At 41.5% G+C, this 72,089-nt stretch overlaps 2 protein-coding genes across 2 annotated transcripts; both read right to left on the reverse strand.

Moving 5' to 3' along the window:
- Positions 1-20,358: 20,358 nt before the first annotated feature.
- On the reverse strand, positions 20,359-23,513 carry LOC140739581 (protocadherin gamma-A6-like). Its single transcript, XM_073067978.1, has one exon. The coding sequence runs from the start codon at positions 23,356-23,358 to the stop codon at positions 20,992-20,994; it is 2,367 nt and encodes a 788-aa protein (XP_072924079.1). The 5' UTR covers positions 23,359-23,513; the 3' UTR covers positions 20,359-20,991.
- Positions 23,514-31,630: 8,117 nt separating this feature from the next.
- Positions 31,631-34,500, reverse strand: LOC140739582 (protocadherin gamma-A6-like). Its single transcript, XM_073067979.1, has one exon. It carries the CDS (start codon positions 34,348-34,350, stop codon positions 31,966-31,968), a length of 2,385 nt encoding a protein of 794 aa, XP_072924080.1. The 5' UTR covers positions 34,351-34,500; the 3' UTR covers positions 31,631-31,965.
- Positions 34,501-72,089: the final 37,589 nt, after the last annotated feature.

Below are 72,089 nucleotides of genomic sequence, written 5' to 3' on the forward strand. Positions count from 1 at the left end.
TAAGAAAAATATACACATGCAACTTCCTAATAATTATGTCCAGTGCAATACTAAATATGAAAATTAGCTAGCAAACAAAATGAAAATGGACAAATAAAGCTTTGTCAGGTATGTAAAAATAGTAAAAAAAACCATGACAGAATATATAGGACCGCTAGAAAATAAGGCCAGAAAAATAATAACGGGGGACAAGGTGACAATAGATGAACGGAATCAATATTTTGCATCAGTCTTCACTGTGGAAGACAGGGTGCCGGATGTTAAAGGGTGTGAGGGAAAAAAAGTGAGTGCAGTTACAATTACAAGAACAATGGTGCTCAAAATGCTGAAAGACCTAAGTGTACACAAGTCATCAGGACCAGATTAACTGCACCCTAGGGTTCTGAGAAAGGTGGCCGTAGGGATTGTGGAGGTATTAATAATGAACACACAAGGCTGCTTACCAAAGAGCCCACTGTATTACAACTAAGTTACTAGCATGGTTACAACAGTGGCTGTTTGGTACGAGACAACCACTGGAAATAAAAGGGTCCTTTTCGGCTTGGCTCCGCACGGGCCCCTGTTGCGACCACTCCTTTTTATGCTGTATATCAATAATTTAGATTATGGAATAGATGGCTTTTTTTGCAAGTTTGCAGTTGATACGAATATTAGTGGAGGGGCAGGTAGTATTGAGGAAACAGATAGGCTGCAGAAGGACTTAAAGAGATTAGGAGAATGAACACGAGAGTGACAAATGGAATACGCTTTGGAAGTACTGATAAATTTGCAGACTGTTTTCTAAACAGGGAGAAAATCAAAAAAATCTGAGATGCGAAGTGACTTGTGAATCCCTGTGCAATACGCTCTAAAGGCTAACTTGAAGGCTGAGAGGCAAGTGAGGAAGACAAATGCTATGTTAGCATTAATTACGAGAGGTATAGAATACAAGAGCAGAAATGTGATGTTGAGGGTTTATAAGCAACTGCTGAGGATTTACAAGACACTGGTGAGGCCTCACCTTGAGTAATGAGAACGGTGTTGGGAAGCATTCCAAGGAAAAATGTGTTAGCATTAGAGAGGATTCATAGGAAGATCACAAGGAAAATTCCGGGAATGAAAGGGTTATCATATGAGGAGCGTTTGATAACTCTGGGTCTGTACCCGCTGGTCTTCAGAAGGATGAGGGTGGATTTCAGTGAAACCATTCGAATGTTGAAAGGCCGAAACAGAGTAGATGTGGAAAGCATGTTGGCCATGTTGGGAGAGTCTAGGACAAGAGGGCAGAGCCACAGGATAGAGTGATGCCCTTGCAAAACAGAGATGTGGAGAAATTTCTTTCGCCAGATGGTAATGAATTTCTGGAATTTGTTGCCACATGCAGCGGTGGAGCCCAGATCGATAGGTTCATGATTGGACATGGCATCAAAAGTTAAGGGGAGAAGGCTGGGATCCGGGTTTGACGAGTAGATTTTTTAAAAAAGGATCCAGAATGGCGGAGCAGACTCGATGGGTCAGATGGCGTAATTCTGCTCTTATGACTTATGCTTTTATTAGATCAGGATTTAAAAAGGTTAGAGTGCTTGCTGGGATAATTAAGATGATGCAGTATATCATGGACTCTAGTGCTTTCACTTAAAGTACCAAGGCGCCACTTAAATGCAGATAGAGAGATGGAGGAGACAGAGATATTGGTAGGGGGGTGCATGGAGGGACAAAACAAGACAACACATGCAAAGAGTGAGAGAATGAACAAAAGAGTTCTCTTTCAGGGGAAAGAGAGAAGAGAGAGAGAGAGAGAGAGAGAGAGAGAGAGAGAGAGAGAGAGAGAGAGAGAGAGAGAGAGAGAGAGAGAGAGAGAGAGAGAGGGAGAACAGGAGTGAACAGAACTGTGATCTCCTCCAGAATGTTCACACCAGATAGGAGACAAAAGGTGAGAAAATAATACACGATTTACCATTCATTGAATGCATTTGCTAGCGGTACTATATCCATTCTCATCTCTCTTTTATTTATTTGAATATATACAGTGAATATAAAAAAGCATTCACTGCATTGGAAGTTTTAATGTATTGTTGTTTTACTGCATCACAACACACTGGATTTAATTTGGCCTTTTTGATACAGAACAAAGACTCCATGCCAAACTGAAAACAACTATCTACAAGTGATCTAAATTAATTACAAATATAAAAAACAAAATAATTGATCACATAAATGATCAAACCCTTTTAATATGACACATCAAACCATCACTGATACAGTCTACTGGTTTTAGAAGTGACACAATTAGTTAAATGGAGATCTGTGTGTAGTCAAGGTGTCTCAATTTTTTGTCGTACATAGGTGTTGGCATGCGGCCAAGTGGCTGAGGCGTTGGTCTAGTGATCTGGTCCCTATTTCGAGACTCAGCTGAGGCAGCGTGTTGTGTCATTGAGCAAGGCACTTAACCTCACATTGCTCTGCGCCGCCACCGGTGCCATGCTGTATCGGCCTAGTGCCCTTCACTTGGAGAACATCAATGGCGTGGAGAGGGAAGACATGCAGCATGGCCAACTGCCGGTCTTACACACAACTTTGCCCAGGCCTCAGTCAACATCGAAATCGATGGTCAGCCGAAGACGAAGAAGACTTATTTGAAAGGTCCAACTGCTTCTGATTCAATATCCTGGCCAAACGTACACCATGAGGACAAAATAACACATCAAGCAACTCCGCACAAAGGTTATTAAAAACAGAAGCCAGAAGATGGACTCAAGGACACAAGAGTCTCTGTTTGTAGAAGTTAGGAATAGGAAGGGGTCAATAACTCTACTGGGTGTTTTTTTTTTAATAGACCACCCAACAGAAACAGGGGCATCGAGGAGCGGATAGTGAGATGGATTCTGAGAAGGAGTAAGAATAACAGGGTTGTTGTGCTGGGAGATTCTAATTTCCCAAATATTGATTGGCATCTCCCTAGAGTGAGGGGTTTAGATGGAGCGGAGTTTGTTAGGTATGTTCGGGAAGGTTTTTTGACACAATATATAGATAAACCTTCAAGAAGAGAGGCTGTAATTGATCTGGTATTGGGAAATGAAACTGGTCAGGTGTCAGGTCTCTCAGTGGGAGAGCATTTTGGAGATAGTGATCAAAATTCTGTCTCCTTCGCCATAACATTGGAGAAGGATAGGAAAGGGTAAATTAGGGAAACGTTTAATTGGCGTAAGAGGAAATATGAACCTCTCAGGAAGGAACTTGGAAGCAGATGTTCTCAGGAAAACGTAAGGAAGAAAGGTAGCAAATGTTCAGAGGATATTTGCGTAGGGTTCTACGTAACTACGTTACAATGAGACAGGGAAAGGATGTTAGGGTACAGGAACTGTGGTGTACAAATACTGTTGTAAATCTAGTAAAGAAGAAAAGAAAAGCTTACGAAAGGTTAAAAAAAAGCTAGGTAATGATAGATGTCTAGAAGATTATAAGGCTAGCAGGAAGGAGATTAGAAATGAAATTAGGAGAGCCAGAAGGGGCCATGAGAAGGCCTTGGCGGACAGGATTATGGACAACCCTAAGGCGTTCGACAAGTGTGTGAAGAGCAATGGGATAAGATGTGAGAGAATAGGTCCAATCAAGTGTGAAAGTGGGAAAGTCTATATGGAAGTGCAAAGATGGCAGAGGTACTTAATGAATACTTTGCTTCAGTATTCACTACAGAAGAAGATCTTGGAGGTTCTAGGGATGACTTGCAGCGGACTAAACAGCTTGAGCATGTAGATCTTCAGGAAGATGATATGCTGCAGCTTTTGGAAAGCATCAATTTGGATAAGTCACCTGGACCGGAAGGGAAGAGCCCCAGGCTACTGTGGAAAGCAAGTGGGGGGGGGCGGTGGAATTGCTGAGCCTCTAGCGATGATCTTTGCATCATCAACGAGGACGGGAGAGGTTCTGGAGAAGTAGAGGGTTGTGGATGTTTTTCCTTTATTCAAGAAAGGAAGGAGGGATAGCCCGGGAAATTATAGACCAGTGAGTCTTACTTCAGTGGTTAGTAAGTTGATGGAGAAGATCCTGAGAGATAGGATTTATGAACGTTCGGAGAGGCATAATCTGATTAGGAATAGTCAGCATGGCTTTGTCAAAGGCAGGTCGCGCCTTACGAGACCGATTAAATTTTTTGAGGATGTGACTAAAGACATTAATGATGGTAAGACGTAGATGTAATGTATATGGATTTTAGCAAGGCGTACCCCATGCAAGGCTTATTGAGAAATTAAGGAGGGATGAGATCCAAGGGGACATTGCTGTGTGGATGCTGAACTGGCTCTCCCACAGAAGGTAAAGTATGGTTGTAGACAGATCATATTCAGCATGGGAGTGGGTGATCAGTGGTCTGCCTCATGGATATGGTCTGAGACCACTTCTCGTCGTGATTTCTGTTAATGACGTAGATGAGGAAGTGGAGGGATGGGTTAGTAAATTTGCTGATTACACAAAGTTTGGGGTTGTTGTGGATTGTATGAAAGGCTGTCAGGGGTTACAGCGGGACATCGATAGGACGCAAAACTGTCCTAGGACACTCAAAGCTGTTGCGCAGGTTTACTGTGTGGCTAAGAAGGTATATGATGGATTGGCTTTCATTAACGTGGGATTGTGTTCAAGTGCCGAGAGGTAAGGTTACAGCTTTTTAGGACCCTCGTTATAACCCACTTGGAGCACGGTGCTGGTTCTGGTCACTTCGCTACAGGAGGGATGTGGATATTATAGAAAAGATAAAGAGGAGATTTACAAGTATGTTGCCTGGATTGGGGAGCATGCCTTATGACAACAGGTTGAGTGAACTTGGCCTTTTCTCCTCGCAGCGACGGAGGATGAGAGGTGACCTGATAAAGTTATATAAGATGATGAGAGGCATCAATCGTTTCGATAGTCAGAGGCTTTTTCTTTTCCAGGGCTGAAATGGCTATCCCGAGAGCACAGTTTTAGGGTGCTTGGAAGTAGGTATCGATAAGATGTCAGAGCTATGACTTCTACCCAGAGAGTGGTAAGTGCACGAAATGGGCTGCCGACGACGGTCGTGGCGGGCGCAATAGGGTCTTTTAAGAGACTCTTGGAGAAGCGCATGGAGCTTATCAAGATAGAGGGTTTTGCGTTACCATAGGTAATTTCTAAAGTAAGTACATGTTCGGCAAAACATTGTGGGCAGAAGAGCCTGTATTATGCTGTACGTTTTCTATGTTCTGTGTTCTAAATTTCGAGTTTACTTGGAGTACAGTTAGGGCAGTCATCATGAAATCAAAATAATATGGCACAGCTGTAAATCAGTCTCAAACAGGCCGTCCTCAAAAACTAAGCGATCATGCAAGAAGCGGGCTAGTGAAGGAGTCCACCAAGAAACCTGTGCCAACTTTCGAGGAGAGTAAGCTTCAGTGGCTGAGATGGAACAGATTGTGCATACCACTGTTGCCCGGGTGCTTCACCAGTCGCAGCGTTATGGGAGACTGGCATAGAAAAAGTCACTGTTGAAAAAAAATACTCACATGAAATGCGAGAAGACATGTCGGAGACCCTGAAAGGTGGAAGAAGGTACCATGGACTGATGAAACCAAAATAGAGCTTTTTGGGCATTGGACTAAACGCCAGCGTTGGTGTAAGTAAAACACTGCACATAATCAAAAACACACTATCACTGCTGTGAAGCATCGTGGAGGTTGCAGCATGCCGTGTGGATGCTTCACTGCTTTAGGCCCTGGAATGCTTGGGAACGTGGAAGGTAAAATGATAACTTCCGCACGGAAATTAGTTAGGAAGGTTCAATCGTTAGGTACTAATATTGAAGTAGTACAATGGATTCAACAGTGGCTGGATGCGAGATGCCAGAGAGTAGTGGTGGATAATTGTTTGTCAGGTTGGAGGCCGGTGACTAGTGGTGTGCCTCAAGGGTCTGTACTGGGTCCAATGTTGTTTGTCATATAAATTATTGATCTGGATGATGGGGTGGTAAATTGGATTAGTAACTATGCAGATGATAGTAAGGTAGGTGGCGTTGTGGATAATGAAGTAGGTTTTCAAAGACTGCAGAGAGATTCAGGGCAGTTAGAAGAGTGGGCTGAACGATGGAGTATGAGGTTTTATGCTGATAAGTGTGAGGTGCTACATTTTGGTTGGAATAATCCAAATAGGACATACATGGTAAATGGTAGGGCATTGAAGGATGAAGTAGAACAGAGTGATCTAGGAATAATGGTGCATAGTTCCCTGAAGGTGGAATCTCATGTAGATAGGTTGGGGAAGGAAGCTTTTGGTATGCTGGCCTTTATAAATCAGAGCATTGAGTACAGGAGTTGGGATGTAATGTTAAAATTGTACAAGGCATTGGTAAGGCCGAATTTGAAGTATTGTGTACAGTTCTGGTCACCGAATTGCACGAAAAATTTCGACAAAATAGAGAGAGTACAGAGAAGATTTACTAGAATGTTACCTGGGTTTCGGCACCTAAGTTACAGGGAAAGTTTGAACAAGTTAGGTCTTTATTCTTTGGAGCGTAGAAGATTGAGGGGGGACTTGATAGAGGTATTTAAAATTATGAGGGGGATAGGTAGAGTTGACGTGGATAGGCATTTTTGCATTGAGTGTAGGGGAGATACAAACACGAGGACATGAGTTGAGAGTTTGGGGGCAAAAGTTTAACGGTAACACGAGGGGGAATTTCCTTATCAGCGAGTGGTAGCTGTGTGGAACGAGCTTCCAGTAGAAGTGTTAGCGGCAGGTTCAGTATTGTCATTTAAACTAAAATTGGATAGGTATATGTACAGGAAAAAAATGCAGGGTTATGGGTTGACTGCGGGCCAGTGGGACTAGGTGAGAGTAAGCGTTCGGCAAGGACTAGAAGGGCCGATATCGCCTGTTGCCGTGCTTTAATTGTTATATGGTTATTTCTTATAAATTACTGGAAAATCTTGTTTGAGAAAAAAAAAGAATTAATGCAGTCTGAAAGAAAATTGCATCTTGGAAGGTTTGTTTTCCAGCAAGGCAAAGATCCCAAGCATAAAGCCAAAACTACACAGGAATGGCTTAAAAACGACACAATTAATGTCCTGGAATGGCCAAGTCAGAGTGCAGATCTCAATCCAATTGAGAGTTTGTGTCTGGACTTGAAAATGACCGTTCATTTATGATCTCCATGCAGTCCGACAGAGCTTGATCAGTTTTGCAAAGAAGAATAGGAAAATATTGCAGAGTCCAGATGTACAAAACTGATAGAGCCCTATCCACACAGACTCTAGGCTGTAATTGCTGCCAATGATGCATCTACTAATGACTGACTTGAAGGGGTGAATACTTATGCAATCGAATATTTTGTGTTTTATATTTGTAATTCATTTAGATCACTTTATAGAGATCTATTTTCACTTTGAGACTAGCATAGATACTAGAATACTACAACACAGTACAGGTCCTTCAACGCTCGATGTTGTATCGACCCATATATTCCTTAAAAAAAGAGCTAAACCCACACTACCCCGTAATCTTCTGTTTTTCTTTTATCCATCTGCCTGTCTGAGAGGCTCTTAAATACCCGTAATGTTTTAGCCTCCACCACCATCCCTGGAAATTCATCCCAAGCTCCCACAATCCTCTGTGTAAAAAACTTTCCCTGAAGTCTCCCCTAAACTTCCCTCCCTTAACTTTGTAAATATGTCCTCTGATGTTTGCTCTTCGTGCCCTGGGAAACAGGTACTGGCTATGCACCATATCTATGCCTCTCATAATCTTTTAGACCTCTATCAAGTCCCCTCTCACCCTTCTACGCTCCAAAGAAAAATGTCCCAGCTCTGCTAACCTTGCCTCATAATACTTGTTTCCCAATCCACGCAACAGCCTGGTAAATCACGAAAGAGTTCTATGTTTCTGTTGAACTCTATCAACAAAAGCCAAATTAAATCGACTGTCATTTAATGGTGTAAAACAATAAAACATGAAAACTTACAAGGAGGTGAATACTGTTTTTGAGCACCGTACTTGAATAAGATGTTTCTATCCACCTTGATATTATTTGCTAGTTTGCTTTCATATTTCATCTTTTTCAATCCTTATTATTCTTTTAATGTCGAGTCAACTAGTTGGTATAAGGATTCACAAGACGCCAACGGGAGGTCAATTTTTATTTTCTGCTCGTGTAAGGTCAGAACGTCTGTAAATTTCTTCATTTTCTGTTCTTTACCATGATTGCTAGAATGACCGTCACCATATTAAACTGGCAGATACCTGGTGAAAACGTAACTTCCACGACAGTAACAAATAAACGAAGTTAAGACGAACTGATACAAAGAAGAGATTAATAATGATTATTTTAACACAGACTTCGCTTTGAAAATGCTGGATGTGATAATATTGCTCATGCTTTAATTGTGGCATAAAATTGAAAGGAACGCATTGAGAATTGAGGGTGTGCATAAACAGTGACTGCTTTACTGGGAATATTCTGGGCAAATAATATTTTCCTTCAAAGTTCTATTTTCCATAATTCATATTATTGTTTAAAACAAGAAAGAAAAACACGTCTCGATTTCTAACATCCTCGCTTGGTATGTGGCATGTAACCGCAAAAATCGAACACCATTTAATGTAAACGCGTTAAAATCCATCAAAGTAGTGAACCAGTACGCAGAGCGGTAGCATGCAAAAAAAAAGGTTTAATCAAAGTGAATGATTCTGTCCTGCTCCTGAGCAAATAAATAAATAAACTACTGTAAATCTGGCGTTCATTCTCACTTTGTTTTGATTGCGCCAGACAACAAGAATCTCGGCAGTTATGTCCTATAGATAAGAACTGCAAGTAGTCCTTTACCTTAGTTTTAATATTATATTTTTCAGCGTAAGCACCCGTACACCGGCTCCTTCATTTTTGTCTAAAATAATTAACTACGCATCGACTAGATTTCATGCTAATCCAATTATTCAATTTGCTATCAACCTGCATGGATGCTCGTACGGAGGAATGGAATGTAAATGATGCAACCAGAATCGTGTGACGCATAATTTCACTTCTTAACGTTTTGTCTGAACTTCTCTTAAAACTAACACAGTTGCAACGCACCACAAACGTGTTACTACTAAATAGCTTCTGGCGCATATCGAATTCTCAACATACATGCAAAATATGTTTTTTCACGGTATGAATCTTTAAGTTAAATCATTGGATCCATGTCATGACATCCATTGTTCTATTGACCTAAATTAAGCTAATAATTCAGTTCTTTGAGAGACTGCATAAGACCATAAGACAGAGGAGCAGAATGAGAGCATTTAGCCCATTGAGTTTGCTCCGCCATTCAATCAGCGCTGATCTCGTTTTTTTTTTTCTCCCCTTCTCGGCCCCAGTCCTGGTCTTCTCCCCGTAATCTTGAATGCCATGTCTACTTATGAACCTATCAATCTCTACCTTAAATGCACCCAACGTCCTTGCCTCTACAGCTGCTTGTGGTAACAAATTCCACACATTCACCATCATCTGGAAAAAGAAGTTTACTCCGATTCTCTGCTTGAAATGGACGCCGCTCTATGCAATGCCCTATTTTACTAGAATCCCCCACCATCCTTTCCACACCTACGTTGTCTAGGCCTTTCAACATTCAATAGGAATGATTGAGACTCCATCACCCACCGTTCCAAGTTCCAGCTAGTATAGGCCCAGACCCATTAATGATACCTCTTATGATTACCATTTTATTCCCGGAATCATCATTGTGAATCTCCCTTGGAATCTCTCCAATGCCAGCACATCATTCCTTAGATGAGGCGCTCATAACTGCTCACAATACACAAAGTGAGGCCTCACCATTTTTTTTTTTATAAAGGCTCAGAATCATATCCCTTCTCTTGTATTCTAGACCTCTTGAGCTGAATGCTAACATTGCATTTCCCTTCCTCACTACAGACTAAACCTGCAAATTAACCTTTCGGATTTTCTGCACAGGGCTCTCATGCCCGTTTGCAGCGCCGAATTTTGGATTTGCTCTTTGTCTGGAAAATAGTCCGCACATTTATACCCACTACCAAAAATCATGACCATGCTTCGCCCTGCATTGTATTTCATTTGCCACTTCCTTGCCCATCCTCCTAATTTGTCTTATTCCTTCTGCAACCTATCTGTTCACTCAATATCACCTGCCCCTCCACCGTCTATTACAAAAAAATGCCGTCTATTGCATCATTTCAATCTTTGATATGCAGCATAAAAAGAACTGGTCCCACCACCGACCTTGTGGAACACCATTGGTCGCTGGCAGCCAACCAGAAAGGGATCATTTATTTTCGATGGCTGTCTCCTACCGATCAACCAATGCTCGAAACTTGTCAGTAACGTTGCTGTCAGCCGATGGGCTCTTAACTTGGTAAGCAGGGTCATGAGTGGCACTTTGTCAAATGCCTTCTGAATGCCGAAATATACAACATCCACTGCATCCCCTTTATCTGTCCTACTTATAATCTCCTCAAAGAATTCCAACACCTTCGTCAGGCATTTTTTTTTCCTGAAGGAAACCATACTGACTCTGTCTTATCTTGTTCCCTGTCACAAAGTGTTCCATAATCCCATTCTTAGCAATTGACTCCAACATCTCCCAACCACTGACGTCAGGCTAAATAGTCAATAATTTCCTATCCGCTGCCTTCCTGCTTCCTTAAAGAGTGGGGTGACATTTGGAATTTGCCAGTCCTCTGGCACCATGTCAAAGTCCAGTGAATTTTGAAAGATGATTACTTATGGCTCCACAATCTCTTACCTCTACCACTTCCATAACCACAGGTTATAGTTCATTTTATACGGGTGAATTATGTATGCTTAGGTGTTTCAGCTTTTTAAGCACCTTCTCATTTAACTCAGTTTTTCCCTCACATCCTGCAATATCAGGCACACTGCTAAGCACCTTTCACAAAAAAGACTGAAGCAAAATGCTCATTTAGTTAATCTGCTGTATCCTTGGCCACCGAAATTATTACTCTGCGTTCATTTTCTAGCAGTCCTATATTCAGTAACATCTCTCTTTTATTCTTACATGCTTGAAAAAGATTTTACTTTCCATGTTGACACTGTTTGCAGGCTTGCTTTTATATTTTATCTTTTATCTCAAAATGATCCATTTATTTGCTTCCTGTAGGTTTTGACATTTTATTGTTTTTAGTTCCTCTCTGTATGTTTTCCCATATCTATATATCCGTTATCTTTGTCAGTCCTTCTTATTTTTTGCTTTTACAATGGCTTTGACTTCTCTTGTCAACCTGGTCGGACTATTTTACCATTTGAGTTTTTCTTCATTTTTGGAATACATGTGCCCGGCACCTTCCTCATTTTTCCCAGAAAAGCACTCCATTGCTGCTCTGTTGACATCAATGTCAGCAGCGTTGTGCAATCTACTTTGGGCAACTCCTTTCTCATACCACTGAAATTTCCCTTACTCTACCGAAGTACTGCTAAATCAGATTTACTTTTTTCCTATTCAATTCTAAGTTTCAAATTTCAGGGGTCCATTTACCTTGTAATTTTTTAACTGAACCCACAAGTATTCAACACCTTCCAACCCTATGTCATATCTTCCTACTGATTTAATGCTATTATTTACCAGCAGAGCCACCCAACTGCCTACCTTCCTATCTATTCGGATATAAATTTGGACATTCAACTCTCAACTACAACCGTCCTTTAGCCATAATTTAGTGCTGGCCTCAATATCATACCTAAAAAAAGGTACTAGTGCGGCAAGATCATCCACCTTATTTCTTATACTCCGTGCATTAGGATATAACTCTTTGAGTACTGCTTTTCCTACACGTTTTGTTCTGCTTCCCCAATGCCAGAATATCTGCACGCTATCTTTGCTTTTTATCATCCATCCTCATCTGAGAAACTTCACTCCAGTTCCCACCGCTGCCAAATTAGTTTAAACCCTCCAGAACAGCTCTGACAAACCTAACCGCGAGAATATTGGTCCCTTTTGAATTCAGGTAAAATTTTCGTATCCCCTATTACTCCGACTCCCCTCTTCTCCCTCTTTCCCTTCTGTACCATGGGCCCATGCTGACTGCCAGTAACTTATTCTCCGTGGTATTTCCTCGTGAGGCCATCGTCCACAATAGAATCCAAAGTGGTAAATTTATTATTGAGGGGAATGGCCACACGGTATGCTCTGCGTAACCAGGCTATTCACATTTCCACTTCTACCGACAGTCACCCAGCTGCGCGCAACTTAGGAGTGACTCCTTCACTGTAACTCTGATCGATTATCTCCTCACTGTCCCGTAGAAGACGAAGGTCACCCAGCTGCTGCTGCAGATCCCGAATACGGTCTTCAAAGAGCTGCAGCCAGATGCACCAGGCAGTTCTAGTTCCCTGGAGACTCTGGGTCCTGCAGGACGTCAGCATCCGGCAGCAAGAACACAAAACTTCCATTTACTACACTAGGTACAGTAAGAGAAATAAAGAGAACCTTAACAGAATCTTACCCAAAGCCAACGCCTCTTTTGAGCCGACGCTTCTTTTCAGATAAAACCTGATGTTCGTATCTCATCACTGGTCTGCTCCGAATAATGGCCGTGCCACTCATCCCTTCTGGGCTTTTATTTACTTCTCTGCGTTCTGCCACTGCTGCTAATTAAGCTGCCGGAATAATTCCGAATCCTTGCGAAGCTCTACTCATAAAAATACGTCGTCGACCTGCGCGAAGACTCGTCGCTGTGCTCTGCTCCCGTCGCTGATTGGACCGTCAAAGTATGTCGGTCAAGATTTACATACGAGTTTGAGACTTGTGGAATGAATTTAAATAGCTACCATGCGATTCCCAATGTTCACTTCATTTTTGTATGCTATTAAGTCTGCTTAAGCTAATATAACCTGTTTATTGCAATTTAGCATTTAGCCGAAAACGTGGGAGGAGGTATGGCTTAAAAAGTAGAAAATCGTTCTTTGATGATTCTGGAGACAGACAGATCCGAGTAACGGTACGCTTCCGGCACGCGAATCATGCGGCCAGTCCCAGGGTAGCGTAAGTTTTCCTCCATTGCTGGTGTACGATTGAAATTATCGTTTGAATTTCCATGCTTGAGACAACAATTGGGAGAATTATTCTATTGGATAATATTTCTATCTTGTTTCCTTTTGATAACAATAGGCAGAATGGTGGTCAGAAGAAACAGAAATTCAACTGGAAATAGCAACATAATAATGATTTAGACCAGAGACGTTTTCTGGATTCGAAACCAAGTGATGGCATACAGTGATTTCTTTTTTGTGCCACTCTCCATAACTTTAATTTTAATTGTACCCGTGCTGGAGAGGCTCGGCTATCCATTTTCTTTCACAGATATGACGACAATTTGTGTGATGGAACCCGCTTCCAAAATGCTGCGAGCTACTCTGATTTTACCGAATGTCTGCACAACGTTGAACAAACTGAGGTTGGTAGATGTCACCAGAATCTGCATCGGTAGCTATTATCTTAGACGGTAATTTGGGGAAGGATCTCCACGGCTGTTGATCCACCCTGTGTCGAAGAAGAAACGATTATCGGGCGCGTTATGATTTTGATCCAGGTTAATAACATTTACTGTAGCGCTGCAGCTCAGCGGGGCACTCCAGCGTCATAGGCTGGAACATGGATCTGGATGCTTTTGAGATCCTCACAGTCAAAACAAAGCAACGCCTAAATGGCACCGTTTTTGGAAGTAATTCTGCGGTAACTAGATATTGGCAATTCATGGATAAATATTTCCTGAAAGATGTAGGAAACATTCGAATTCTGGGTCTAGATCAAGATTGGACGCAGTTATTGCCAAAACTTCCTGGAGGGGTGTTTTCCATCACATATACGTTACAGAAACGTCCAGTAAAAGATGGCGCATTATAATTTACACCAGAAATTGTAACATTAATGTTTTTTTTATTGATACTAAAGTCCCGGGCTACAATTGTTATTTTATATTGAAGAACCTATTCACAGTCCAAAGGTTCAATTAATCAAGGTTCTTCAACAATATTTGAAGCCTAAAAGGTAAGTGTTTCGCTATATCCAGTGAAACTGTCCGTTTGGTCCAGAATCATAATCAATGGCATTAATCAAAGCTATCAGTATTTCTGGAGGAGATTTTTTTCGGAATATTGCACGAAGTAGATGTCACTTCCACCTCCGGTACGTTGTTGTTTACATGAGCTATCTTGATTAACATTTCTCTAACATTGCAGGCACATCATTACCCACGGCCTGAATGCTCAGGGAATAATCTTGCGTTTCCTCAAAATCTAGGTGTCCTTTAAGACGTATCTCCACACTGTGGGCATCCAAACTGAATTGAACTTTTGCTGAAGTAAGCTTATTGAAACATTCGGCCCTTCGACTAAGTCACTGGTTTAGATTTTCACGACCAATGTACCTCGGAGCGCGTTTTCCCTTAAGAGGGCTCTTGTAAATTTCTCGAGCGAATTCTGGAAGATTGTCGTTGATGTCCCCCACCGTATTTAAGCGGTGTCGGATCTTGGAGGTGTCCCACCATCATTTGCTGTCAGGACTAGCCGAAAAAGGGACTGCGTATTTCTGTCTAAATGTTTTGCTGATAGCAGCTTCGCGATAATTATATCGTTTTCTGCTGTCCGCGCCTTCAGGCTAAAGAACTCACTGGTACTGATCATGTACGCACGGATTACATTTACTCCGACGTTCGGACCTCCGGCACATTCAGGGTGAAAGCACATGCCCCATGCAATGGTTTCGGCTATCTGTGAAGCCATGATGATCTCTCGGAATGTGGGAGAATTATCACTTCCGTCAAAAAGCTCGACCTCTTCACGATACACTTCCAAAGGCTTTTCTAGTACTTCATCAAATAAAATTTTACCAAGTATTTCTTTGCCGACAGACATGTTTCCTGTCTGTTCTTTCACTGACAGACAAAACCCCATTTCCCAAATTTACTTCTTATACTGTGCTCCAGCATCGGAGGCTAGCTGCATTTTCCAAGCAGACAATTCCGGTATATTTAGAGTCAAATATTGCGCGATATTCCCAATGAAAGCCTCCATGCCGAGTTCCTCGGGAATAGAGTGCCGAATTCGCTCGAAAATAAGATTCGAAGTACCTTTGTACATACCAGAAAAGTGAAAGTCCAAATTTTAACAGTCCAGGCAGCGTTCATCGCCAGGTCCGCCATTGTCTCGCGGTGATTTTCTTTTTTCCCAAAACCAGATTTCTGCACAAGTAAACGGAAGAATTATTCTGACTAGAAAATCGCTGTAACAATGTGCTTACATTCAAAATTAATAAATTTATGACCTTTGTTTTAATCGACGATCTAACGGTACTTCTTGCTTCTCCCTTCGAAGCTGATCTTCTTTTCTGTGATGCAGGAGGGACATTGGAACCATATCTTCGTTTCTGATTCTTATTGGTTTACAGCGACACAACCAGTCACTATCAGAAACAACATCGTGATAACTTAAAGCAAGATTTTCTAGTTTATATTTAATAATGTGCAGTCTTGTCACTTTAGTTTTCGAAATTTATGATAATCACCTTGGAGAAAAAATGGCTGAACTAATAATCTTCATAAGTCGTATACATTCAAATGCAGACAACTAAAGGTAACCAACCAGGGAAACCATAACTTCTTAACAACCTCTATTTCCGTTGAGAGCAGAGTCCATTATGAATAAAATTGATAAGCAGCAAGAAACGTATATCCTTTCAGTGTTTGAAAACTAAGAAAGAAAATACTCTGCATGATTCCTATTTCGCGTGTATCCTGTATTGACGAGTCATGAGGTCATAGAGCACGGAAGAATGCCCTAATTGCAATTGCTCGTTTTACTGGCAATATTGGTAATATCGACGATCTTTCATCCCATACTGTATGTGAGAGAGATCTAGATTTCAAAAGTATTTTCTCAAGACTATATGCCCAACGCATCCATGCCAAACAAAGGGATTTCCTGGACTCGTCCCATTTGGCTTAATTCCTGACTAGTATTGATGGAAGATTGGCTGTCAGGAAACAAAGTGTAATTAATCGGGAATATCTTGTTGGCTACCAGAGACTGGTGGTATTCCGCAGGGGCTACTGATGGGGCTACTTACCTTCGCGTTATATGTCAGTGATTTGTATGACGGAGTGATGGCTTTGTTGCCATATTTGTAGACGACACGAAGATACATGGAGCACAAGTGGTTGTTAAGGAAGCTGGGTGACTGCAGAAGAATTGAGAAGACTGAGAGAATAGCAAAGATGTTGCAGATGGAACTTAATACAGAGAAATATACGGTCAGGCCCTTGAGTAGAAGAAAGAAAGGCGTAGATTATTTTCCAAATAGGAAGAAAAATCTTTTATCAAATTATCTTGGGAGTCTTAGGTAGGGTCGGTGGTCAGAAAGACAATTGCAATGTTAGCATTCATTTGGAGAAGCCTAGGATATCAAAGCAAGGATATAATGCTAAGGCTTTTTAAAGCATTAGTCCGACCACACTTGGAGGATTGTGAACAGCTTTGGGCCACTTTTCTAAAACTAAAAAAAAATACTGACATTGGAGAGTGTCTAGACGAGGTTCACGAGACAGATCCCGCGAATAAGAAATATTTGATGGCTCTAGTTCTGAGCTTGCTGGAGTTCAGAATAATGGGAGGAACTCATTGAAACTTACCAAATATTGTAAGTCCAAGATATAGTGAATACGGATAGGGTGTTTTCTGTAGTATGAGAGTCTCGTGTCGGATGGCACTGGATTAGAATAACGGGACGTCCATTAAGACAAGAGATGAGGAATGGATTTATTTACCCAGATAATTGTGAATCTGTGGAATTCCTTCTTACATAAAGCAGTGAAGGCCACGTTATTGGGTATATCTGAAATCGCTGTTAAAAACTTCTTGATTAGTTAGGGCGTAAAACGTTATAGGAAGAAGGCACGAGAAAGTGGTGAGAGGGATAATAAATCAGAAATGATGGAATGGAGGTGTGGACGATAGGACGAATGGCTTAGTTTTGCTTCTATGTCTTATAGCCACATTTATTTATCCAAGTTTTTTTTAAAATTGTAATTGTATCGGCTTCTATCTCTGCCACCGGTAACTCATTATCTATATCAACGATCTTTTGTATAAAAAAATGTAGCCCACTGTTCCACTTCATATCTTTCCCTTCCGCATTGACCTATGCCCACAAGTTAAAGGCTCCTCTACCCCAGGGAAAACATACAAACTCCTTTCGGCTGATCCATTCTTCTCATAAATACTCCTCATAATTTTATCAACCTCTGTTATATTACCACTCAGCCTCCCTTACCAGTGAAAAAAATAGTCCAATTCTTATAACATCATAAGACCATAAGATAGTGAACAGGAATAGGTCATCTGGCGAATCGATTCTGCTCCGTTATTTTATCATGGCTCATCCATTTTTTTTCTCAGCCCAAATCTCCTGCTTTCCAGTACCACCACCCACTCCCTGCATCCCTTCATGCCCCGAGCAATTAAGAAACTTTCAACCTCTGTCTTAAATATATATAATGACTTGTCCTCCACAGCTGCCTGTGGCTATGAATTTCACTGATCGTTGGCTAAAAACATTCCTCCACATCTCCGTTCAAAAGGATGCCATTCTATTCTGAAGCTGTGTCCTCTGGTCTTAGAAAAGTCTACCATAGCAAGCATTCGCTCCACATCCACTCTTGACAGGCCGTTCACTATTCGATAAGTCGCAATTAAGTCACGCCTGATTCTTCCATGTTCCAGCGAATAAAGGTCCAGAGCAATCAAATGTTCTTCATATGATAGCCGTTTAATTCTAGCAACACACACAAAATGCTGGTGGAACGCAGCAGTCCAGGTGGCATCTATAGGAAGAAGTACAGTCAACGTTTCGGGCAGAATTCCTTCGTCAGGACTAACTGAAAGAAGGGATAGTAAAAGATATGAAAGTAGGATGGGGGGGGGGGGGGGGTGATCCTAAATGATAGGAGAAGACAGGAGGGGTAGGGATGAAGCAAAGAGCTAGAAAGTTGACTGGCAAAAGGGATACAGAGCTGGAGAAGGGGGAGGATCATGGGACGGAAGGCCTAGTGAGAAAGAAAGGGGGAGGGGAGCTACAGAGGAAGATGAGAAGCAGGCAAGGAGTGATTGTAAGAGGGACATAAAGAGAAAAAAAGAGTGATGGGGTAGAATAATAAATAAATACATAAATAAGTATGGGATGGGGTAAGAAGGGGGGAGGGCATCAACGGAAGTTAGAAAAATCAATGTTCATGCGATCAGCTTGGAGGCTACCCAGACAGAATATTAGGTGTCGTTCCTGCTTCCCACCAGTCTCCCTCCCGGCATTTATCCTTGTAAGAGGAACAAGTGCTATACCTGCCCTTACACTTCCCCCCTCACCACCATTCAGGGCCTGAGACAGTCCTTTCAGGTGAGGCGGCAATTCACCTGTGAGTGGGCTGGTGTGGTATACATGCGTCCGGTGCTCTCGGTGCGGCCTTCTACATATTGCTGGGACCCGACATAGACTGGGGGGCCGTTTCGCTGAACACCTGCGCTCTGTCCACCAGAGAAAGCAGAATCTCCCAGTGGTCAGACATTGTAATTACACGTCCCGTTCCCATTCTGATATGTCAATCCATGGCCTCGTCTACTGTCAAGACGAAGCCACACTCAGGTTGGAGGAATAATACCCTATATTCTGTGTGGGTAGCCTATAACCTGATGGAATGAACATTGATTTTTCTAATTTCTGTTAATGCCCCTCCTCCCCTTCTTACCCCATCCTTTATCCATCTATTTACTTACTTATTTATCTATCTATCTATCTATCTATCTATCTATCTATCTATCTATCTATCTATCTATCTATCTATCTATCTATCTATCTATCTATCTATTTATTTATTTAATTATTTATTTAATTATTTATTATTCCCCCACCCCCTTTTCCCTCTTTTTCTCTGTGTGTCCCTCTCATCATCACTTCTTGCCTGCTCTCCATTTTCCACTGTTGCTCCCCTCCCTATTTCTTTCTCCCTAGGGTTCCCGTCCCATGAACCTCTCCCATCTCCCAGTTCTGTATCCCTTTTGCCAATAAACTTTCCAGATCATAGCCTCATCTCTCCCCCTCCCACTTTCAAATCTCTTACTTTCTCCTTTTTCAGTTAGTCATGACGAAGGAACTCGGGCCTAAACTTCGACTGTACTTCTTCCTATAGATGCTGCCTGGCCTTCTGAGTACCATCAGCATTTTGCGTGTGTTGCTTTAATTTCCAACATCTGCAGATTTCCTCGTGTTTGTGTTTAATCCTAGAATCATTTTCGTGAACCTGCTTTGAACCCTCTCCAGTTTAAACGCATTATTTCTAAAATAAGGGACCCAAACTGATAGCAGTGCTGCACGTGAGGTCTTACTGATGCTAAAGATCTCCTGTCCCAGTTTATGAATGGTTTCTGTACCATCTCCAGTGTAATTACATCATTTCTTGTGTTGCTGCTAGAACGTTACAGAAAACTCCAGGTATGGTCTCACCAACTTTTGGTACAACTGTAACGTGGCAGTTTCTCTCTTGTACGCAGTGCCCCAGCTAATGAAAACAAGCATGCTTTAAGATTTTTTACACAACCTTCCAGAATCTTTGTAACTCACCTGCAGAGAGAGGAATTTTAAATTCTCTTTCAGGGATCCTGTAAATTCTCCCCCATCGTCTGCAATAACCTAGCGGATAAAATTGGTCAACCACCAGTTAATTATCTACTATGCATGCAAACATTGAGAATCCCTTTAGTTAGAAAATACCCAAATATTTCTGGAAATCGCTGTTTCCTTCCTCACATTCCTTAATTTCCATGACTTTTATCATGGTAATTACAGCCGATAAGTACTAATTAACTAAATACCTCGTCCAGTGTTAATCCAACACCTCCTCATGCAGTTTCTAAATTAGCCGATGACTGATCGTTCATAGGAGTTAATGTCTCCCTACTTATACTATTGTTCTTAATATACTTATACTTCTGATGCAAAGGGTTGCTGATGTCCCCGTTTAGCATCCCTTATTTCCTTCTTAAGTGGCCTTCTACATCAGTTATACGGAATTAGCTTGATCCCAGCTGCTTGTATTTATCATGTCTCCTTCGCTTTCCAGACCAGTACTTCAATATCTTTCATCAGTTGGACTTCTCTAGTTTTCCAGCCATTTCCTTCTCACAAGTAGGAAATGTTTTTGCCCTGAACAGCCCGATATCATTTTTAAAGGCCTCTAAATCTGCCAGACTTCCTTTGCCCGCGAACAGATTGTAGCAGTCAAATTTGCAAATTTCTCAAGAATGCCACCAAATTATCATTGGCTAAATTGAGAAGATTTATTTTGTATTTTGTGCCAGGCAATGTGATTTTCATTTATGTAAAGGACACTATTAACAATTTATTTAGATTTAAAGCTAAAGATGTTGTATTTCCATCGGGTTTTAACTGAAGCGGATAGCATATCATTAAAATATCGTTCCACTGTCTGATTCTGATAATGTACGTGTACAATGCAAAATATAATTTCGACAAGTATTCTTATTATCGTTAACAGACGGACTTAATAGCTTAACAGTTGTATGTTTATTATACGCACGTATATATTGGTACCACTTTCGGTATTTTCACAAATACTTTTCGGCGAATATCGAAGCAGAGGCTCCGTGGTATTTCACAGATGTTCTTTATAGTGATTAAATATTGAAGTCTGCTAACGGGGTCCACACAATGAGTTCTTACAATGGTTGACTCCAAAACTACATTTTTGTAGGGCGTTCGGTGAGGAGTAGGAGACTTCCATTTACACTGAACAATTACGGGATTCAGATGCTTGGATGTCAGATACTGCAGAATTTTTTTGACCAATACATATTTCAGTACCAGAGACACACAAAAAAAGAAAATATTCAATTCAAACATCGTTTATAAACATCCACACATTTTAGCCAGTAAACTAATCGTGATGTAACCGGTTCAATATACTTTAGCATCAGGACCGAGGGGTGTGCACTTGGCATGGCTTCAAAAAGAGAAAATCGCTCTTCGCTGACTCTGGAGACAAGCAGACTGAGTAATGGTGCGCATCTGGTTCATGAAATATACGATCAGTCCCGGAATAACGTAAAGTTTCCTCCATTGCAGCTCTCCGATTGCATGTATCTCCACAACCGGAAGAATAATATGTTTGGGAGACACGCCTGTCTTGCTTGCATTTCAGGCCAATTAGCAGAAGGATAATCACAAGAAAGAGACCAGAAGTGAAACCAAAAATGATTATTAAATACATGTTGAAATCGGTGAAATATTTGTTGTTTCTCGATAAATTACCAGAATCAGTCACTTTTTCAGTGATATTCTCCAAAACAGTAATGTGCATTGTAACCGTACTGGAGAGGCTTGGCTGTCCATTGTCCTTTACCAAGCAGGAGAGAGTTTGTGTGGTAGCATCGGACTGCAAAATATTGCGCGCTGTTCTGATTTCGCCAGAATATGGTCCAATGTTAAACAATGTGGAATCGGTAGCTTTTATTAACTGATAGGAGAGGCGTGCGTTCTGACCAGAATCCGCATCAGTTGCCACTATCTGAGTCACCAAGTAGCCCTGGGCCGCTGAATGGGGCAGAGTCTCTACGGCTGCTGATCCACTCTGTGCTAAGGGCGAAACAATCACTGGTGCGTTGTCATTTTGATCCAGGATGATCACATTCACTGTAGCGGTGCTGCTCAGCGGGGGCACTCCAGCGTCACGGGCTTGAACATGCAGCTGGAAATGTTTAAGTTCTTCATAGTCAAAAGAGTGCAACGCGTAAATAGTGCCATTCATCGAGTTTATGCTGAGGTAACTGGAAAATGGAGATGCCTGGTTAAGGTCCTCCAGAAAGCAGTACGATACATGGGAATTCTCATCCATGTCATAATCCTTTGCCATTACCTCGAAAATGGAACTACCTGGAGTATTATTCTCCATCACATAGATATTGTAGGACGATGTATCAAACCGTGGGGCGTTATCATTCACGTCTGAAATTAAAATCCGTATAGTTTTATTTGTTGTCAGGGAAGGCGATCCTAAATCCCGAGCTACAAAGGGTATTTTATACTCAGCGACAATTTCACAGTCTAACGGTCCACTGGTAATCAACTCATAATGGTTTTTCGATGATGTTCGAAGTCTAAAAGGGACATTCTTTGGGATGTCACAGTGAAACTGACCATTTTCTCCAGAATCGCGATCAATAACATTGATCAAAATTATCAACGTTCCCAGTGGAGCATTTTCTGGAACTTTGCTAGTAAACGATGTCACTTTTATCTCGGGTGCGTTGTCATTTACATCAATTACCGTGATGAAAATTTTGGAGTGTCCCGTTATTGGAGGTACTCCGTGGTCTGTAGCTTGAACATTCAAGGAATAACTGGACGCTTCTTCGTAGTCTAGTTCCTCTTCAACCTGAATCTCACCAGTACTGGGGTTTAAACTGAACAATTCAAGAAGCTTTGGTGCTGTCATCTTGCTGAATGAATATGTTACCTGAGCATTTGGCCCTTCGTCCATATCAGTTGCCTTGATTTTCAGAGCCAATGTACCTTTGGGTGAGTTCTCCATTAAGCTGACCTTGTATAATTCGCGATCAAATACTGGTGGATTATCGTTGACATCCACTACGTTGATGAGAATCACAGTTGTGCCAGATCTCTGTGGGATTCCGCCATCAGTTGCCGTCAGAACAAGCTGAAAGGCTGACTGCATCTCTCGATCCAAAGGTTTTTCTAACAGCAACTCGGCATTTACAACACCATACTCAGTTCTCTGCGTTTTTAGATTAAAGTAGTCGTTGGAGCTGAGCTTGTAACCAGCAACTGTATTTATTCCAGTGTCCGAATCTTCGGCAGTCTCGAGAGGAAAGCGTACCCCGCGTGCGATATTTTCAGCTATCTGTAAGACAATGGGGCCCTCTCGGAAAATGGGAGCATTATCATTTATGTCGAGAATCTCTACTTCCCCGCGATACACGACCATGGGATTTTCCAGTATTATTTCAAAATGAATTCTACACATTGGTGCTTGTCCACAAAGAAGCTCCCGATCGATTCTTTCACGAACAGACAAAATCCCATTATCTAAATTTACCTTCATGTGTTGTCCGCCATCATCCGAGGTTAATCGCAATTTACGATCGGACAGTTGCGGTACATTTAATCTCAAATCTTCTGCGATATTTCCAACAAAGGTCCCTCTCTCCGTTTCCTCGGGAATAGAATAGCGAATTTGTCCTAAAATAGGACTGGTTATACATCCCAGAATCGCGAAAATAACACCGCTGAACATAATGTTGTTCAGCGCCGAATTCGCCATTGTTCCTGCATTCAGTCATTCAGTTATTTCCAAACTCAAGATTCTGTTCGATTAAACAAGATATGTTGTCTTACCGTCGGATACTTGAACAATCCGTCTACTTTCTAAATGCGTAAAGGGACAATGTTTCACCTCCTCCTGTAGTACCCACAATGTGAACGCGCACTGCTGGTTATTCTGGTCGTTTCGGATATTTCAGTTTATATGTGGGAGGACTAATGGATCTGTCTCTGCGTTTGATATTCTCATTGGTTCACAGGACACAGGCAGACCTTTCAACAAATATAATCAACATTTCTTAAAGCTAGACTGTTCCCTTGATATTTAATAGTGTGCAACAATAAATTGACATATTAGAGAATTAATTTATCTTGCAAGATATTTCTTAGTAAGTCAAGATCCAATCTTTAAATGACAGCTATTGTTAAAATGACATGCTTCACCTGTGGTGCACGCACATTTATTGCAAGCAACAAGACGGCCATTTTGTTTAACTAATTCATTATCAAGACATTATAATGAAAGGGAATTCATAAACTATTCCATCACTATCCTTTGACTACAAACTATCCCATCGGCAATGAACGTGGACCTGCCAATACAATTAAAAAGAAAGAGTAAAATATGTCCATCTTCCATCCCCTTCAGTTATATAAAAACATATTTGAGATAAATTAACAATGGAAACCATGCGGACCATTAGCAATTTTGATGTTTCCGAGTTTAGAGAACGTAAACGAACTACCTGAATGACAGCAAATAACATTTAGTGGGAAAAACGTTATGTCATAAGATAGAAGCACTGAACGCTTGATGTTTCCAGTCAGTGTCAGAAATAAAATCAAAGGGCGAGGCTTAACATTTACACCAAGGACACATTCAAAAACTAGTATTGCTATAGTGACTTGCAGAATGCATGATAATTAACGGAATGTTTTTTTTGTATATCACGATCGTAACGTAGGGTAGTCATGTTTCATTCGTATAGAAATAGTAATGAAATATAAATTGGTTGCTCAATATTGCTCATTTATCTATATAATCTGTATTATTTATTCATCTTCGGAAAACTTATTTTTCTTCGGGACTGTGGTGCAAGGCAGCATTTATTGTCAATGTCCAGTTTGCCCTTGAATTGATTAATATACAAGACCATTCCGGGTTATTATATTCATAATATTATATTAATAACATATGGACTTCCACGGCTCCGATGATGGTTGTAAGAAGTAGGAGGCAATTTCATTTGTTACGCTTCTTTCTCTGTCTTCAAAATTTGCAGTACTTCTGCAACTTATACTTGACCATCAGCTCATATATGAAAAATTAATCTGCATTATGGCAGAGAATTAACTCCCAGATACGCATTTCGGTATCTGGAGGAAACTCGAAAGGAAAAAATGTGCAAACTCCTCTCAGGCAGCTGCAGAAATAATGACAGAACACGGTTCCCTGCAACCCGAGAGTCAGCTACAGTTACTGTCGCGCCACCTTGCGGTTTGTAGGGGAAATTCATCAGAGGGAGTAAATCCGTTGCTCTGATCGACACGACTCTCTTATTTCATATACATATCTTTGTTCGCGCAGCAAACGAAACTATGCTCTCCCGAACTACTCAACCGCTAATATTCTTCTTAATGTTGGTATATGCTGCTAAAAAACGTAACAGTGCCAAACCCTTGCAATGTCAGCTTCCTGAACATAGATGGGACAAATGCTTACAACCGAGACACACACTGGCATGCTCAATCCCAACCTGGTAGCTATATCGCTTGAACAAAATCTTTATTTATTTGGTCATATTTTAGAAGCTATGCTCTGACAGTTGTGAAGTAAGCCGGGTAATAAACTGAAAAGGCGTACTGGTCTGCTCGTTCTGTAGGGTGTAACATGACATATGGAAAAAAAAAGATAACATTATGGAGACGAAGCTGCAAATGTTTCAACAAACCATAACAAATGCCTCTGATAAATTTCTTTGTCTGAATGATATTAATGGAAGAAGTGGATTTCTGTAACAGGTTCTTGTATTTTTGTGGTAGACAACATTACGATCTGCCGTTGGTTCGGATTTCCGGATAATTAACTCAATTTAAATTTTACAGCTTCTTATTTAGATTTAGTACAGAAATCTGGATCATTATTGATTAACATACGGCTGCGGTACCTTACCCTGTGATGTTTCAAGTGTAACGGATTGAGCAAAAGGAAGCATCGCTAAAGTTCTTACCTAAGAGTGGAACATTTTGAAAATACGTACGAGGAGATCAGATATTCATGTAACGCACACAAAATTCAGGAGAAACTCAACAGGTTAGGCAAAATCTATGGAGGAGAATACACTGCCGTCGTGTCTGGCCAATATCGTACATCAGGACTGGAAAGAAATGAGCTATAGCTCGAATAAGAATGTGGAGCGTGGGAAGGAGTAAAAGATGGCGGATGATAGATATGGCCAGCTGAGGGGTAGTTGGCTGAGTGGCTTAGGAGTATGAAACTGGAAAATGATAAGTGGAAGAGGTAAAGGGCTGAACAAGAGACAATAGAGGAGAAGATATTGCACCACGGAAGAAAGTGAAGGGAGTGGGTAACCAAAACGAGATGATAGGCAAACGAGAGGAAGAGAGAGTGAATGGATATCAAAATGGGGAATGAAAAACAAGGAAGGATGGGAGAGTAATTATCGGAGGTTGTACAAATCAATGTTCAGGCCATTAGGTCGGAATCCATTCAAGTTGAATATGCACAGTTTTCCTCGATGAATATGGCTTCATCGTGGCAGTGAAGAGCGCCATGGACAGATATGTTTTCATGGGAATGGGAAGTCGAATTGAAACCTGAAAGCCGAAATGAAGGCTAACCTGAAGGATATCCCACATTTTAAGTCCAACAGAACGAAAGTCCTCGACGACAGGGTCCGCGCAATTAGCGTCGGGTCTCACCGATATAGAAGAGTCAATTAAAAGATGGATACGTCGGCATCGCAACGGCCTAGTGCTGTTTCCAGATCTGCACACTCTTCTGAATTCACGGGAGTTAACTTATTCATTAACAGCCTGGGACTGTTGCTCCTGGCATATTATAAATTAAACTAAGTGCACTCTGGGAACTATTGCTTTGATGTAGATCTGAGCGTGTTTAAATCTGAACTCAACAAGTGACACTGAAGTCACTTTCTCTGAAAATCAAATCGGTGGTTTTGACGTCGTTTCTGAAATCTGCAGTTTTACAACGAAGTTGTTAAAACTGAACAATTCCAACCCGCAGTTCAAACGTGGATCTATAAAATATCAACATTACCTCTAAATAATCTTCTATTGCAGTTTAAGAATAAATGACGCCGAGCCTTCGTTCTTTTTGGATTTCTGCAAGTATTTTTTACTTAGCCTAGGATTTTTATTTTACCATATATATGACGAAATTTTAGAATCAATAGTATCAAAAAAGGATTTGGGAATAAAGATTGGAATTGCTTGGAAAAGATATAAAAATTAGGTAAGATATCATTTTAATAGCATTGATTCGACCAATCAATCATATAGACTGTAAGGGCGATTTAGTAAGCGATTGTTTAACCTTGTCTATTAAAGGTAAAAAAAAATGACGTTAAATAAATCCTAACACCTAGATTAGTAAAATAATCCGTAACCATTCTAAATGGTAAACGCCTATAAATTGGAACTTGCATATTTAAAGGGAAAAGTTCACTTTTATTAAGATTCAATTTATAACCAGAAAAGTTACTAAACTGAGCGAGCAAGGATATGACAGCAGGAATGGATTTCTCAAGATTCGAAATATATAATAACAAATCATCTGCAGATAATGATAACTTGTGTATCATATTTCCGCGGGAAATGCCAAATATAGAAGGTGAGTCATGAATACCAATAGCTAATGGTTCCAGGGCAATACCAAATAGCAATGGGCTAAGAGGACAATCTTGCCTAGTGCCCCGAAACAACTGAAAAAAAGGAGATCTTATATTATTGGTAAGTACCGAAGCCGTAGGGGCATAATATATCAATTTAACCCAAGATATAAATAGTGGGCAAAAATTAAATTTCTCAAGCGTACTAAATAAGTATAGCCAGTTAACTCTATCGAACGCTTCCTTGGCATCCAATGAAATAACACATTCTGGAGTTCTAGCTGATGGAGTATAAACAATATTCATTAATCTCCTAATATTAAAGGACGAATGGCGGTTTTTAATAAATCCGGTCTGATCAACCGCAATAATTCAAGCTAATATATTCTCCAATATAGTTGCCACTATTTTTGAAAAAAAAACTTAAAATCTACATTCAATAAGGATATAGGCCTATATGATGCGCATTCAGTGGGACCTTTATCTTTTTTTAGGAAGTAAGGAAATAGAGGCACCATAAAAATATTGTGGTATTCTATCTATAAATAATGTATCCTTAAAGGTACCAAATTTAATATTTTATTATTGGGCAATTAATATTCCATGTTTAATATTTTGGACACAAGATGTGGATATTAACGTCAGTCAACAATGGGTTAATCTTGAATGTAATTCTGTACAAGAATTTTTATTGACTTTCATCTTAGGGACCTCGCTTCCTTTTTTTTTCTAAATTGAATAAACAAATGGTTAATCCAATAATTAAACATACATTTCGAACATAGTTTCAGTTTCGTAAATTTTTGGCCTTGAATAAATTTATTTTATCAAGTCCTATTATATCTAATCTTCTCTTTCAACTCTCTCTCATGGATCAAGCCTTTTTGGTTTGGAAGACAAAGAGTATAATATGTTTTCGTGATTTATATTTAGATAACTGATTCAAGTCTTTTGAAGAGTTATCTAATAAATATAATTTGCCCAGATCACATGCTTTAGATACTTACAGATCAAAGATTTTTTAAAACCGATGTTACCTACTTTTCCGATTTCATATCCAACTGATATCATGGAAAAAAAGGTTTAAACCCTTATCAATAGCGTTTAATAGTAATAATTTACGATATGATTATGAATATACAGACAGATATATTCGATAAAATTAAAAATGAATGGGAGAAATAACTTCAACTTTCCTTAGCTTTAGAGAAATGGGAAAAAAATTCAATTAGTTATCTTTTCTTCTATTTGTGCTAGATATACGTTGATTCGATTTAATGTGGTACATAGGGTTCCTATGTCTTAAGATAAGTTAGACCGTTTTTACTTACATATAAATCCGATTTGTGATAGATATCACTCTGAGGTAGCCTGTCTGACTCATTTGTTTTGGTCTTGTCCTTCGTTGAAAAAATTTTGGAAAGATATTTTTGATAAATTCTCAACAGTTTTGCACATTGATTTACAACCTCAACTTATTACTGCAATTTTAGGCTTACTAATGATTGATCTCCCCTCTGCAGCTCGGCGGATGATTGCATTTGCTACTTTAATGGCTAGAAGATCTATTGTATTGAATTGGAAAGAGATAGATCCTCCTACTACATCTCAATGGTTTTCTCAAACCATATCCTGTTTAAATTTAGAAAAAAAAATGTTAGAAGTGGTACGTTTGATTCCTTGGTTAAATTTGAAGAAACTTGGAGGACTTTTATTCAATGCTTTCACATAAGGTAATTTGACTTTTTCTGATTCCTTTATATTACCCATTAATTTGAGCAGAGGAGCGGAGTTGACGACACTAATATTTTTTGATGTAATAGAACAGCCCAGCTTGTTATTTTTTTAAGTTTAGGTTTAGTTGTGCTTAGTTTAGTCTAGTTTGTTTTTGATTTTTCAATTTGTCTATTTTTCCCCATCTTTTCATTTTTTTCTTGTATCTTGTTTATATCAAGGGTTTGGGAGGTCTATTATATGGTGTTACCTATAGTTTTTACTCATGTGTTAATTGCCAACAATATAATCTCACTCCCTCTGTACTATTATGACCGTTATGCATCTGTTTTTGAAAAAAAAATCAATAAAAAGGAAGAAGAAAAATAAATGACGCAAGCAAGCATTGGTTCACAGGACAGTTCTCTTTCAAGCCCTTCCTTAGTTAGTTCTCCTTCTTCAAATTATCCGAGCGTCATAGCCCTTCAGACTTTATGTCCTCATTCTCAGTGTATTCTCAGTGTAATGTCTTATTCTCTTGTCAAAACTTAAGCTAACTTATGAGGCCTCTAGTGCTAAATTGTGGCAATCATAATGTGGTATAGCGCATAAAAATGCTGAGAAGCACAGCAGGTCAGACAGCATCGAAGGAGAGGAGTAAGTAGTGGACGTTTCGGCCCAAGATCCTGAAAATGAATAAACGACGACTCGTCGATACCTTTCCATAGGTTCTGCCTGACCTGGTGAGTTCCTGCAACATTTCGTGTGTTTCTATTGATTTTAAGAATCTGTGTGCTTCCCCATTTCCTCATCTTCCTACCGGCATTATTTAGACCTTGCCACGAAGTAGACCTTTCCACAGATCACAACATCCAACCAGTTCTACTTGTCCTTAATTCCTGGTCAGTAGTTATTGACAGTTCGTGGCAGTTGTTATTGACATGAATTGGCACATCGGAATCGCTGCAGACTGGGCCTCTGTTTTACTCAGAGAATAGAAAGAAATGCGATCGCTGTCTTGATCATGAAGTTTACAAAGACGTGGGACAACAACTAAACACATGCACACACACAGACACGCATATTTCCTATACGACATGTGGAAAAGTGTGGTTTCGTATCAATGACAGCAGCACAAACGCTTGCCTTATTCAGAGCAGTTGATGTACACAAAAGTCACTCTGTTTGGCTACATTCGCAACATTCCTATATTTTTAGAACACTAAATTGGAAAGTCATTAAGACAAGGCGTTTAGGAAATGACTTTTTTAGATTAATTTTCAAATGTAGGTTTAGATGGGCTCACAATTCCATCTTGCGAAGGACTTAATGTACCATACAAAAAAAAAGAGAAATGCAGCCAGGTGGTTAAGAGTTTGTGTTAACCGCAGCATTCCGGTTTATTCCTATATTTCCCCACATGAAGCACCTGTGCTAGGATGATTAAAGCCGTGCAAAACTGATAAACATCAGTCCATGTACAATCCCTGCAACACGCACCTGTCCCTCAACAAAATGAAATTATACATTTAAATACGATTTTCACACAACAAATGATCTCTGATTTTAACATCTTGAATATGACCACCTTGAATAATGCAGCCTAAAACCGAAGGAGGAATATTCAGATTTGAAGGTGTAGCCGTCCAATGAAAGAATTGTATGGTTTGACATTTCGGAGAAGAAACCTTGTGCATTACAGTTACATTCGAAGTTATAATGATTCTGCTTCCTTTGGTAATTCAATCAACACGTGGCCCAGTGAATGCAGAAATAATTTTGCTGGCATCACTCTTCCACCAGTTAATTAATTCCACTTCAAAATACTATGTTGGTACAATTTGGTTTACTAGTATTGATGCGCAAAACAAACATCACACTATTCCCAACACATTCCTTCAAACGTAGACAACAAAGAACCAACAAATCGTTGTTGACGATTCCAGTACAGGGATCAAATAAACGTGACGGGGGCATAACAAAAGTGAATGCAAACTGTTTATTATAGGGTCTCGGCCCGAAACGTCGAAAGTGCTTCTCCCTACAGATGCTGCCTAGCCTGCTGTGTTCTACCAGCATTTTGTGTGTGTTGCTCTTTATTATATCCTAGGATTAAATTGCACTGACTGTGAGGAGGGGGCGATAGGTGTTGAGACTGTCACTTTTTGATGCAGGCAACGCGATTTTATATAGTTCATGTAAAGGAAAATGTAGAACGTCGGGATGGATTTAAAAGCATTCAAATATATTTGCATTACACTTCATGAACTCTAATGCAGAGGAAAACGTCGATGACGTTGAGCCAGGTTCAGGTAGAATATCAGCAAAAATCTGGATCTACAGGCTCAATGGACCTTTTCTTTGGGTATGATAATTCATGCACACTGCGCTGTGTAATGCATTGCTGCATCACGTGTCAATAAGACATAAGGGAAAGGCAGAATACGCTAATAATTAGGACTTACATTTGCTCTTCTACTATGCTGTTACATTTAGTCTGTTCTGAAACAAGTTTTCCAAAAAATACATAGCAGAATTCATCTCGCAACTCCATAAAATTTTCGGAATTTCTTTAATGTGCAGATACCTTACCACGAATACTGTCACATTCAGTTTTTTTATATATTAAAAAAATCTCCATAAACAACGAAGTAGAACCCAATGCGCGACTTGATATGGATTCTCAGAATGCTTTTCAATGTGATGCTCGGTATTGAAGTACGAGATCTGGATCCATGCACAAAATTACCTTCGATTTTTGATGCACAGCTTTATAGAGTGCATTCAATGACTGGTCGTAGACTTCGCTGCATGCCGAAACAACACCAATTCCGGTCGCTGGGATTACAGTTAAGGGGAATTTTATTTTGACCACATACAGTAATTCATCGCGCGTAAGTAAAAATAAACAAATACAGAAGCGAGATATTTCCTTAAAGACAACGCTTACCACGATTCACAATCATGAATATATTTAATGTTTCACCAAAAAGTCAATCATGACCTTACCCGATCATTCTAGTTTAGCATTGAGCCTGAGACGTCGGTGCGCTGCGTGGTTTCAAAAAGAGAAATTCACTCTTAGCTGATTCTGGAGACAGACACACAGAGTAATGGTGTGAATCTGTCACGCGGACTAAACGACCAGTTCCAGGATAGCGTAAAGTTTCCTGCATCGCAGGTGTTCTATTAAACGTATAGTTTGAATCTGCACAAGTGGAAGTATTATAGTCTTGGAAGGTGCTCGTATTTTGCTTGCATTTCAAGCCAATTAGTAGAAGGATAAGCCCAAGAAAGAGAACGGAAGTGCAACTGAAAATGATTATAAGATAAATATTTAAATCAGTGAATTGTTCAGAACTGCTCCTTAAGTTACCGGCCTCAGTCACTGTTTCAGTGATATTCTCTAAAACTGTAATATGAATTGTAACCGTGCTGGAGAGAATTGGCTGTCCATTGTCCATAACCAAGATGAGAAGCGAATGCGAAGTAGCATCTAACTCCAGAATTTTGCGCATTGTTCTAATTTCACCTGAATCTTTTGCAATGTTAAACAAACTGGGATCGGTAGCTTTTCTCATTTGATAAGACAGCCGTGCGTTTTGCCCAGAATCCGCATCAGTTGCTATTATTTTGGTGACCAAGTAGCCAATGCCCACTGCTCGGGGCACAAATTCCACTGTTGATGATGCAGGCTGTGCCGAAGGTGAAACAATTACCGGTGAGTTGTCATTTTGATCCAGGATGATAATATTCACTGTAGCGGTGCTGTTTAGCGGTGGCACACCAGCATCACAGGCTTCAACAAAGGTGCGGAAGGTTTTCAGTTGCTCATAGTCAAAAGAGCGCAGCGTGTAAATTGTACCATTCATAGAGTTAATACTGAGGTAATTGGTTACTAAAAAATCTTGATTAATTTTCCCGAGAAAGGAATAAGATACATAAGAATTCTGGCCCATATCAAGATCACTTGCAGTCACTGCGAAAAGAGAAGTGCCCGGGGAGTTATTCTCCGTTACATATATGTTGTACGATGATTGAGAAAACCGTGGTGCGTTATCATTCACATCTGAAATTACAATATTGATGGTTTTATTTGTGGACAGTGAGGGTGTTCCTAAGTCTCGAAATGTTATAGCTATGTTATATTCATCGACAGCTTCACGGTCCAAAGGTCCATTGGTAATTAACTCGTAATGATTACTTGATGACTTTCGAAGTGTGAAGGGGACGTTCGTTGGAGTGTCACAGTGAAAGCGTCCATTTTCTCCAGAATCGCGGTCAATTACGTTGATAAGCGTTATCAAAGTTCCAAGTGGAGCATTTTCCACAATTTTGTTGGTAATTGATCCAACTTTTACCTCGGGTGCGTTGTCGTTTACATCAGTTACTTTGATTATCACCGTGGTGCGTCCTCCCATTGCAGGTGATCCATGGTCCAAAGCTTGGACATTCAGGGTATAACTGTTCACTCCTTCAAAATCTAGCTCTCCTTCTACCCGAATCTCCCCAGTATGAGGTTCCAAACTGAACAACCCACGAATTTTCGGAGAAGTTAACTTACTAAAAGAATATGTTAGCTCAGAATTCAAGCCTTCGTCCAAATCAGTTGCTTTGACTGCCAGCACCAATGTACCTTGGGGGGCATTTTCCTTTATGTTTCCCTTATAAACTTCACGATCAAATACTGGTGGGTTATCGTTGAAGTCCACCACTGTAATGAGGATTTGAGTTGTACCGGATTTGTTTGGTATCCCACCATCAATCGCAGTAAGGATCAGCTGAAAAGCTGACTTCAGCTCTCTGTCTAATGGTTTTTGTAACTGTAACTCGGCATTTACAACTCCATACTCACTTCGCTGCGATTTTATGCTGAAATATTCATTGGAACTGATTGTGTACGAAACAACTGTATTTAATCCAACATCCGGATCTTCTGCGCTCTCTAGCGGGAATTGTGCTCCGGGTGTAACCGCTTCTGACATCTGCAAGGCAATGATGCTGTCCCGGAATACGGGAGCATTATCATTTATATCAATAATCTCCACATCCCCGCGGTACACCGCCAAAGGATTTTCTAGTATTATTTCAAAAGTAATAGTGCACACACTTACTGTCCCACAAAGAAGCTCCCTGTCCATTCTTTCACGAATGGACAAAATCCCATTATCTAAATTTACCTTCATGTACTGTCCGCCATTATCAGAGGTTAGCCGAGCTTTTCGAGCCTTTAGTTGTGGTATATTTAAAATCAAATCTTCAGCGATATTTCCAACAAAATCCCCTATCTCCATTTCCTCGGGAATGGTATAGCGAATCTGTCCATAAATCCGACCTGTTATACATCCCAGAATCATGAAAGCAATCTTCCGGAACGCAATGACATTATCGAGCACCGAATTCGCCATTGTTTTTTATTCAATTGTCTTCCAAATCTCGGCTTCTGGTAATTTAAAACGGAAAATTCGTCTTACCACTAAATGCTACAGTTGCAACAATATAACAATCTAATGCGTAAAGTCAACACGTTTGTCTTTCTTGTCTTGCATCCACAGTGCTACGCGTACTACTCGTTTTCTCGTCGATTCTGATCTTTATTTGTGGTATATGGGAGGGCTGATGGATCCACATCTGCGTTTAAGCTTGTTATTGGTTCACAGCGACACAACCGGTCCTTTTCAACAACTACATCAACGTTTCTTAAAGCATAACTGGCCTCATGTGTATTTAATAGTGTACAACTATAAATCGTCTTCTGATAAATAATCTATTCGATTTATTTTGGGAGTGATGTCCTCGAAGGTAGTGCTTCACTTTATATCAAATACCAGTTATAGACAAAATGCTTCACTTCCACTGCACTATCAACAAAATTTGAGACCATATGTTTGATCCAGTTCAAGCAACCACCAGTCGATCCCATTTGGACATCTCCACCTTTTAATAGCAATATTAATGAACACTTAATAATACTTAATGAATACCCAATGAACAAAAGAGATGCCAGGACTGCACAAACTGTCTTTTTTTGGTGAGAACAGAAGAAAAAATGACGTATCTGTACCTAATAAAGGTATGTTTAGAAATATGGTTAATAAAATATATTTTTTCCCTTTTTGTCATCTTGCATTCCACAACGGCATATAATCATTTTAAAAGTCATACAGTTATGCAGCACAGTAAAAGGCTAAATCTATCAATGCTAACCAAGAAGCTCGTCACATTTGTCCAGGATTTGGGTCAAATCCCATAAAATATTTCCAATCATTACAAGTTCAAGTTAACACTTCTGCTGGTAGCTTATTCCAAATGTGGACCACAAACGAGTATATGCTGCTTTTGGATTGTAAATTCCATACCCCCGACTACCACCTTAAACACATCCCCTCCAGTGCTGGATTCCGGCTTGAACACGGCTAAATCACTTAATATGATGGCTTCTTAATATGTTATTCAACATTCTCAAGTACACTGCTGTTCACTGTGAAATGCCTACCATGACTGTTCTACACAAACTGCAGCAGAACACGATAGTGTAGCGGCTGGGGTAAAACTTTAAGTGCTAGCGATGGAAAAATCAGGGTTCAATTCCCGCATCTACCTGTACGGAATACACATTATGCTGAAGGCAGCAACTATTGATAGGAATGAAAATTCGAGGTTTTAGGCCCAGACCTTCCAGCAGGGGGAAGAGGTAGAAGGCAGAATGAGACGGCGTGGGACGAGAAGTACCACAGGTTGTCAAGTGAGAGGTAAATCTTGGTGATGGGGAATGTCTGTGGGTTGGGGAAGGGAGTGAAGTGTGAAGCTGGGAGGCGATAGTTGGAAAAAATAGAGGGCTAAAGGATGAAGGAATCTTATCGGAAATGAGAGAGGTGGTAAGACAGTAGCCGAAATAGAAAACAGAGGAAGTACAAGAATTACAACTACAGATGTTAATGCCGTCATGTTTGCGGCTACCCAAACGCATTTATGAGGCGTTGTTCGGCCAAACTGAGCGTGGTTAGATCGTGTGTCAGTTGTTAGTAAATTGTCCTATGACTGTGTGGGTTTTCCTCCAAGTGCTCAGTTTCTTTCCGCATGCATACTGTTTATTACAAATTACTATAAATCGCACTTAGCACATTTAGACGGAAACTCATCATGTGAACGGTGTAAGTAACAAAGACAATTCAGTCAATAAAAAATCAGTCATTGAAAAATTATGTTGTTCATGCTGGAAACCTGGCGACATCTGCACATTGCAAGCCATGAGGCAAACGGCACGTTTCACTCCATGTTTCGATATTGATGTTTTAAAAAAACATCTTTTCTTTTCTATCATTAATCTCGACTAAAGCATTTTAAATGAATTCAATTTGCCTTTTCTCGGCCCATTTAACCAGCTGATCAACAACCCACTATAGTAAGAAACATTGAAAGATAGAAATACAGAAAAACTACAGCGTAGTTCGGGCCCTTCGGCCCACAAGGCTGTGCCGAACATGTCCTTACCTTAGAACTACCTAGGCGTATACATAGCCCTCTATTTCGTAAACTCCATGTACATATCCAGGAGTCTTTTAAAAGACCCTATCGTTTCGAACTCTACCACCGCCGCCGGAGGCTCATTCCATGCACTCACCACTCTCTGCGCAAAAAAAACCTACCCCTGACACCTACTTCCAAGCACCTTAAAACGATGCCCTCTCGTGCTAACCATTTCAGCCCTCGGAAAAATCCTCTGACTATCCACACGATCGATGCCACTCATTATTTTGTACACCTCTATCAGGTCACCTCTCATCCTCCATCACTCCAAGGAGAAAAGGCCGAGTTTTCTCAGCCTATTCTCATAAGGCATGCTCCCCATTCCAGGCAAAATCCTTGTAAATATCCATGCACCATTTCTATAGTTTCCACTTCCTTCCTGTAGTGTGGTGACCAGAATTGAGCACAGTACTCCAAATGAGGTCTGACCAGATTCCTATACAGCTGCAACATTGCTTGTCGGCTTCTAAACTCATCCCACAGTTGATGAAGGCCAATGCACTGTATGCCTTCTTAACCAGAGTCAACCTGCGTATAGCATTGAGTGCCCTATAGACTCGGACCCCAAGATCCCTCTGATCCACCACACGGCCAAGAGTCTTACCACGAATGCATTTTTGACCTATCAAATTGACCCACCTCACACTTATATGGTTTGAACTCCATCTGCCACTTCTCAGCCCAGTTTTATATCCTATCAATGTCCCGTTATATCCTCTGACAGTCCTCCACGCTATCCACAACACACCCAACGTTTGTGTCATCAGCAAATTTACTAACCAATCCCTTCACTTTATCATCCAGGTCATTTATGAAAATCGCGAAGAGTAGGGGTCCCAAAACAGATTCCTGGTGCACACCACTGGCAAACCGGCTTCCCTGTAGAATATGACCTGTCTACAAACACACTTTGCCTTCTGTGGGCAAACCAGTTCTGGATCAACAAAGCAATATCCCCTTGGATCCCATGCCTCCTGACTTTCTCAATAAGCCTTGGATGGGGTATCAAATGCTATGCCGAAATCCATATGCCTGACATCTGTGGTTCCAACTTCATAAGTGTGTTCAGTCACATCCTCAAAAAATTCAATGAGGCTCGTAAGGCATGACCTGCCTTTGACAAAGCCATGCTGACTATTCCTAATCATATTATGCCTCTCCAAATGTTCGTAAATCCTGCCTCTCTGCATCTTCTCCACCAACTTACCAAGCACTGAAATAACACTCACTGGTCTATAATTTCCTGGCCTATCTCTACTTCCTTTCTTGACTAACGGACAACATCCACAAACTTCCAATCCTCGGGAACCTCTCCTGTCCTTATTGATGATGCAAAGAGCATTGCCATAGGCTCAGCAATCTCTTCCCTCGCTTCCCACAGTAGCACGGGGTACGTCCTGTCCGGTCTCGGTGACTTATCCAACTTGATGATTTCAAAGAGCTCCAGCACTTCCCTTTCCTTAATATTTAAATGCTCAAGCTTTTCAGTCCGCTGCAAATCATTCCTACAATCGCCAAGATCTTTTTCCGTAGTGAATACGGAAGCAAAGCATCCATTAAGTACCTCTGCTATCTCCTGAAAGTTCCACAGTCACTCCTCCACGGTTACACTTGATTGGTGCTATTCTCTTATGTTTTATCCTCTTTCTCTTCACATGCTTCTAGAATGCCTTGCGGTATTCCTTAATCCAGTTCGCCAAGGCCTTCTCATCGCCCCGTCTGACTCTTCTAACTTCATTATTAAGCTCCACCCTGCTGACAATATAACCTTCTAGATCTCTATCATTACCCAGTTTTTAGAACCTTTCGTAAGCTCTTCTTCTTGGCTAGATTTACAACAGACTTTGTTCTCTACAGTTCCGCTTCCCTAGCATCCTTTCCCTGTCTCATTGGAACGTACCTATGCAAAAACCAATACACAACTCCCCTGAACATTTGCCACATTACTTCCGTACGTTTCTCTGAGAACAGCTGTTTCCAAATCATACTTCATAGTTCCTGCCTGATCGCCTCATATTTCCCCTTACTCCATATTTCCCGCCTGATTGCTCATATATCCCCTTACGCTTTCCAACTTGTCTGTTCCCATCCCTCTCCAATGCTATGGTAAAGGCGATAGAATTGCGATCACTATTTCCATAATGCTCTCCCACTGACGGACCTGACACCTGACCAGATTCATTTTCCAATACCAGATCAAGTGCAGCCTCTCTTCTTGTAGGCTTATCTACATATTCTGTCAAGAAACCTTCTTCAGCTCACCTAAAAAACTCAACCCCATCTAAACCCTTACTCTAGAGACATGCCAATCGATATTTGGGAAAATAAAATTTCCCACCATGACAACCCTGTTATTATTACACCTTTCCAGAATTTGTCTCCCTATATGCTCCTAGATGTCACTATTACTATTGGGTGGTCTAAAAAAATCATCCAGTGGAGTTATTGATCCCTTCCAATTCCTAACTTCTCCACACAGAGACTCCGTACACAACTCTTCCATGACTTCCTCCATTTCTGCAGCCGTGGCACTATCCCTGATGAACAGAGCCAATCCTCACCTCTTTTGCCTCCCTCCCTGTCATTTCTGAAACATCTGAAGCCTGGAACTTGATGTAGCCACTCCTGCCCCTGCACCATGCAAGTCTCTGTAATGGCCACAACATCATAGATCCAAGTGTTGATCCATGCTCTAAGCTCATCCGCTTTGTTCATAACATTCCTCGGATTAAAACAGACACATCTCAAACCTTTGATCTGAGCGCGTATTTTCGCAATCACCTGCCTATCCTCCCTTTCGCACTGCCTTCAAACTCTCTCTTATTTGTGAGCCGTCCTGCTCTTCCCCAGGCTCTTCAGTTCGATTCCCACTACCCTCTCCCCGGAATTCTAGTTTAAACCTTTCCCAATTGCCTTAGCAAACATCCCCGCCAGGATATTTGTCCCTCCGTCCTTATTCTACAAGTCACACCTGCCCCAAAAGAGGTCGTAATAATCCATAAATCTGAAACCCTGCTCCCTGCTCAAATCCCTCAGCCACGCATTTATCCTCCACCTCATTCTATTCCTATCCTCACTGTCACGTGGTACAGACGGTAATCCCAAGATTACACGTACAAAAGCTGGATGAACTCAGCAGGTCGGGCAGCATCCGTTGAAATGAACAGTCAACGTTTCGGGCAGATACCCTTCGTCTGGACTGAAAAAGAAGGGTCAGGGGCACTATAAAGAAGGTGTGGCGAGGGTGGAAATTGCCAGGTGAAAAGCCAATCAGAGGAAAGATCACGGGATGAGAGGAGGGAGAGGGAGGGAATAGGCAGGAGAGGTGAAGAAGGAATATAAGGGGAAAGCACTAGGGGTAGTAGAAGAAGACAGAATCATGAGAGAGGTGATAGGCAGCTGCAGGAGGAGACAGAGTGAAAGTGGGATGGTGGAAGGGAGAGGGAGGGAATTACCGGAAGTTGGAGAATTCAATGTTAATGCTAAGGGGTTGGAGATAAACCAGACGGTATATGAACTGTTGCTCCTCCAAACTGAGTTTGGCCTCATCATGGCAGTAGAGGAGGCCATGTATGGACATATCCGAATGGGAATGTGAAGCAGAGTTGACGTGGGTGGCAACCAATCTGCGTCGGGTCTCGCCGATGTAGAGGAGGCCGCACCAGGAGCACCGGATGCAATAGATTACCCCAACGGACTCACAAGTGAAGTGTTGCCTCATCTGGAAGGACTGTCCCTACACCTCCTCTCTTACCATTATTACACCTGTCCCTACACCTCCTCTCTTACCACCATTACACATGTCCCTACACCTCCTCTCTTACCACCATTCAGTGCCCCAAACAGTCCTTCCTGGTGAGGCAACACTTCAATTGTGAGTCTGTTTGGGCAATCTATTGCATTGGAAGCTCCGGGTGCGGCTTCCTCTACATCGGCGAGACCCGACGCAGATTGGGGTTCCGCTTCGTCGAGCACCTCCATTCCGTCCGCCACAACAGACAGGACCTCTCGGTTGCCACCAACTTCAACTCTGCCTCACATTCCCATTCGGATATGTCCATACATGGCCTCCTCTACTGCCATGATGGGGCAAAACTCAGGTTGGAGGAGTAACACCTCATATACCTTCTGGGTAGTCTTCAGCCCCTTGGTATGAACATCAAATTCTCCAACTTCCGGTAATTCCCTCCTTCTCCCTTCCACCATCCCACTTTCATTCTGCCTCCTCTTCTAGCTGCCTATCACTTCTCTCATGATTCTGCCTTCTTCTACTACCCATAGTGCTTTCCCCTTATACTCCTTCTTCACCTGTCCTGCCTATCCCCTTCCTGCTTCCACTCCCCCACCCCTTGAACTTTCCCCTGATTGGTTTTTCACCTGGCACCTTCCGCCCTCCCCCACCCTCTTTATAGGGCCCCTGCCCCCTGCTTCTTCAGTCCTGACGAAGGGTATAGGCCCGAAACATTGACTGCTCGTTTCAGCGGATGCTGCCCGACCTGTTGAGTTCATCCAGCTTCTGTAGGTGTTGCTTTGACCACAGTATCTGCAGTGTGTTTTGTGTTTACTAATCCCAAGATTACTATCTTTGAGGTCCTGCTTCTCTCCTTCATTCCTAACTCCCTCTAGTTTGTTTTCACGACCTCCTCCCTTTTCCTATATATGTCTTTGGTACCAATATGTACCACAACCTCTAGCTGTTCTTCTTCCCAATTCAAGATATCGTGGACGCGATCAGAAACATCCCGGATTCTGGCACCTGGGTGGCAAACTACCATCCACGTTTCCTTTCCGCGTCCAGAGAGTCGCCTATCTGACTCCCTAACGACAGAATCCTCTATCACTGCTGCCTTCTTCATCATTACCTTACCCTTCTGAGCCATAGAGCCAAACTTTGTACCAGAGTCACGGCAACTGCTGCTTCTCCCAGGTAGGCTGTCTCCACTAACAGTACTCAATAGAACTACTTATTGTTAAAGGAGCAGCTATTGGGGTACTCTCCAGCATCTGCCTCTTGCCCTTCACTCGCCTGACTGTTACCCGCTTATCTGTTTCCCCAGGCCCCGGAGTAACTACCTGTCTATAGTTCCTCGCTATCACCTCCACACTCTCCCTGTCTAGACGAAGATCATCGACCAGCATCTCCAGTTCCCTAACTTCGTTCCTAAGGAGCTGCAGTTCGACGCACCTGAAGCAGGGGTGGCCATTCGGGAGGCTGGGAGTCTGCAGGACCTCCCACATTTCACACTAAGCACAGAAAACCGGCCACGCACACATACGTTCCGTCTGCAATCTACACAGTTAATCTACCTCGCCTCGACCCTTTATCACCGAAGCACCGTTAATCCAAAGCCTTCCTACATCTTTCTCCTTGTACTCCGTCGCCCGTTCCACCTGCGCCCGCTGTATAAAGATAGTTATCCAAGACATTGCATGCATTGGCGTCCTCGACTGACTTACTAACGCACCTCGTACATTTTCTAACAAGACATTGATATAAAGGACAATCTGCAATGGACCTTACATTAACCCTGGAGAGGCATCACCTATCATGAACCTCCACTTCCGAAAACAATCTACTTACCACTATGAAGCTGACTGTATTCCGGTTTCCACTCCTTCCTTGTCACAATGTAAGATGTCGGCCTGAAACATCAACTATTTACATAAGCATCAGCCTCTATGGATGCTGCGTGATTCAATGAAATCATTTAGCAGTGTGTGTGTGTGTGTGTGTGTGTGTGTGTGTGTGTGTGTGTGTGTGTGTGTGTGTGTGTGTGTGTGTGTGTGTGTGTGTGTGTGTGTGTGTGTGTGTCTGTGTGTGTGTGTGTGTGTGTGTGTGTGTGTGTGTGTGTGTGTGTTTGTGTCCCGTCCAATTAGCTAGCTCTCCTATATCTATATCTCATCCAGCCTAACATTCCTTGGCAGTGAAACATGCATAACTTTATCAAAGGCCCCAATGGCCCCAATGAAGTGTATATTGACCAGCACTACCACCCAGCCCTCAACAGCCATCATGCTTCCTTTATTTCTAAAGACCTCAAATAAAATTCTGAAACAGAATACACCACTCTCAAAGCTGGGACGAATATTCCAAATCAACAACTGTTTTTTTTTTAATGCTCGTGTATCTTACTCCTCAGGGGTATATTCGCTATCAACTTTCTCCAGTATTATATCTTCCACAAATATTAGGCTTAAAAGTCTAAGATTCCCCAGGCTGCATCTCTGGGGATGCATAACGAAGATGCATACCTCACAGTCAGGGCTCCAGCAAAGTATTGTCTAGCTTTTCACAGATTTCATGGGTATGCCAGTCAGTGTATTGATATTTATCAAACCTTCACACACAAAATGCTGGTGGAACGCAGCAGGCCAGGACTGACGAAGGGTCTTGGCCCGAAACGTCGACAATGCTTCTCCCTATAGATGCTGCCTGGCCTGCTGCGTTCCACCAGAATTTTGTGTGTGTTGCTTAAATTTCCAGCATCTGCAGATTTCCTCGTGTTTGTTTATCAAACATTGTTCATTTTAAGATGCCCAGCAGCTGTTCTGCTCGGAAATGGATAAACTCCATCAACACTCTCAGGATCGTGCTTTACGTTTATTCTCCACGATGAAATATCTCATATTCTATAGCTCAGTTCCATGCATATGCTGGATGTCCATTTTGCTCTGTGATGAGTAAACCAGGCTGTGATAGGGTCCAGAATTGATCCCCCTGTGAACTATGCTGCTAACAAGAGAGAGAGAGAGAGAGAAGGATAGGGAGAGGCATCCTGCTGCAGATGAAAGAGAGAGTCATGATTTGGTATTATGTCTTCTTCGCTAATTGTTTACCTTGCTTCAAGGACACTTTTGCCTGCTCTTAAGATTCTTGCTGAGACAGCAAGGCGGGACCAAGTGATGGACGGCCGGGGCCCTGCAAGTGATGATAAAAAGCAGGTCTGCTGAGACACAAGCAGACACATCACAGAACACTGAAAGAGCATTGTGCACCCACGTGAAGGTGGGGGATTGGAGGATAGATTCGGAGGAATCGATCAGAAGCTCACAGTGTGTGAAGGCTGACCGGTGGGGGCTTCTGTGTGTGTCCACCTTTGCCTGGGTGACAGGCCTACCACTGAAGAAAGGTCGTGCCTGGTACGGGGTCACAGTCGGTGACCATAACAGGACAGGAAGACAACGGAAGGTTCAAAGGCAACGGCATCACCTCTCGCTCGCTCTCTCTCTCTCCCTCTGTCTCTCTCTCCAACGTTGCACCAGAACTACCTCGACCTAAACTGAACTGAACTGAACTCTTCACCATCGTAAGACTATCCATTTAGCCCTAGACTTTGAAAGAGCTTGATTTTGATTCCTATTTCCACACTTCTGTATATAACATTGCTAACATGTTTTATATATATTTGCCTTTTATAGTACTGTATTACTTAGTTTACTAATAAACACTATTAGTTACAGTAATACCAGACTCCAACGTGCATTCCATTTCTGCTGTTTCGGTAACCCGGTCACGGATTACGTGCCAAATTGGGGCTTTAGTCCGGGATATTGAACGACAAATTGGGGGGCTGTTGAATTGATTGGGGTAAATTCCGTTATCTGAATTGGTTGTGTGGAAAAACAAACAGCAGAAATGGAGTTAATGGTAATAGGCTTAAGGAGCTGGTGATACCTTTTAGTATCTGCCAAGAAATTGAGTTAGTACCGCATTTTGGTACAACTGAGGCAGACCGGTATTTCCTACATTTGAAACGGTGGCACAGACTCGACAATGGCCGAGGGATAAGTGGGCTATCATGTTACCATATGTATTGAAAGGGAAGGCTCATAGGGCGTATTCTGCCCTGACCTTTGTACAGTCAAGGAGTTATGATACAGTGAAAGATGCAGTGCTTAAAGTCTAAGCGGGTAGACAAAAGTTCAGAGACTTAAAGAAGTCCAGGAGCAAGAGCTACCAGAGGGGTAGTAGGGATGGTCGAGAGAGCCCGCCGGTTAAGTCAGAGAGTAAGCCGGAGACTAGTGGAAAGTGTAAGGAGGATGAGAAGCAGTCTGGAAGGAAGTTTCCCATTTTTACGTGTTATAATTGTGGGAAAGCTGGTCACATAGAGTCTAAGTTTTTGCTTCCAAAAGAGAGAAAGGAAAAGGAAAGGTGACAACCCCGACTGCCTGTATTAAGGCGGCTAAAATGCCGCTAAAGGAGGAGGAGTCAAGCCGTGTTGTGGAAGGATGTGAGCAATTTCTTTCGACCGGGTTGGTATCTGTGAAGAAGGGGTCAACCCCAGTTCCAGTGAGAATCTGGAGAGGCACTGCGGCTTTTCAGTCCTTAATCCTAAGCAGTGTGTTGGAATTCAGTGCTCAGACAGAGACTGGTGACGTGGTGATAGAAGGGGTTAGAAAAAGGACCGAGACAGCACCGTAGCATAAAATCGTTTTGAAATGTGACTTCGTGTCCGGACCAGTCACGATAGGGGTGCGGTCTGCACTCCCGATACGTGATGTGGATGTCTTACTCAGGAATGACCTGACCGGGGGAGGGGGGGGGGGTGGGGTGGGGGATGTGTTCCAACAGTTCAGCTCACGAGTAAGTCTGTAAGTGCTGAGGACCCGCCCATAGATTCGGAAGTTTATCCCGCCTGCGCAGTAACCAGAAGCATGGCGAAAAAGGCTGCTGAAACAAACCCTAATGTAGCTGAGACAAACCTTGATTTAGCTGAGACGTTTCTACCGTCCCTGTATCAGCAGGGGTTAGAGGATAACGAAGCTGAGGAGAGTAAGGGAGAAGAGGCGGATTTACCATTATCGAGGAAAGAAATTGTGAGGGAACAGAGAAAAGAGAAGGAACGTGGCTTTGAAGGAGACAACTCTTTCTGAGGAGGGAATGAAAAAGGAACCAGTGGGATGCTACATTAAAGATGGAGTATTAATAAGAAAGTGGAGTCCGTCTACTGTGATCGCAGATGAGGATTGGGCGATTGTACACCAGGTAGTAGTTCCGAAGGTTTATCGGGACGAAATTTTGAACCTGGCCTACAAGTTGCCGCTCTTGCTGTTCGCACTGAGGGACACGGTTCAGGGGTCGTTGGGGTTCCGCCCGTTCGAGCTCGTTTTCGGTCATAGGCCCAATGGACCTCTGACCTTACTTAGAGAGAAATGGTCTAACCCGACAGTGCATGTCAATGTGATTGTCTATGTTTTAAAATTCCGTGAGAGGCTTGATAAGATATGCGACCTTGCAAAAAGAAACCTACAAGACTCCCAAGTCAAAATGAAGCAGTGATATGATAAACGAGCATGAGAACACGTGTTTCAGGTTGGTGATAAGGTCCTGGTTTTATTTCCCTTTGTGACTAACCCCCTACAGGCGTGTTTCAATGGTCCATACAAGGTAATCAAGAAGATAGACTCTTTGAACTATGTTATTGAAACCCCTGATCGGTGCAAGCCAAATCAGTTGCTGTAGAAAAGAACATCTGTTGATAATCTACACGTCTAATCACGAAGTGTGTTGTCCTACTGAATCAGATGTCCACGAGGAGTCTAACATACCGCATGGCACTGAAGCTGCACTGCCTCGGCTAGGAAGGCTTCATAACGAGTAGTCTAATCTGTCCAACGCATCAATGGAACCAACCTCACTACAGGAAGGATGTGGAAACCATAAAAAGGGTGCAAACGAGATTTACAAGGATGTTGCCTGGATTAGGGAGTATGCCATACGAAAGCAGGTTGAGTGAACCTGGTCTTTTCTCCTTGGAGCGACGGAGGATGAGAGGAGACCTGATAGAGTTGTATAAGTTGATGCGAGGCATTGATCGTGTGGATAGTCAGAGGCTTTTTCCCAGGGCTGTAATGGTTGCCACAAGGGGGCACATGTTTATGGTGCTTGGGAGTAGGCACAGAGGAGATGTCAATGGTAGGTTTTTTTTTACCGCAGAGAGTGGTGAGTGCATGGAATGGGCTGCAACCAACGGTGGTGGAGGCAGATACAATAGGGTCTTTGAAGAGAATTTTGGATAGGTACATGGAGCTTAGAAAAATAGAGGGCTATGTGTAACCCTAGTAATTTCTAAAGTAGGGACATTTTTGGCACAACTTTGCCGGTCGAAGGGCCTGTATGGTGCTGTAGATTTTCTGAGTTTCTATACATATATTTTATCATTGTGTTCTTTATTTTCGTGTGTTTTTATATGTTGTATCGGATCCGGAGTAACAATTATTGCGTTCTCCTTTACTCATGTGTACGGGAACTTATATTAAGCATTTTTGAATCTTGAAAGGTAATCTTGAAGTTGCTGTCAGTGCCCAGTTTATTTGGTGCAGGTTGTACCTAATAAACTGGCTACAGAGTGTATATGTGTTCACACACGATTTATATCTTAAGTATTTATAAACAGATATGCGCGCGTACCGCTTCCCCCACCCCCACAAAACTCTCACACATACTAAAGCAAATAGGTCATCCTCAACGTGACTTGACAATCTTCAGCCGCGGTGTAACGGCTAAGGAACGACTTAGTGCCATAAGAGTAGGGAAATAAATCGCTGCGGTGCATATTGCTTCCAGAAATGTTTAAAAAATTGATAGCTGTTGGGGTTTCAATATTTTATGCTCACTGAAACTCATTCCTCGAGACACGAGGTAAATTGAGAAATCCTGCAGGTTTATACGACCGTTAATGAACTTCACGCCTTGATAGCATAGTCAGCGCAAAAAAAAAAAAAAATCCGTTCTCTATGCTCTAAACAGCTTCACTATCCCCATTAACTTCCAATTTCATTTGATGCAAGGCGCTTCATGAGCTTGACTGTGCAATGACCGGTTCTTCTGATTTATTTAGAGTAGTATCTATCTACTGTCCGTAATGCCGCAGGTGTTTCGGGCAGCACTAACAGTCCTCCAACTCTGGCGATGTTCTAGGTTTCCTTCGTTGTGTCAGTAGCTCGGTTTTCACTACTGTCAATCATGCAAGCACGGTTGGAGACTCAGGAATACCGTCGCACTCAGGTGAAGAAGGATCCTTAATTGTTGCAGTAGCAATTTTGGTTTATCGGTCAGGGTAGTTAGCACTGTGCTGAAACCCCGAAACTGGAGGACCAGTGGATTACTTTTACTCTTTCCTTTACCCTTTCATCTGTTTAACATGGGTGATCCTGCCAAGAGCCAAAACATAAAGCCCTGACTTCAGCCGACGTAGCGTTCCGGGTCATTGAGGTACAGAAGCCTCCAGACTACAGGAGGGTTGTGTTCCTCTTGGAGGTGAGCATTGCAGTTTGTCACAAAAATAACGTTTCGAGTTGTGCAGATGTCACCAGATGTCCTACTCACTGCCGTCACGATGGATAACTAGGTAAATGCATAATACGAGTAGAAGGTAGCATGAAAGCGTACCAGGCTAACTTGCGTTCGCGATTCATTTCTGCGAAGGCTCCCTGTTGCCACAAATCCCCACAAAAAAAACGCTGGAGGCAGCTTGCGGTCGTTTTCTACGCGGCTTTCGAAGTCTGCGTTTATCCACTCCTGTATCATATGCGTAAGAATAGCTAAAGCCATATAAAATTGGTAAAACGGAAGGTTCCGCGAAATCACTGTCATACAGGCACTGTAATTACAGTAACATGCACGAACTTGCTCATAAGTATTTAAGTTTGCTTTTAAAGTTTCGAATGTGACCACCTTCAGTAATGCGGTATAGATTCGAGATTCACCAGATTAAGATTTGAGACAGCAATTACCCAGCCCCAAGAATGAAAAGTACGGTTTGAACACTTCCGATGAGAAAATTAAAATAGCACGTAAAATATCAACTTGCATCGTCAACATTATCATATAATTAATTAAAATTTAAAACCTGCAGTCACCGGAAAAAAAACCTCCTCTGCTTCATTCTGTAGTTACTTAGCTTTGCACATTTTGTTACTTGACATTTTACGCAAATTGCAGTTACAAAAAGTTGAGCACAAATTCGGGATTCAGCGCACAATTATTAACACCTCCTTTCTTACAAAGATAGCAAATAAGCAACGATTAATGCAGAGCAACACACAGAACATAAACATCAGGTCATGCAGCATCTATGGAACTGAATGGAGAGTAGACGTTTCTGGACAAGATTTTGATTCGGAACAAGAAGGCAGCGGGAGAGCACCAAAGGATTTCCTGCAGGAAGACATTTTCAATTCTCGGTGAAGACAGAGGCCAGACTGCGCAGGCGCGTTACGTCAGCAAGTTGATCGCGAACAGTTTAAAAAGAAGGCAGCCATATCCAACGGGTAGCGGAGTGAGAGACAGCAGAGTGAATGGGCTAAGGCTCCACGGGCCTCGGCGGAACGGGACGAAGTGAGGGAGTTGTAGATTGCAAAAGGCGGTAGTATGTGTGTGAGGCCAGTTTTCTGTGGTCGGTGTCAGATGTGGGAGGTCCTGGAGTCTCCCGGCGTCCCGGACGGCCACATCTGCACCCTGTTCATCGAGATGCAACTCCTAAGGGACCGTATTAGGGAACTGGAGCTGCAGCTTGATGACCTTCTTCTGGTCAGGGAGAGTAAGGAAGTGATAGAGAGGAGTTACAGACAGGTGGTCACTCCGCGGCCACGGGAGACTGACAAGTGGGTCACAGTCAGGAGGGGGAGGGGGAAGAGTCAGTTATTAGAGAGTACCCCTGACGCTGTACCCCTTGACAATAAGCACTCCTGTTTGAGTATTGTTGGGGTGACAGCCTACCTGCGGGAAGCGACTGTGGCCGTGCCTCTGGCACAGAGTCTGGCCCTGTGGCTCAGAAGGATAGGGAAAGGAAGAGGAGGGCAGTAGTGACAGGGAACACTATAGTCAGGGGTTCAGACAGGCGATTCTGTGGACGCAGGAAAGAAACTCGGATGGTAGTTTGCCTCCCAGGTTCCAGGGTCCGGGATATTTCTGATCGCGTCCAAGATAACCTGTGGTGGGAGGGAGAACAGCCAGAGGTCGTGGTACATATTGGTACCAATGACATAGGTAGGAAAAGGGAAGAGTTCCTGAAAGAAGTCTACAGGGAGTTAGGAAGGAAGTTGAAAAGCAGGACCTCAAAGGTAGTAATCTCGGGATTACTGCCTATGCCACGCGACAGTGAGAGTAGGAATCGACTGAGGTGGAGGATAAATGCGTGATGAGGGATTGGAGCAGGGGGCATGGATTCAGATTTCTGGATCATTGGGACCTCTTTTGAGGCGGGTGTGACCTGAACAAAAAAACGGGTTGCACTTGATTCCCAGGGGGACCAATGTCCTGGCGGGCAGGTTTGAAAGTGTTGTTGGGGAAGTTGCAAACTAGTTTGGCAGGACGGTTAGGAATAAGAATATGAGTGCAGGGATTAAGATAGAAGGATAAGGGCATGATGCTAAGAGTTCTGAGTTGATGAGGAAGGACAGGCAGGGACAGAACATAATTGCAGTCAGTTAAAGGTGTTGAAATGTGTCTATTTCAATGTTAGGATTATTAGGAACAAGGAGGATGAACTTAGAGCATGGATTAGTACGTGGAACTACGATGTTGTGGCCGTTACTGAAACTTGGTTGGAGGAAGAGCAGGATTGGATGATGCAGGTCCCGGAGTTCAGGTGATTTAAAAGGAATAGGATGGAAGGTAGTAAAGCGGGTGGGAGTGGCATTGCTGGTCAGGGATAGTATCACGGCTGTAGAAAGTGAGGACGCTGCAGAAGGAGTGTCCACGGAGTCAGTCTAGGTGGAAGTCAGAAATAGGAAGGGATCAATTACTGTGCTGGGAGTAGTCTATAGGCCCCCAAATAGCCCTCGGGACACCGAGGAGCAGATAAGCAGGCAGATTTTAGAATGGTGCAGGAAATACAGGGTAATAGTTATGGGTGATTTCAACTTCCCTCATATTTACTGGCACAACCTCAGTGCAAGGGGAATAGATGGAGCTGAATTTGTCAGGTGTGTTCAAGAAAGGTTCCTGACACAGTATGTGGACCGGCCGACGAGAGGAGAGGCTGTACTGGATCTAGTTCTGGGTAATGAACCTGGTCAGGTCACAGACCTCTTGATGGGGGAGCATTTTGGTGCGAGTGACCACAACTCCCTTAGCTTCAGCATAGCTATGTAAAGGGATAAAGGCAGACGAAATGGTAATGTGCTTAACTGAGGAAGGGCTAACTTGGAAGGGATGAGGCAGGAACTATCGAGAGTAAATTGGAAACAGATGTTCAAAGGGGAAAGCACAAAAGTAATGTGGGAGAAGTTTAGGGACCACTTGAGCTGTGTTCAGGATAGGTTTGTCCCACTGAGGCAAGGAAAAAATGGTAGGAAAAGGGAACCGTGGCTGACGAGAAATATGAGGCAACTCGTCAAGAGTTAAAAGGAGACGGTCAGCAGGAGACGCTCATGGAGTGAGCACTGTTTCAGATTCGCTCCATAACCTTTACTTTTTTTAACCTATGATCACCCTTATTTAACTTATTTTTACCTACACCAAAAGATCTTGCTACTTTTTCGGACTTATTGTGAATTTTTGAAGAAATGAATACAGAAATGGCTCTTAGATCTAAAGGGTGAGAACCTGGGAAGGATCCTAACGGGAAAGGGAAGAACTAGACTGATCCTAAGCGCACTGAATTGACTTATGAAATGTTATTGGAGGTTTTAAATCAAAAATTTGAAGAGCAACAACAAATTTTTAAACAAGATATTAAGGCTTTTCAAGATTATATGGATAAGACGGATTCAGTAGTTAACCAGCAGCAAGTTCTAAACGCAACTCTGCAAGAGGACGCTCGGAAGCGAGACTTGATAATTGAAAAACTGGAGCAAAACTTACTTTCGACGATTAAACAGGTGGAACCACTTAAAACCAAGAGTGTCGACTTTGAGAATCGGTCCAGAAGACAGAACCTACGCATACTTAGTCTCCCGGAAGGTATTGAACAAGGGGACCCCTCGAAGTACTTTGCTCAACTTTTAAAGGATGCGTTCTCTTCTGTATTCCCAGACAGTCCTCCGTTACTCGATCGCGCTCACAGAATTATGCGTCGATCACCAAGTGCTTTAGCTAAACCACTGGTTGTAATTGTCCGATTTCACTATGTGCATGTTAAAGAGCAACCTATTCGTGTGGCTCGGCCTGTAGGGATGGTCAAATTTCAAGATCACAATTTTCGATTAGTAGAAGATTTTAGTCCAGAAGTAATGAAGGAAAGGCTTCTTTTTAAACCTGAATGTTATGAGAAAAATCTAAAACCTGCGCTCTTGTACCCTGCGAAGCTCAGAATATCGACTCCGAATACACCACGGCGTGTTTTTCTTTCTACATCTGAAGCGAGAAGCTTTCCTGAATGAGAACTTCCCTACTACTACAGACACTCATTTCTAATAAATGAGTGATTTTGATCGTGCAAGATGGTTTTTCTTTTTAAAACCAGATTTTGTTTCTGGCTATTGGTGTAGGTTTACTCTATATTTTATACTCTAGTTAAAGTTTTTTTTTCGACAGGTTAATCATTTTATTTTACTTACTTCAACCACTGTACTTTACTTTTGGTCATTATTATTAATCCTTCGAAGGTGAATTCTTTTTTTTACTAAGATGGCGGTTTCTTCTCTAAAATATTTTTGGCTTTTTTTATTTCGCCATTTTTTTTCTCTCTTCTTCTTCCTATAATGCATCTCTTATCACAGTTTAATTTTTCTTTTGGTTTGTTTGGGTTTTAACCCGATTTATAAGTTACTAGTGATAATATTCTTTTTGTTTTTTTTTACTACCAATTATATTAAGAACTATGGTTTTAGTATAGTGATTATTATTTCTTTAGAGTTTGGGTGGATATTTTTTTTATCCTTTATATACGGAGTTGTCCTCTGCTGATATGGGGATAGGTTTACTTTCATCTTTCCTTTTTCCCAGCCTATCCCTGGCTGTGGTGATTTTTTTTTTCTCTTGGGTGGGGAGTGGGAGGTCTTTCTCTAAATCTTATGTTTCTTATATCAGTTTTTTTTTAGTTTTTTCATTTGGGCTGATTTTAAACTACAAAAATGCCCGCGATGTCGTCACTTCCGGGTCCGCCCCTTATTTTGTTCCTCTTCCGGGTGCATGAGTTCATAATTTGGTTAACTCTTTATATACCAAAGGGTTGATTTCAGAAATATGGCTCAGACCATTAATTTTGTCTCTTGGAATACTAATAGATTAAACCATCCGATTAAACGGAAAAAGATCTTCAAAGTATTCCAAAGACTTAATGCTCATATTATATTTGTATAAGAAACTCATGTGAGGAAAGAGGATAATTATCACTTTCTTTGGTTTAGGAGGGATCAACAGTATCATTCGAATTCGAATGCCAAAGTAAAGGGAGTTTCAATTTTTATTGACTCCTCTATTGCATTTGTCCAACATGATATCTTTTCGGATCAGAATGGTAGATTTTTGTTAATTATTGGCTTACTTTTTAACAAAAAGGTTGCTATGGCTAATGTTTACGCTCCAAATGTGGATTGTCCCGATTTTTTTAAGTCCTTATTTACTTCTCTACCTAATCTAAATGAATATAATTTAATAATGGGTGGTGACTTTAATTGTTGTTTAAATCCTTTGATGGACAAATCTACATCTACTCAGACTTTACCTAATACGTCGGCCACTTGTATTAACTCTTTTTTGACTGATAATGGAATTTTTGATATTTGGAGATTTCAGCATTCTAAAGACAAAGTGTTTTTATTTTTCTCGCATGTTTAGCATTCCTACTCGAAAATTGATTTTTTTTATTGACTCTTGTTTTATTCCATCGGTAATTGGTTGTAATTATGATATTATAGCCATCTCTGACCATGCTCCATTAAAACTTTCTATTAAATTTACAGATACAGCTTCTAGTGCTAGACAATGGCGATTTGATTCTACCTTACTGCAAGATCCGGATTTTATTACATTTATGAAGGAACAGATCGATTTCTTCTTTTCAACTAATTCCACGGATGATATTTCTTGTGGAACACTTTGGGACACTTTTAAAGCATATATACGTGGACAGATTATCTCCAACTCTGCTGGTCTGACAAAACGCATTAAGAAGGAAACTCTTTTATTGGTTGATAAAATTAAAGAGATTGACAAGAAATATTCGATTACTCCTAGTAAGGAGCTTTACAAACAAAGGGTTGAACTTCAAACGGAACATAGTTTATTACTTACATCTTCGATTGAAAATCAATTAATGAAAACCAGATCTGATTCTTATATACATACTGATAAATCAGGTAAACTGTTAGCTAGTCAATTGAAGAATGCTTTGGTTAAACATCAAATTACTAAGATCCGTCAGCAGAATGGGGATCTGACAGTTAATCATGATGAGATAAATAAATCATTTCAAGATTTTTATACCTCCCTGTATCATTCCGAATTCCCTCATGATCATAATACCATGTGTGATTTTCTTGGGAAATTGAATTTTCCAAAATTATCATCAGATGATCTTTCAATATTAGAAACTCCTATTACGGATGCAGAAATTAAAGGGGTTATTTCCTCTATGAATTCTGGGAAAGCACCAGATCCAGATGGGTATACAGTAGAATTTTTTAAAAGTTTTTTCGCTACTCTTTCTCCTTGGTTATGCAGGGTTTTTGAAGAAGCAATTAGATTGGGCAATCTGCCACAATCTTTTTATAGAGCTTCCATTTCTTTAATATTGAAGAAAGATAAAGACCCTACTGACTGTGCATCCTATAGACCAATATCTTTATTGAATGTAGATTTCAAGATCTTTTCCAAGTTACTGGCATCCAGGCTGGAGAAGGTATTACCCCAAATTATTTCGGAAGATCAAACCGGTTTTATTAAAAATCGCTATTCTTTTATCAATGTTAGGAGATTATTGAATATTGTTTATACTCCTTCACATAGCACTTCAGAATGTGTTATTTCATTAGCTGCGGAGAAAGCATTTGATAGAGTTGAATGGCCATACTTATTCAATGTGCTTGAGAAGTTTAACTTCAGTCCGACATTCATTTCCTGGATTAAACTGATATATCATACTCCAGTAGTCTCGGTGCTTACTAACAATCAAATATCTCCCTTTTTTCGTTTATTTCGGGGGTACTAGACAAGGCTGTCCTCTTAGTCCATTATTATTTGATATTGCTTTATCAATAACCCTTGGCAATTGCTATCAGAGAATCATAGAACATTTTTAGCATTCATCGTGGGACAGATATACATAAGTAATCATTATATGCAGATGATTTATTATTATTTATTTCTGATCCTCAGAAATCCATTCCTGCAGTTTTATCATTGTTGGCTCAATTTAGTGATTTTTCCAGGTATAAATTCAATCTTAATAAGAGTGAATTGTTTCCTTTAAATAGACAGGTTCCAATTTATGGAAATTTACCTTTTAAATTAGTTAATGGCTCTTTTATTTACTTAGGGATTAAAATCACAAAAATCTATAAAGATTTATTTACGGTTAATTTTTTACCCTTAATCGATCAAATTAAACGTTTGTCTACTAAGTGGTCAGCACTACCTTTATCTCTGTTAGGTCGGATTAACGCTATTAAGATGGTTATTTTACCCAAGTTTATATATATATGTTAAGCGGTACCAGTTTTTATTCCAAAATCTTTTTTTGCTAATGTTGATTGAAAAATTTCCTCATATATATGGCAGAATAAAAATCCTAGGTTAGATAAAATATATTTACAGAAGGCAAGGAAGGAAGGTGGATTGGCATTACCTAATTTTAGATTTTATTATTTGGCAGTTAATATCCGATATTTGATATGTTGGCTAAAGGATTGGGATATATCTTTTAGCCCTCATTGGGAGAACCTGGAAATTAAATCTGTACAAGGATTTGCATTGGGTTCTATTTTAGGGACTTCTCTTCCCTTTGCTCTTTCTAAATTGCCGAAACGAATTGACAACCCGATAGTTAAACATACTTTACGTATATGATTTCAATTTCGGAAATTTTTTGGGTTGACTCAGTTTGTTTTAAATATTCCTATTGTATCCAATTGTTTTTTTTATCCTTCTATTATAGATCAAGCTTATTCAGCTTGGAAGACTAAAGGATTACAACGATTTTCCGATTTATTTTTGGATAATTGTTTTATGTCTTTTGAGCAATTATCTAATAAATATAATTTGCCTAGATTTCATTTTCTTAGATATTTACAGATTAGGAATTTCTTAAATACTGTACTTCCTACTTTTCCAAATTTTGTGTCTTCAGGTATTTTGGAGAATTTGTTTGAACTAAATCCTTTTCAGAAAGGGCTAATATCAAAACTTTACAATATAATTATGAAGATACGTTCGGAGCCCTTTTATAAGACTAAAAATGATTGGGAAAGAGAACTTAACCTTACTATCCCTATTGAGAATTGGGATATAATTCTTCAATTAGTTAATACATCATCTATATGTGCTAAACATTCATTAATTCAATTTAAAGTTGTGCACAGGGCTCATATGTCCAGGGATAAATTAGCTCGTTTTTATTCCTATATAAATCCTATTTGTGACAGATGTCATTCTGAGTTAGCGTCTTTAACTCATATGTTCTGGTCATGTCCGCTTTTGAAAAAATATTGGAAAGATATTTTTGATATTATTTCTGCGGTATTGAACATTGCTTTATAACCTCATCCTATTACTGCAATTTTTGGTTTACCAATGATGGACTCACTCCATTTATCCTCTTCCGCTTGTCGAATGATTGCATTTCTTACATTAATGGCTCGAAGATCTATTTTGTTGAATTGGAAAGAAATTAATCCTCCTACCGTATTTCATTGGTTTTCTCAAACTGTGTTATGTCTAAATTTAGAAAAAATTAGAAGTGTTGTATTTGATACTTCTATTAAATTTGAAAAGATATGGAGGCCATTTATTCAATATTTTCATATGATGTAATATGACCCTGTTCCAAGCCTATTTGTTTTTCCAGTTTCGATTTTATATATGTTGAGAGGATCGGAGTTGACGACACTGATGATTTTGTATTTTTGTGAGATATTATAAACAGCCCTTTTTTTTCATTTTTTTCTTTTTCTCTTTTTTCTTTTTTCTTTTTTCCCTTATTAGCTATTAGATTATTAGATTACATTTTACGCATAATTTTTTTTTCTTTTTATTTTTTCTGTTTTTTAAAAATATATATTACGATATACCTAGGTTTGCCATGTTTATTTGTATATTGTATCGTCCATGATTTGGGAATACTCATTTATACTGTAATCATTGCTTATGTATTCTTTCATGTTCAGTTGAAATATGTATGTTTGTAATCCCATTATCTATGTATCAATTTTATTTTGTTGATATTAATAACAATAATAAAAAGATTGAAAAAGAAAGAAAGAGTTAAAAGGAAGCATATGTTAGATAGAAGAAGCACGAAGTAGGAGGGGCATATAAGAAATATAGGGTAGCCAGGAAGGAGCTAAAGAAATGACTTAGGAGTGCTCGAAGGGGGCATGAGAAGGCCTTGGCATGTACGATTAAGGAGAATCCCAAGGCGTTATCTGCGTACATGAAGAATAGGAGGATGACGAGAACGAAGGTGGGACCGCTAAAGGATAAAGAGGGCAACATGCGCCTCGAAGCGGAGGAGGTTGGGGAGGTCCTAAATTAATACTTTGCTTCAGTATTCACAAGTGAAAAGGATCTTAATCAGGATGAGGTCAAAGTAGAGCGGGCCTGTGTGCTGGACAATGTTGAGATTAAGGAGGAAGGAGCGCTGGATCTTCTTAAAAATATTAAGATTACTAAATCCCCAGGGCCGGATATGATACCCCAGGTTGTTGTGGGGATTGAGAAAGGAGATTGCAGGAGCATTAGCTATGATCTTTGAATCCTCTTTGGCTGCAGGGAAAGTGCCGGAGGACTGTAGAATAGCAAATGTAGTTGCCTTGTTTAAAAAAGGCAATAGGGAGAAACCTGGGAACTATAGACCAGTGAGGCTTACATCGGTGGTATGCAGACTACTGGAAAGGATTCTTAAGGATAGGATCTACGAGCATTTGGAGAAATATAGTCTACTCATGGATGGTCAACATGACTTGTTAAGGGAAGGTCGTACCTCATGAGCCTGATTGAGTTTTTTGAAGAGGTAACAAAATAAATTGATAAGGGTAGGGCAGTAGATGTGGTCTACATGGACTTTAGCAAAGCATTTGACAAAGTCCCTCATGAAAGACTCATCCAGAAAGTCGTGAGGCATTGGATAAGAGGAACGTTGGCTGTTTGGATAAAAAAAAAAGGCTTAAAGGAAGAAAGCAGTGGGTAGTTGTGGAAGGAAAGTATTCTGCTTGGAGGTCGGAGACTAGTGGAGTGCCGCAGGAATATGTCCTGGGACCCCTGCTATTTGTGATTTTTACAAATGACCTGGATATAGAGGCGGAAGGATGGGTGAGTAATTTTGCGGATGACACCAAGATTGGAGGAGTCGTGGATGGAGCTGTAGGTTGTCGAATGTTACAAGAGGATATAGACAGGCTGCATAGTTGGGCAGACAAATGTCAGATGGAGTTCAATCCAGATAAGTGTGAGGTGATGCATTTTGGAAGGACAAACCAGAAGACTGAGTACAGGATTAATGGTCAGTTACTTAAGAGTGTGGATGAACAAAGAGACCATGGGGTTCAAATCCATATCTCCCTCAAGGTCGTTGCGCAGTTTGATAGGGTACTTAAGAAGGCCTATGGGATGCTAGGCTTCATTATCAGGGGGATTGAGTTCAAGAGTAGAGAGGTCATGTTGCAACTCTACAAATCTCTGGTGAGACCACACTTAGAGTATTGTGTTCAATTCTGGTCGCCTCACTATAGGAAGGATGTGGAAGCTATAGAGATGGTGCAGAGGAGATTTACCAGAACCTTGCCTAGTTTGGAGAACAAGTCATATGAAGCAAGGTTATCAGAGCTGGGACTTTTCTCTTTGGAGCGTAGAAGAATGAGAGGGGACTTGATAGAGGTCTACACGATTATGAGAGGCATAGATAGGGTGGATAGTCAGTAACTGTTTTCCACGGCACCAATAGCAAACACCAGAGGGCATATGAACAAAAATAAAGGAAGGGAAGTTTAGGGGAAACATCAGGGTTAAGGTTTTTACACAGAGGGTTGTGAGTGCCTGGAATGACTTTCCAGGGATGGTGGTGGAGGCTAAAACATTAGAGGCATTTAAGAGCCTCTTGGACAGGCACATGGATGAAAGAAAAATGGAGGGTTTTGGGGTAGTGTGAGTTTAGCACTTTTTTAAAAGGATTATATGTGTCGGCACAACATGGAGGGCTAAAGGGTCTATATTTTGCTGTAGTTTTCTGTGGTTCTATGGTTCTATGGGACGAGACCCTTCTTCAGGCCTGGAATGGCGAAGACGCCAGAGTTTGTCGGAGCGGAAGGGAGACTAACCAGAAGGTGATAGGTACAGCACGATATGTGGGAAAATTAAAGGGCTGGAGAAGAATGAATCTGATAGGTGTGGCCAGTGCCCCATGGGAGAAGGGGAAGAAGGAAGGGTATCGGGGGAGCTGTTAGGTAGATGAGAAGAAGAGGTAAGAGTCCGGAGTTGGTAATAGAAGAAGAGGGTAGAAGGAGATGAGAGGAAATTACCAGAAGTTTGAGAAATCGGTCTTTATGCTATCAGGTTGGAGGCTATGTCGATGGAATATGAGGTGTTCTTTCCCCATCCTCAGAGTGGCCTCACCATTGCAAAAGAGGAGGCAATATTAGAATGAGCATGGGAATAAGGATTAAAATGGTTGGTCACCGGGAAAAATCCGCTTTTGGAGCATGCAGCGGAGGTACTCGACAAATCGATTCCATTATACAGTAATGCAATATGTTGAGAACTACTGCAAATGAATCTCCAAATGAATCTTACGGATGCATTTCAAAAATGAGTCATGAAGTCATAATTTAATTGGCACTGATACAAGTCCATCGGCCCAACAACTCCATGTCAATAACAGTACCCACATGGCTATTCCCAATTTGTTGTTTCCGCTCCATTTCCACCACTGCCCCCAGCCCCCGGCAAGTATCTGTTTACATATCCAAGTATCCAAGTGCTCAGCATGTTGCCTCAACCCCCACTTCCTCTGGCAGCTAACTCTTTTTTACTAACAACCGTCTGTCTGCGTAAAAACGTCTCTCCTTATGCCCCTTTTCCTATATCGCCCTTGCATCATGAATAGTGTCCAGAACATTTTGATACGTTTCCCTTAACTTCTGAGCAACCAGAATAACTCTTATTATCACACACAAAATGCCGGAGGAACTCTGCAGGACAAGCATCATCTGTGCAACGAAATGAACAGTAAACTTTACGCATACAGACACTTCATCAGCCCAACCTTCTAATTTCTTCCAGAATTTTGTGTTCGTTGCTCAAGATTTCATTCTTATGCAGAATCTATTGTGTTAACACTTTGTCTTAAGTAAACCTGGAGAAGTAATTTACGTTAAAAGTCCGAACCATCTCCTGTAGCTCGTGACATAAATTATCCCGCATGCCTACTTTTCCCCTAGCTGCACCTTTACTCTTTATATATCTTTCAAGCTTCTTAGGACTTTTCCTAACCTGATTCCCTAGATCCATCTAATATGCTCTTGCTGCCCTCCTGATTTCCACGTTAAGGGTATTCTTTATCTTTTTATAGTCATCAGCGTATTCAGTCATCCCAAGCCTCCCAATCTTAATGCATGTTTCCTCCTTTCTCTTTACCAAAGATCAACCTTTCTCATGAGCCACGGTTGTCTAAAAGTACCAAATTTTCCATTCATGCTAATAAGTATATGCTCATCTGATATGTTGATGTCAAATTCTAGAAGTAATTCCATCTGGCATTTCCTTCAAATAACTTCACCCAATTGACTTTGCTAGATCCTTCCTAATTACTCCACAAAACAGACCTGTTCCAGTTTAGAACCATATCCCTACCAAGTCAACCGAATAACTTCTTTCTCCACCTTCACACACAGCAGCTACTGGGCCACAAATTAATTAGGTGTAAATTTCTATTTCTAACCTATTGGCATGTTACACCGAGATTAATACGGATATGTCTGCCATCGTGGTGCTGCCTTTAATTTCTTACATAACCGTCCATATTTATTCGGCAGAGCCTCATACCGTATTCTACCTATGAGTTTTTTCTACAAGGATAGACAACGACCTTTTGCTGTTCACCCTATCACCCTCGAAAATTGTTTGCAAATGCTGAGAGAAAACGTAAACGGACCTTGGCAGCAAGGAAGAAAAACATCATCCCAGTATCTCGGCTATAGTTACAGTATTTTGTCTTCCCCCCCACTCCCCCCGTCACTATCGAGTATCGTAATATAGTGGTTCTATCTGACTGCTCCATTTCCTCTTTGCCTTAGAGGCAAACAACTTAGCCAAAGGGCTGACCACTGCTGCTTGCCGATGAAGTATCAACCCACTCATCAGTATACAAATGTTGATAATATGCACGTTAGCGGGAGTCATTGCCCAGGGCACAATCCGCCTGCTCTGCTTAACTTAGGCGTGAGCAATAATTATATGTTTCATGAATGATGCTCTCAGCATCCGAATGATCCTGAATACTTTCAAATCCTCCTCCAGTTCCTTGACCTTGTTTCCCAGGAGATGCAATGAATCATATAACCATATAACAATTACAGCACGGAAACAGGCCATCTCAGCCCTTCTAGTCCGGGCCGAACGCTTACTCTCACCTAGTCCCACCGCCCCGCACTCAGCCCATAACACACAATTCCTTTCCTGTCCGTATACCTATCCAATTTTACTTTAAATGACAATACCGAACCTGCGTCTATCACTTCTACTGGAAGCTCGTTCCACACAGCTACCACTCTCTGAGTAAAGAATTTCCCCCTCGTGTTACCCTTAAACTTTTGCCCCCTAACTCTCAACTCATGTCCTCTTGTTTGAATCTCCCTTACTCTCAATAGACAAAAGCCTATCCCCGTCAATTCTATCTATCCCCCTCATAATTTTAAATACCCCTATCAAGTCTCCCCTCAACCCTCTAAGCTCAAAAGAATAAAGACCTAACTTGTTCAACCTTTCCTAGAACTTAGGTGCAGAAACCCAGGTAACATTCTAGTAAATCTTCTCTGTGCTCTCTCTATTTTTTTGACATATTTCCTATAATTCGGTGACCAGAACTGTACACAATACTCCAAATTCGGCTTTACCAATGCCTTGTACAATTTTACCATTACATCCCAACTCCTACACTCAATGCTCTGATTTATAAAGGCCAGCATACTAAAAGCTTGCTTCACTAAATGCACTTTCCACTGATGTAGTCTTCAACGATACTGTGAATTTTCTTAACTTCCCACATCTTGCAGCAGGCACATTCCACTGTCCAAATTTACATGTCGCCTACTCTGAATGATATGATAAGGATTTGATTGGAAAACGTTGACAGTATAATCCATCATTTGGAGCCTGACCAGCAAAATCAATTGAAGGGATTATTTAGCAAGTATGAGGATTTATTCCCTGACGTTCCCAAACAGAGCACAGCTGTTGTGCATGACGTAATTGTAGATCAAGTTGACCCGATTAAGTAGCATCCTTACAGAATGAACTTAGAAAAAATTAAAATAGCTGAACAAGAAATTGGATACATGCTGGCAAATGGTATCATTCGGCCATCAACCTCAGACTGGGCGACGTCTTGCGTTATTGTGCCTAAGCCGGATGGTGGCATGAGATTCTGTACTGATTACAGGAAAGTTTATGCAGTGACCACGACAAACGCTTATCCTATCCCGAGAGTGGATGATGTATTGATAAAGTGTGAAAGGCTAAATACCTTACCAAAGTTTCCCTGTTAAAAAGGATACTGGTGTGCTCCCTTGACAGAAAGGGCTAGAGAAATCTCTGCGTTTGTAACACCATCTGGAGTGTACGAGTATAATGTTTTACCCTTTGGAATGAAAAATGCTTCAGGGACATTCCAAAGAATGATTAATTCTGTCATTCGAGGTTTAGAAAATTCAGGGGCTTATATTGATGATTTCGTTGTATACGTCGACATGTGGGAAGAGCATATTTCGGCAGTAGAGAAACTGTTTGACAGGCTATCCAAACTCAATCTTACTGTTAACCTCTCTAAAAGTGAACTTGGCCACGCCACTGTTACTTACCTTGGCTATGTAGTGAGTCAGGGTCAACTGGCTCCTGTGCAGGCCAAGGTTCAGGCTATCACTGAGGTTCCCGTTCCAACGGGCAAGAACGCTTTAAGAAGGTTTTTAGGAACGGTTGAGTATTATCGTACGTTTTGTGAAAACTTCGTGGATATCGCTCTCCCCCTAACAAGACCACTAGGGAAGTGAAAGATTTGTATGGAGTGACCTATGCCAGGAGGCATTTGAACGTCTGAAAACCATTCTGTCTTATCAACTTCTGCTCAAAGCACCTGATTTTACTAAACCATTTTCTATATCGGTAGACGCTCGTGACGAAGCTGCCGGGGCAGTATAGCTCCAAAAGGGTGATGATGACATTGAACATCCTGTAGCTTATTTCTCAACGAAACTAAATGCGCACCATATAAATTACTCCACTGTTGAAAAGAAATTGCTATCACTCATTTTGGCCTTGCAACACTTTGATGTGTATACATGTCCTGCACAAAAACCACGTGGTTTACACTGACCATAATCCATTAGTGTTTCTGAGTAAAATGGATAAGAATACTAGGTTACTAATCTGGAGTCTGATCTTTCAAGAATATAATATGGAAATAAGACAAGTAAAAGGTACTGTCAACATTATAGCAGACTGTCCAGATGTTAAGTTAAAAATTGTATACGCTTTTTCTATGTTAACTGATAATTACACATGTATTGCTTCAAGCTGTATAATCTATAGTTGGACAAAAATTTTGCTCCTTGATCATTTTTTCCCAAAAGGAGGCAGGGTGACGAGGAGGTTGGTCTTTGAGAGAGCACCGAGCAGCTCGTGACGGAAGTACGGAGATATGTAATGGACAGTTGGTGTTCAGCATGTTCGGGATACATACGAGGTCAGCTGGCTTTTCAGACAGACACACAGTCACACGGAAGACACAGACAGAAATACAGACGAAATAGACACTAGATGAGCTTTGAGTGACCCACGAAAGGGTGGGTTTTGCTCGCAGTGTGGAAAAGGGGAGACCGGTGGAAAGCTATCGGTGTGTTTAACTCTTGCCTGGGTTGATAGCTTTACCGCGTGAAGATGCTGTCCTTTTGTGTGGTCACAGTTGGTGACTTTAACAGGACTTCGGAGGACAACGGTACGATCGACGGCATCGGCTTACTTGGAAAGCAGATCACCCCCTTCTCCCTCTCTCCTCAATTCTACTCAACTCAATACCACGAACTGAACCGACTTCATTCTTATACCAACGTAAGACTGTATCATTTACCTCCTAAGCTTGAAGAAGTTTGGGGTTTTACACACTTTATATGTGCATCAACTCTGCTAACCTATTTGATTTATCTGGTTTTATATTGCTATAATCCGTAGATACTAATAGATAATGTTTTGTTTATAGCAAAACCAGACTCCATTTCTGTTCCATTTCTGCTGGTTATTTTAACCCGTTACGGGATACGTAACAACCATTGATACGATTCATCTCCTCTATCACAAATAAACACGCACAGAAACGAAATGTTTATCCAAAACATCCTTCTTAATGAAATGCATTGATGGATGTACATTACATATGCTCGTCAATGAGTCAGTTATGTTGCGGTTGGTTTCTGATAATTTAGCAGTTGCTATCAGATGTTCGTTCACTGCAAAGCTGAAGACAGAGAAAAACACTCTTCATTAGTTCTGGAGATCGGCACACAGAGTAATCAAGTGCTTGTGGCACGCGGACGAGTCCCAGGATAGTGTAAAGATTGGTCCATTTCGGTTCTGCGATTGAACTCATAGCTTAAATCGACACCAGAATTAGAACAATCACAGTCTTGAAGGATATTTTTGTTGTACTTTCATTGAAAGCCAGTTAGTGGAAGAATACTCAAATGAACCTGTGCAGAAGTGAAACCAAGAATTATAATTAAATACTGTTTCTGTTTAGATCTTGAAATGTTAAGATTAGCCTCAATTGTTTTTTCAATGATGTTTTCCAGAAAGCGCGTGTTACACTCATTGTTATCGTACTAGAGAGGCTTGGTTGACCGTTGTCCTTAACCAAGATCAAGAAAATTCTCAATGCAGTATCAGAATATTGCGTCATTCTTATTTCGCCAGAATTTTTCCCCAATGTTAAACAAACTGCGATCGATAGCTTTGGGCATTTGATAGGACAGTCGTTTATTATGACCAGAAGCCGCATTAGTCACAATGACCTTGTTAACCCAGTGTTCGTACTCGGGGTTTGTGGATGTATTTCCCCAGCTGCCTATGAACTCTGTGCTCAAGATGAAGCAGTTACCAGAACGTTATCATTTTGATCCAGGGTGTTACTCAGCGAGCGTACTCAAGCGTCACATGCCTGAACGTGGTCCTGGATGCTTTTGAAGTTCTTATGGTTAAAATAGCGCAAGGTGTAAAAGCTGCTGTTCACCGAGTTAGTGCTGAGTTCATGTAAAATTTGGGGTATGATGCTCTACAAATGAGTAAGGAACATAAGAATTCTGGTTCACATCACGATATTATGTTTGACTGCGAAATTTAACAGCTGGTAGGGTTATTCTCCAGCAAATATGTATTATAAGACGATGCATCAAACTGTGGGTCGTTATCATTCATGTCTGAAACTACTATCTGTTGGAACACACACAAAATGCTGAAGGAACTCAGTAGGCCAGGCAGTATCGATGGATCATTTCTGATAAAGGGTCTCGGACGAAACGTAGAATCATTTCGCTTTTCTCCAGGTGCTACTTGGGATGTTGAGTTCCTCCAGCATTTTGAGGGTGTTGCTATCGATTACCCGCATCTCAAGATTCTCCTGCTTGTGTTACAATCTGATGGTTACATTTGCCTAAATCTTATGCTTCAAAATATAGAACCATGGAGGCATTGAAAGGTATAGCAAAACAACAGATGCTTCGAACTATCTAGTCGGTGCCAAGCCATTTAAATTGCTTACTCATATCGAGCTGCGCCAATACCATCGCCCTCCAGACCCATGCCATCTGCAATCTTCTCTTAAACTTTGAAATCAAACTCGCATACAGCACTTGCGCTGGCAGCTCTTTCCACACTCTCACTTCCCACTGAGGAAGAATTTTCCTCTCATGTTCCCCTTAAACCTTTCATCATTCACCCTTAACCCAAGACTTCTGGGTGTAGTCCCACCAAATCTCAGTGGGAAATGCCTGGTTACATTTACGTTATCTATACTCTCCATAGTAATGTATACCTCTATCAAATCTCCTCTCAATCTTCGACACTTCAAGGAATAAAGTCCTAAGCTATTCACCATATAACTTAGGTCCTCCACATCCGGTAAGATCCTCGTCAATTTCCCCTGCAGACTGTCAACCTTATTTAAATCTTTCCTGTAGATTTGTAGCTAAACTGCACAGACTACTCCAAACTAGGCCTCGCCAATGCCTCATAAAATTCAACGCACCACCCCATTTCCTGTACTAAATACTTTGATTTATGAAGGCCAATGATCGGAAAGGTTTCTTTTCGATCCTATCAACCCGTGCCGCCACTTGTAATGAATTATGGACCTTTGTTTCCAGTTTCCTTTGTTCCTTATATTATATTGAAACTTTTATATTAAGCGACTGCTTCACTGTACAACGGTTCACCAGTACTTACACTATGTCAAAGTAGATTTCCGACCAGTTTCTCAGTGAAAACAGGCTATTCTTTGAAATTTCTCAACGAAACTATCCGTTTTCTCCGATCAAAGATGTTCAATGGCATTCACCGTGGAGCATTTTTCATAATTGCTCTTCTAACCAATGTGGCGTTTATATCGCTTGCTCTGTCGTTTACATCAATTACTCTGATCAACGCTGTGAAACGTCCTTCCGTTGCAGGAGATACAATAGGCAATAGACAATAGGTGCAGAAGTAGACCATTCGGCCCTTCAGCCTGCACCACCATTCTGAGATCATGGCTGATCATCTACTATCAATACCCGGTTCCTGCCTTGTCCCCATATTCCTTGATTCCCCTATCCATAAGATACCTATCTAGCTCCTTCTTGAAAGCATCCAGAGAATTGGCCTCCACTGCCTTCTGAGGCAGTGCATTCCAGACCCCCACAACTCTCTGGGAGAAGAAGTTTTTCATTAACTCTGTCCTAAATGACCTACCCCTTATTCTTAAACCATGCCCTTTGGTACTGGACTCTCCCAGCATCTGGAACATATTTCCTGCCTCTATCTTGTCCAATCCCTTAATAATCTTATATGTTGCAATCAGATCCCCTCTCAATCTCCTTAATTCCAGCGTGTACAAGCCCAGTCTCTCTAACCTCTCTGCGTAAGACAGTCCAGACATCCCAGGACTAACCTGGTGAATCTACGCTGCACTTCCTCTACAGCCAGGATGTCCTTCCTTAACCCTGGAGACTAAAACTGTACACAATACTCCAGATGTGGTCTCACCAAGGCCCTGTACAAATGCAAAAGGATTTCCTTGCGCTTGTACTCAATTCCCTTTGTAATAAAGGCCAACATTCTATTAGCCTTCTTCACTGCCTACTGCACTTGCTCATTCAACTTCAGTGACTGATAAACAAGGACTCCTAGATCTCTTTGTATTTCTCCCTTACCTAACTCTACACCGTTCAGATAATAATCTGCCTTCCTGTTCTTACTCCCAAAGTGGATAACCTCACACTTATTCACATTAAACGTCATCTGCCAAGTATCTGCCCACTCACCCAGCCTATCCAAGTCACCCTGAATTCTCCGAACATCCTCATCACATGTCACACTGCCACCCAGCTTAGTATCATCAGCAAACTTGCTGATGTTATTCTCAATGCCTTCATCTAAATCGTTGATGTAAATCGTAAACAGCTGTGGTCCCAATACTGAGCCCTGTGGCACCCCACTAGTCACCACTTGCCATTCCGAGAAACACCCATTCACAGCTAACCTTTGCTTTCTATCTGCCAACCAGTTTTCTATCCATGTCAATATCTTCCCGCCAATGCCATGAGCTCTGATTTTACCCATAATCTCCTATGTGGGACCTTATAAAATGCCTTCTGAAAATCGAGGTGCACTACATCCACTAGATCTCCCTTGTCTAACTTCCTGGTTACATCCTCGAAAAACTCTAACAGATTAGTCAAGCATGATTTGCCCTTGGTAAATACATGCTGGCTCAGCCCAATCCTATCACTGCTATCTAGATATGCCACTATTTCATCTTTAATAATGAACTCCAGCATCTTCCCCACTACTGACAGGACGATAGTCCTCTGTTTTCTTCCTCCCTCCTTTTTTAAAAAGTGAGATAACATTAGCCATTCTCCAATCCTCAGGAACTGATCCTGAATCTAAGGAACATTGGAAAATGATTACTAATGCATCCACAATTTCCAGGGCCACCTCCTTTAGTACCCTAGGATGCAGACCATCTGGACCTGGGGATTTGTCAGCCTTCAGTCCCATCAGTCTACTCATCACCGTTTCCTTCCTAATGTCAATCTGTTCCATTTCCTCTGTTACCCCATGTCCTTGGCCCTTCCATACATCTGGGAGATTGCCTGTGTTTTCCCCAGTGAAGACAGATCTAAAGTACTTATTAAATTCTTCTGCCATTTCTCTGTTTCCCATAACAATTTCACCCAATTCATTCTTCAAGGGCCCAACATTGTTCTTAACTATCTTCTGTCTCTTCATATACCTAAAAAAGCTTTAGCTATCCTCCTTTATATTCCTGGCTAGCTTGCGTTCGTACCTCATTTTTTCTCCCCGTATTGCTTTCTTAGTTAAGTTCTGTTGTTCCTTAAAAGTTTCCCAATCACCTGTCTTCCCACTCACCTTAGCTCTGTCATACTTCTTTTTTTTAATGCTATGCAATCTCTGACTTCCTTTGTCAACCACTGTGGCCCCTTTCCCCCCTCTGAATCCTTCCTTCTCCGGGGGATGAGCTGATTTTGCACCTTGTGCATTATTCCCAAGAATACCTGCTATTGCTGTTCCACTGTCTTTTCTGCTAGGATATCCGTCCATTTAACTTTGGCCTGCTCCTCCCTCATGGCTCCATAGTCTCCTTTGTTCAACTGCAACACTGACACCTCCGATCTGCCCTTAGCCTTCTCAAATTGCAGATAAAAACTTATCATATTATGGTCACAACCTCCTAATGGCTCCTTTACTTCAAAGTCGCTTATTAAATCCTGTTCATTACACAACACTAAATCCAGAATAGCCTTGTCCCTGGTCGGCTCCCGTACAAGCTGTTCCAAGAATGCATCCCATAGGCACTCTACAAACTTCCTATCCTGCGGTCCAGCACCAACCTGATTCTCCCAGTTCACCTGCATGTTGAAATCCCCCATAACTACTGCAACATTACCTTTGTCACATGCCAATGTTAACTCCTTATTCAACTTGCACGCAATATCCATGCTACTGTTTGGGGGCCTGTAGACAACACCCATTAGGGTCTTTTTGCCCTTACTGTTCCTCAGTTCTATCCACACAGACTCTACTTCTCCTGATCCTATGTCCCCCCTTGCAAAGGAATGAATCTGATTCCTCACCAACAGGGCCAGCCCACCCCCTCTGCCCACATTTCTGTCCCTACGATAGCACATATACCCTTGTACATTCATTTCTCAGGTCTGATCTCCCTGCAGCATTGTCTCCGTTATCCCAACAACATCATAGTTACCCATTCGCGCCTGAGCTTCAAGCTCATCCGCCTTATTTCTGACACTTCGTGCATTCAGATATAGAATTTTTAGTCCATTTGTCCTCTCTCTGTTTAAATAGCTGCCTATTGTGCTTAACCCAGCTCCCCGAACTCCCATCGGGCTATACGCCCCTTGAGTTTTGTTGTCCTTCCTAAACGTACTTATTCTTTCTGCACATTTAACTCCATGTTCCGCCAGACCATCCCTCTGTACATGTGTCCTTCTTATCACTTGTTCCGCCTCACCATTCTCTACTACACACTTAATATTCCGGAACCGTGTAGTCCCCACTTGTCCTTTATTCTTCACCTCGCTATCCTCTCTCACATTCTGGATCACTGCCCCCTGCAAATTTAGTTTAAAATGCCCCTAGCAGCACTAGCAAACTTTCCTGCAAGAATGTTAGTAACGCTCCAGTTCAGGTGTAAACCGTCCCGTCGGAACAGATTCCACCTTCCCTGGAACAAAGCCCAATTCTCTAAAAATCTGAAACCTTCCCTCCTGCACCATCCTCGCAGCCACATATTAATCTGTATAATCCTACTGTTCCTTGCCTCACTCGCACGTGGCACAGGTAGTAATCCTGAGATAGTTACCCTGGAGGTCCTACCCTTCCCCTTCGCACTTAACTCCCTGAACTCACTACGCAGGACCCCCTCACTCATCCTACCCACGTCGTTGGTCACTACATGGACCACAACATCTGGGTTCTTGCCCTCCCTCTCGAGAATAAACTGCACGCGATCCACAGCAAGGACATTCAGATAATAACTAATTAATTCTTCAAAATCTAACTCTCCTTCTACCTGAATCTCCCCAAACTGAGTATTTAAACTGATATATATCAGTTTAAACTTCCGCATTCTGTCCTTCGTCTAAAATGCTGTTTTGACGGTCAGCACCAATGTACCTTAGGGTGCGTTTTTCCTGATATTTCGGCTTAAATTTCATAAACAAATACTGATGGGCTATCGCTAATGCCCACCACTGTATGAAAATTTGAGCTATGCTTAATGTTTATGGTATTGCATCACAGGATCAACTAACAACCTAACTGCAGTTCTCCACCCAATGTTTTCTGCGAATGTAACTTAGCATTTACGACATTGTTCTCAGTTCGCTGCGATGTTATACCAAAGTCTTGTTTGGAACTGATTGTGTCAGCAGCGACTGTATTCATTCTAATGTCCGCATCTGCGCTCTCGAGTGGAAAGAGTACACCTGGTGTTTTTTTTTTAACTTTCCTCTGTAACTCAACGGAGCTGTACCGGAATTGCGGGTGTTGGGGAGGGGGGAATGAACCATTTTAGTATATAATATCCACTTCCCAGTGACATACTGCCGAGAGTTTATCTAGTATCAAAAGGAATAGCGCACATATTCGATTGTCCACAAAGAAGTTTCCTGTCGATTCTTTCTCGAATAGACAGTACCCTAATATCTAAATATATCAACAAAAACATACAAAAGTTTGTAGAAGACAAACACACCAGCTGACAATTTCGATATATTTAACTTCAAATCTTCAGTGATATTCCCGGCAAATAATCCGAAATATAATTCCTCGGCAATAGAATAGCTAAGTCATCCTAAAATGAAAACCGATGCAATGTACATCCTAGAATCATAATGGCAAACCTGAAGAACGCAACGATATTATAGAGAGTCCAATGAACCATGGTTTCGAAATCAATTACATGCATTTTCGAAATCTAGGGAATGTATCAGAGCAGAATACTTGCAATACCAGATGTTCTTTTTAAATGCGTAAAGGTGCTGCAAAGGGGCGTTGGGAGTGGACCCAAATGCAAGAAACAGACTGTGAAGTACTAGGAGCTGGACAAAGCTTATCAAGAATGCAAGAGAATTCGGGAAGCAAGGATTGATTAGAGGGAAATCCAGGAGAGAGCAAAGCATACGCCGGATAAAAACGGAGCTGGACATGGACATAGGCCCTGGACTGGAAAGGGACGCAGGGCCTGAGGTAGGACGTGGAGCACAGGACCTGGACGAGGAAGTTCGAACTAGGAGCCTGGATAAGGACTCCAAACCAGAGACTGGTCAGGGGCTCGGAATCTGGGTCTTGACTGGCACTCGGAACCTGGGTCTAGGCTAGGACTCGGGACTAGGAACGTGGCTAACGCTTGGGACAAGGATCTTGGCTAGGACTCGGGACTAGATCGGACGACATTCGATTAGAACTTGGGTCGGACTTGACACTCAACTGGAACTTGGAGCACTAATCGCAAAGCCAGGACCCCTTCTTAGATACAGGGCATGGGGCCGGGACTCCCGGTAGACATGGAACACAGAGTACTGTATCCAAGGAGGGGTCTCGGCCCTGTATTTCGTGTTCTAGTCCAGTCCAAGTCATGGCTTCGTGTTCCAGTCCAGTGCAAGTCAAGGTTTCGAGTTCCAGTCCAGTCCAAGTCAAGGCTTCGTGTTGCAGTCCAGTGCAAGTCAAGGTTTCATGTTCCAGTCCAGTGCAAGTCAAGGCTTCGTGTTCCAGTCCAGTCCAAGTCAAGGCTTCGGGTTCCAGTCCAGTCCTAGTCAAGGCTTCGTGTTCTAGTCCAGTCCAAATCAAGGTTTCATGTTCCAGTCCAGTGCAAGTCAAGGCTTCGTGTTCCAGTCCAGTCCAAGTCAAGGCTTCGTGTTCCAGTCCAGTCTAAGTCGTGTGCTGAACATATCCCTATCATAGAAATTGCTAGGCTTACCTATAGCCTTCTATTTTACTAAGCACCATGTA

This window comes from Hemitrygon akajei, chromosome 15, assembly GCF_048418815.1.
Source record: "Hemitrygon akajei chromosome 15, sHemAka1.3, whole genome shotgun sequence".
Classification (NCBI taxonomy): domain Eukaryota; kingdom Metazoa; phylum Chordata; class Chondrichthyes; order Myliobatiformes; family Dasyatidae; genus Hemitrygon; species Hemitrygon akajei.

Bases quoted from the DNA above. Each gene is read 5' to 3' on its own strand.
- LOC140739582 (XM_073067979.1), bottom strand. From the start codon at position 34,350: ATGGCGAATTCGGTGCTCGATAATGTCATTGCGTTCCGGAAGATTGCT.
- LOC140739581 (XM_073067978.1), bottom strand. From the start codon at position 23,358: ATGGCGAATTCGGCGCTGAACAACATTATGTTCAGCGGTGTTATTTTC.